Source organism: Phaseolus vulgaris, chromosome 9, assembly GCF_000499845.2.
Source record: "Phaseolus vulgaris cultivar G19833 chromosome 9, P. vulgaris v2.0, whole genome shotgun sequence".
Lineage (NCBI taxonomy): Eukaryota > Viridiplantae > Streptophyta > Magnoliopsida > Fabales > Fabaceae > Phaseolus > Phaseolus vulgaris.
In genome coordinates this window covers 10,538,893-10,610,981 of record NC_023751.2, presented here as the reverse complement: position 1 = coordinate 10,610,981, position 72,089 = coordinate 10,538,893, and the positions used below count along the sequence as shown (strand labels likewise).

The 72,089-nt window shown below is 31.2% G+C and overlaps 6 protein-coding genes across 9 annotated transcripts; 4 read left to right on the top strand and 2 right to left on the bottom strand.

The window, feature by feature from the left end:
* The first annotated feature begins 4,844 nt into the window (after positions 1–4,844).
* Positions 4,845–13,348, top strand: LOC137820407 (uncharacterized). 3 transcript variants are annotated; one of them, XM_068624486.1, is made up of 17 exons: positions 4,845–5,334; positions 5,837–6,187; positions 6,305–6,445; positions 6,622–6,754; positions 6,845–6,958; positions 7,055–7,128; positions 7,216–7,290; positions 7,746–7,838; positions 7,942–8,002; positions 8,118–8,450; positions 8,722–8,848; positions 8,949–9,048; positions 10,628–10,697; positions 10,804–10,959; positions 11,132–11,227; positions 11,977–12,296; positions 12,823–13,348. In XM_068624486.1, the coding sequence occupies exons 1-17, from the start codon at positions 5,263–5,265 to the stop codon at positions 13,078–13,080; spliced, it is 2,574 nt and encodes an 857-aa protein (XP_068480587.1). In that variant the 5' UTR covers positions 4,845–5,262; the 3' UTR covers positions 13,081–13,348. The 3 variants fall into 3 exon arrangements, with proteins under 3 accessions (XP_068480587.1, XP_068480588.1, XP_068480590.1); XM_068624487.1 differs by lacking the exon at positions 4,845–5,334 and adding an exon at positions 5,439–5,589; XM_068624489.1 differs by lacking the exon at positions 4,845–5,334 and adding an exon at positions 5,548–5,717.
* Positions 13,349–17,079: 3,731 nt separating this feature from the next.
* Positions 17,080–18,343, bottom strand: LOC137821150 (fatty acid elongase 3-like). The gene has a single exon (XM_068625609.1). It carries the CDS (start codon positions 18,124–18,126, stop codon positions 17,287–17,289), a length of 840 nt encoding a protein of 279 aa, XP_068481710.1. The 5' UTR covers positions 18,127–18,343; the 3' UTR covers positions 17,080–17,286.
* Positions 18,344–22,267: 3,924 nt separating this feature from the next.
* Positions 22,268–23,936, top strand: LOC137820754 (uncharacterized). 2 transcript variants are annotated; one of them, XM_068624994.1, is made up of 2 exons: positions 22,268–22,407; positions 22,933–23,936. In XM_068624994.1, the coding sequence occupies exon 2, from the start codon at positions 22,933–22,935 to the stop codon at positions 23,620–23,622; it is 690 nt and encodes a 229-aa protein (XP_068481095.1). In that variant the 5' UTR covers positions 22,268–22,407; the 3' UTR covers positions 23,623–23,936. The 2 variants fall into 2 exon arrangements, with proteins under 2 accessions (XP_068481095.1, XP_068481096.1); XM_068624995.1 differs by having other exon boundaries at positions 22,398–22,533.
* Positions 23,937–33,079: 9,143 nt separating this feature from the next.
* On the top strand, positions 33,080–34,725 carry LOC137821837 (probable galacturonosyltransferase-like 1). Its single transcript, XM_068626609.1, has one exon. It carries the CDS (start codon positions 33,231–33,233, stop codon positions 34,329–34,331), a length of 1,101 nt encoding a protein of 366 aa, XP_068482710.1. The 5' UTR covers positions 33,080–33,230; the 3' UTR covers positions 34,332–34,725.
* A 9,231-nt stretch (positions 34,726–43,956) lies between these two features.
* On the top strand, positions 43,957–63,959 carry LOC137821916 (exocyst complex component SEC3A-like). The gene is made up of 25 exons (XM_068626719.1): positions 43,957–44,333; positions 45,080–45,150; positions 45,808–45,888; positions 46,069–46,136; positions 46,246–46,348; positions 46,642–46,790; positions 48,157–48,274; positions 48,704–48,808; positions 52,957–53,058; positions 53,145–53,282; positions 53,588–53,716; positions 53,812–53,892; positions 54,004–54,078; positions 55,684–55,857; positions 55,944–56,043; positions 56,143–56,210; positions 56,940–57,110; positions 57,201–57,280; positions 58,530–58,611; positions 59,929–60,026; positions 60,154–60,262; positions 60,357–60,428; positions 62,550–62,615; positions 62,688–62,777; positions 63,749–63,959. Exons 1-25 carry the CDS (start codon positions 44,159–44,161, stop codon positions 63,848–63,850), a joined length of 2,607 nt encoding a protein of 868 aa, XP_068482820.1. The 5' UTR covers positions 43,957–44,158; the 3' UTR covers positions 63,851–63,959.
* Positions 63,960–68,504: 4,545 nt separating this feature from the next.
* LOC137822549 (uncharacterized) lies at positions 68,505–70,484 on the bottom strand. Its single transcript, XM_068627448.1, has 4 exons — positions 70,287–70,484; positions 69,765–70,130; positions 68,955–69,295; positions 68,505–68,817 (listed from the first exon to the last, which is right to left on the bottom strand). Exons 1-4 carry the CDS (start codon positions 70,423–70,425, stop codon positions 68,599–68,601), a joined length of 1,065 nt encoding a protein of 354 aa, XP_068483549.1. The 5' UTR covers positions 70,426–70,484; the 3' UTR covers positions 68,505–68,598.
* Positions 70,485–72,089: the final 1,605 nt, after the last annotated feature.

Sequence of the window (72,089 nt, the reverse complement as noted above, 5' to 3'; positions counted from 1 at the left end):
GATAAATACAAAATAATTATAGTATATGAAAAAAAAATGCCAAAACACTGTAGTTCACATAAACATTCTAACGTATTTTAATGGTGTTTTTTCAATCATTGAACAATCAAGGAAGAAAATTATGGTATAGACATAGGAAAATTTTTCTTTAAAAGTAAAATATATACACTTAACAAATCATTATAATAATAATATAATAATATTTTTTTAAAAAAATTATGATTAAAATATTAGTAACAAATAAGTATATATTTGTTAACATATATAGATATACCAAACATTTTTAATAGTTAGTATATAGTTGCTGTCTTCTATGGGTGTCATGTATCATCTACTAACTTCAGCTCTCCACTTAAGAAGACATTAATGCAATGATCCATAATGCTTGTTTCATTTATTTGTATAGTACACTTGAAAAAGTAATTAATATTTTTTTATGTTAAAATTATTTGTAATATAGTAACATGTGTTGTGTTCAATATATCTTAATTTAAACTTGGGTTTAGGTATGTATGATCTCAAATTTAGAAGAATATGAAAATGTAATCTCTTTTTCACATTGGAGTCACTATTATGTAATATATTTTTGGGAACTTAAGTAAATTTAGATAATGTGTTTTATGTTAGGATGCTTTTTTGGGAAATAGTTTTAGAAAAAAGAAAATAGTTTTTGTAAAAATTAATTTGAGTTTTTTTTTTATAAATTAACCGTTCAATAATACCTCATTAGAGTGACAATATTAATTTCCATTTTTTTTACAATACTATTAGACTGCCTAAATGTTCTACTTCTAATTAAACTTGACGTTAGATTAAGTTAAGCAAAGGGATTCATGACTTTACGCATGCTATATATAAAATTAAAAAATTCGAATATCTAAAATAAAAATAAAATTTAAAACTTTAGTATTTGACTCAATAAAATGTCAGCAATCTACTCAAAACAATGAGGATTGTTTTAAAATATAATTAGGGTGTTTTATTTTTCTTTTTTTGCGTCTTAGTGATACATGCACACATGCGTACTATATAAGGCAAGAACATATGCAAAAAGTTATGATTACAATTTTTTTGTGAGTCGTAAGTTATGATCATGCATTCCCCACTTGGCACCACACATTGGACATTCTCCATGTGCCAGGGCATTCAGCTTCACCAAGCCATGTCTCCTTTTCTCGTATTAATGAAAATGAAACCATTTTTTTTTCTATACCTAACATATGTATCTATATACCAAATACAAGGATCGTGGTCAATCAAATGAAAGCTTTAGCATAAGTGCCGTATTGGCAGCTACCTAGGACAAAGTTGTTACAGTTATAACTCATGAACACGCAGATCAATACGAATAGTGTTGCAGTTGAAAACACACAAACCCCATGAGTTGGTGCCTTGGTGGTAGGCAACCTAATTGTTTATTAACTCTGCTGCAGGTCAATCACCAATATATTCATATAAAATTTGAGATTCTTTTGCACCATTATGAGGATTTGATGCTACCAAAGAAGCAATACTTATTTATCTCTGCAATCAAGGATTAGTTGCAACCTTTCAAAATTTGGTCCACACCAACAAACTAATAAAAAACCGCAAAGAGTGTTTTTTGGTTGATAATGCTCGCTACTCTCAATTATAAATCATCATCAAGAAGCCAAAAAAGTTGCATCTCTTTTATTTCATAGAAGGACTCCTATGCTATAACTTGAGGTCCACCTTCCATGTTATATAATAATTGACATAACAGATGAAATAGTGGTTGTGAGATAGTAAGAATTTTGGGCCTAACTTTTTCTCTTATCTACAAAAGAGACAATAATTATTGTTATATATGGTGGACCAAGTTTGAACGGCTAAAAGCTCTGCACTAATTTACTTCTTATGAGATTTCTGCATAAACCCATCTCTTAAGGGATTATTAGTGTATAACTGTTTCTTGATTTGGATTGTTGATGATAAATAGCCTAATGAACTATAAGTTGTGAATTTAGTGGGTGTTTGACCAACTACTATCATCCCATATCTTGCATATATGCATGCATGGAAAAACTATTTGATAGAAAATATTATAGATGCATCCGTCAAACACTACTTTTAAGTGAATTGTATAAAGAAACCTTTGTTCTTCTAATCTTTCTCAACAAGTTTATCCTATAATTTTAAGTTAAATTGTATAAAAAAAATGTGATAAAAATGATAGGAATTGTAAGTAGCTGGATTTAGGTGAGTGGGTCATATTTGATTCTATTATTATCACATCAAAACAAAGAAACAATAACCCTACTTCACATTACCCAATTCCGGTGTGTGTGATCATTATTTATTGAAAGAGTGTCTTTGTAACTGCAACCAACATGAAAAAAATGGCAAAAACACGTTTATTTATATATATACAAAAGAAGTGTGTTGACGAGAAAGAATTTTGCACCATTGCTATAAATAAGATTTTTTTCATTCAAATTATTATGACTAAACACTTTTTTTGCACTCAATAAAAAATTATTTATTTATTTTTGGTATCACTCTTATTTAACTATACTTTTATAGTTATTGTCTAATACAAATTATAATTTATCAGTGTGAACGTTATATTTTAATGAAATGTATTATACTAATAAATAAATTTACTAGCATAAATAAATACATACTATCAGTATTTTATATCGTGATGAAACTATTATTAGCATAAATTTACTGTCCCTGTCATTAATATATTAAACTCTTGGGAATTGAAGTTTTTCTATAATTTTTAAAATTAGTTTATATATATATTTTTTACAGAATAAATTTATATATAACTTAATTGTTAGCTATGAAGAAAATTATTTTATTTTTCTATATAAATTATTTTAAAAAAATTTGTTTGAAAAAAATCTTTCGTATTTTAAATCCTCTACAAGCATAATGTGCATTGGACGAAAAATGAATACTTTGAAAAACTGAATTGTTGACAAATATAGGAATTTGTCATAAAATTTCTTGAAAAATATATCTCATAATTTAAGCACATTTTAATGTAGAAGTTATGCTTTAGTTATAATTTAAAAATTTATAGGAACTTTCTAATATAACTATATTATGATTAATGTGGAATTATATATATATATATATATATATATATATTTAAGTTTTGAGAGGTGTAATTGTAATTATATTTTGACGTTTAATTTAAAAAATTAAAGATTAAAATTTTGTTACTTTTTGCTTCTACCTATTTATAGAGGTTGTCTTGTATCAACTTCAGGATGATTAAGTTTAGTCCAATAAGATCTAAGTGTTTTAGTTGCTAATTAATCTTGCTAATGTTATGCTTTTACACTGTAGGATCTTCTTCGTAGAAATGTCAAGAGTAAGATGATTTTTGGCTGATATGAGATAAGTTCCATAACTCGAATGGTTCAAATATAAAAATTTGAAACTTAAATTTTAAATCATAAAAATATATTTTTATTTTTAAATATTTTATACTTAAAAATGAATAAAAAATATTAAGTGTAAAATTTCTGATACACTAACATTAAAATAAAATTTATAAAAAAAGTTAAAAATTAATGTTGATAAACTACGAATAAAAAATAATAAATTAAAATTTCATATATAAAGTATGAATAATGATAATTACAATAAAATAACCTTAAGTACGTATTTGAGGACAAAAATATTCAAACTATTATATAAAACATTATTAGGAAAGGAAAAATGGTCAAAATTTAGTTAAAAAAGCATTACAAGTGATGAGGTGACATATAATTTCCGAACAAAAATATATCTGCTGAAAATTTTGTAGATTACGTAAATTATGTTAGGCTTAGAAGTGTTTTGATTACGACTTCGTTTTATTTTTTAAATTTGAAGCCAAGTAAATATATATTTTTTTAAATTTGAAATTTTCATAAGAGTTGCACTTTAAATTTGTTCACAAAGTTATATAATAAACTAAATTTTGGATATTATCTGATGCACAATAATAATAAGCTATTACTATAGAAGGGTAACCGTCCACTCAATATTCTCATATATTACAATTATTTTTAATAATAATTAAGCTGTACGGATATTGTAGTTAAAAAGTCAAAAATAGTAAACTAACTAATATTTAACATATGAATTAACTAGTGCGAAATTATTTTATAAGTACTATTTTTAAACTTAAGTTTTAAATTTTTATCTATCTTTAAAGAAAAATAAAATGATCGGGCTAAACTGTCGTGGAATCTTAGAAATATTTTGAATTTTAATTAATTGTGTCACAGACATGATTCTTCAACAAATTGGTGCCTCAGTTGTGACCTTTGTCATTTAATTTTCCCCTTTGAGGTAGCATGTAGTTTTCTGATTTAATCTAATTTGCCAGGCCATTTTTCTAGGACGAAGGAATCACACCTTTTTATATTGTAATTTTTCTTGGATTAAGCAGCATCATTCAGAATTTAGAGTACCACTTCCCACTATTTTTATTTATTTTTTACTTTAAGTGTCAGATTAATTTATAGTAAGCATGCAAGTTGAGGATTTTATACTTAGATTGTTTTATTGTTTATGAGCTTCGCTTACATTTGAACTAACACAAAATAAGTAATTAAGAAATAAGTTAATATTTAATTAAAAGTAAAAGCATACATGAAAAACAATTAATTGAGGCGATAAGAAAAAATATATTTACAGATGTATTTAACTCAACGTATCTTTATAATTTAGTAATAACATTATGTCTTAAATGCAAAAAAAAAAATGACAATTAAGAATGCGACGCGAGAACCATTCAAATAAAAAAAAAAAAAAGATGTAGCATTGACACTTTTTTTCCCCGTTTTAATTTAATTTAATTTTTCATTTATCAGTATTTTATTATTGGAAAAGCCAAAAATGGTTAAAAAAAGGAAGGTGTTCTCCACCCACTCCTCCACCCAATCTATTTGATTTTTTCTTCTTCTTCTTCTTCCGTTCACTGTCAGTGACTGTTCTCGCTTCGCCCGTTTCCAGAGATCAGAAAGAGGAGCCTATCAACGCCACTCCGAAGCTCATCTCTCTCTCCACGCGCCAATTCTACTCTCCTCTGACTTCTCCTTATTCATTTCCAACATTGTTCCTTCATTCCTCTCAAATCGGAGTCGCTGTTCGTCGCTACTTTCTTCGCGCAGTTGAATATCCAAAATGCATAGCAGCCGGAGATTCTCGCGCGCTCCGAAGCCGATCGAAAATTCGCGGGCGATTTGATGGAATCAGAGAACTTTTTGTTTCAGTGCTCGTTTTATCATAGAGCTGATGGCGCGGTGCACCTCATGCGCGCTGTCCAGATTTCATTGCAAGCTTAGATTTGTGGTGGTTGTTTTCTTGGTAAAACTCTGCTAGTTCGCGAGTTTTTTTTGTTTTTATTGTTAAATTTCTTTTAGTTCAAATTTGCTCTGTCGTGTAGGATGTATGGCTTTATGGAGTAAATTTTAAACTGTTGTTGTGCTCTAATTGGTCGCTGAAAGTAGTGAGAAAGTGAATATTTGAGTTTGATGTGTTTTCCGTATTTTTCTTACATTTGTCCTGAAGCGGAACTGTGGAGGTTAGGGTTTTGTTGTCAGAGCAATGATTCACCTAGAGGTGCTGGATTAGTTCCTTTTTCTTGATTTTATTCTCTTTGTTTTTCAAAACTATATGTATATATTTTTCTGAGTTGAAATTTAAGGGAAGCTGTTCAACTAGCCTCTTTGGCGGCTGATGTCTTACAGGTTTATTCATCGGTCTGTGGTTTCACGTGATAAATTTTGAAATTCTGCTGATCTGAGATTTGGTTCTTGTAAGTGATGGCCACTCTAAAGATTTCATAAGATTCTTCTTCGTGTTGCAGATTATATTGATATTGGCGTGGGTGGAGGCCCACGATGCAAATCTCCACGAAAATCAAGTTCACGGAGGCATGGAGAGGAATACCAAGAACATTGCCTCTCACTCTTGCATACACGATCAGATTCTTGAACAGAGGAAGCGACCTGGACGCAAGGTGTATTTAGTTACTCCACAGGTTTATGAGCCCAGTCTTTTGAAACACCTTCAGCACAAAGGTAGGGCATTACTAGATGTGTCAACTTCATCAAGTTCTCATGAGGATGCAAAGAAGCCTATCAGGATATATCTAAATTATGATGCTGTTGGCCACTCCCCTGACAGGGATTGTCGAACAATTGGCGATATTGTTAAAGTGAGTGCTCAATATAAATGCAAAAGAAATATTTAGAATGCGTTATATGTACCCATAACTTTGTTAGTATATTTCGTGTATTTTATTGAAATTAAATATCAATTTTTATATTAACAGCTCGGGGAGCCTCCCATGACTTATCCTCCTGGTTTTCCTTCTTGTGACCCCCATGGAAATCCTCCAATATTTGGTGATTGTTGGTATAACTGCACTTCTGAAGATATTTCAGGAGAGGACAAAAAACATCGCCTTCGTAAGGTCAACTACTTTCTCCCTTTTCGTTTTTGCTTTAAATTCACCTGGATGATAATCTTTTTTTTCTGTGAGAAAATTACTTGGTGGTGTATCAGTTATGTTATGTCTCTTTGAGAAGTGTTGTTTTGAGGGACTATCATAAATGGATAGAGATATTTATCCTTGATAACTAATTTCAGGCATTAGGTCAGACAGCTGACTGGTTTAGGAGAGCATTGGCGGTTGAACCTGTCAAGGGGAACTTGCGTTTAAGTGGGTATTCTGCATGTGGACAAGATGGAGGTGTGCAGCTTCCTCGTGGATATGTTGAGGGTACAATTTATGCAATTGCATTTCTGGTAAAAGTTAGATGTCAGATTTGTACTGAATTTAAGATGTTCCCTTTTTGTTCAACTTCTCCAGAGGGTGTCTCTGATGCTGACTTGGTTCTTTTGGTGACTACAAGACCTACAACTGGAAATACACTTGCCTGGGCAGTGGCATGTGAGCGAGATCAATGGGGTCGTGCTATAGCTGGTATATTATCCCATAAACATGTTGGTTTCAGTGGTATTTTTTGTCATCTCAAATTTGGAATGCCTTAGAACTGAAAGTACTTCTGTTATTCTGCAGGACATGTTAATGTTGCGCCTCGGCATTTGACTGCTGAGGCAGAGACTTTACTTTCCGCTACCCTTATACATGAGGTTTGTTGTACATTATCTATATGTGTGTGGAAGCATGAGAAGCATTATGTGTGGCATTGTTCATCATATTTGATATTTTTTTTTCAGGTTATGCATGTTCTTGGTTTTGATCCACATGCCTTTGCTCATTTTAGAGATGAAAGGAAAAGACGGCGTAATCAGGTATTGCTTTTTGTGCTGCAAGTTCAACTCTGGTTTATTTTTATAATGTTGTAAGTCTCACCAAGTATGTTTCTGAGGCATGATTGTCTATTGATCATTTCTTATAAGTGATGCGTTATACATGAAAGTTGAGTATAATTTCTGCTTGTGTTGATAGAGACAAAAAATTCCAGCAAATGGATTCTATGTGATATCTTTGATTTGTGTATAAAATAAATTTTAGAATTGTATTGAATTTGAAATAATTTTAGGGGAAAAATAACGAATCACTGATGTTGAAGTTTTGTATCCCTTTATTGAGCAGCATATTCTTGTTTCTTATTTAATTTCTGGGTATGTATATATTTTTTTCTCAGTAGGGGTATATTGAAAATTTTCAGTTTCACAATTAATTTCCATGCCAGGCATTTTAATGACACATTTTATAATCTAATCACTACTTTTTACTTTTTAAGGTTACCGAACAAGTTATGGATGAAAAACTTGGACGAATGGTAACACGTGTGGTGCTTCCTCGCGTTGTCATGCATTCTCGGTCTCATTATGCGGTATTTTCTTGGGAGCATACCTGTCCAGAATACTTCCATTTTCATGTTTACTGTTTTCAGTTGTAAAAGGATCCAGCAAATGACTGGAGTGACTTGTTGGCAGGCGTTCTCTGGGAATTTTTCTGGTTTAGAGCTGGAAGATGGTGGAGGACGTGGCACATCAGGTTTGTATCCCCTGTTTGAGTTTTATAATTCAGCTAAATTAAATTAATTTGAGCCTCTTTTGGGTTAAGATTAATGAAATATACTATTAATCCAAGATATGTGAATGACTTGCAGGATCTCATTGGGAAAAAAGGCTTCTGATGAATGAAATTATGACTGGTTCTGTGGATACAAGATCTGTTGTTTCAAAAATGACATTAGCTTTACTAGAAGATAGTGGATGGTACAAAGCCAACTATAGTATGGCAGACCGTCTCGATTGGGGTCTCAACCAAGGTACTGAGTTTGTTACATCCCCTTGCAATCTTTGGAAGGGAGCCTATCGTTGCAACACAACACAGTTTTCTGGTTGTACATATAACAGGGAGGCAGAGGGATACTGCCCCATCCTAACTTATAGTGGAGATCTCCCTCAGTGGGCTCGGTATTTTCCGCAAGCTAATAAGGGTATGTAGAATCATCCCTTCATTTGTAACACGCAGTTCGATGCTAATATGTTTACTATGTGTTCATGCCTCTCCTTGTTTTTAGCCAGATTCTTTGGTATTATTCTGGATTGTCAATAAAATGTTAAACCTTTTAAGCTATTGCATCCTGATTGATATGTAGTTTCTGCTTTTATATTTCTGTTCCCGTTACACATCATACATTTTCTTGCCACTATTCATTGGTGGCTGACTTGACTTGTGAATATTTGGCTGTTCACTGGTTGTTACAGGTGGACAATCCTCATTGGCTGATTATTGCACTTATTTTGTTGCTTACTCTGATGGATCATGTACAGACACTAACAGTGCACGAGCACCTGATAGAATGCTAGGTGAAGTCAGAGGAAGTAACTCTAGGTAAGATTTCTAACTTAATACTTATGCCCTGAGTCTTTACATTTATTTTTTGAGAACACATACTGTGGAGTTGCTGACTATTTTTACCTTTTTGGTACAGGTGTATGGCTTCATCACTAGTACGGACAGGCTTTGTACGGGGTTCTATGACCCAGGGAAATGGTTGTTATCAGCACAGGTGTATGAATAATTCTTTAGAGGTATGGTTTTAAGTATCTCTAGAAGTGAAATGATTACCCTTATAGTGGTTTATTTTGTTAGATTTTGACCTGGAATGCTGACCCTGCTTGATTCTCCAGACTTTTTAATGAAAGACAATGAAAAATGATATTTGATACACTTTGTTTTGGATACAACCACTCGACAATATTATTATAATAGTATAATAATATTGCGTTTTAACGTGTGTTGTTCATTCAAACATGCATATTATTAAATTATTACAACAAATAGTCGTGTAGATGTATCCAAATTAAATGGTGTCAAAATATGATAATTCTAAAAAAATTTAAGTGATTTCAGATGGACAAAACTTATGTGTAGTTCCTTGTATTTTTGCCATCAAATTCTTCATCTAATGATGACAAATGGATGATGCTCTTTCCTATAATAAAGAACTTCATTAAATATTTATGTTAGAATAGGTCTTAAATATGCTTTATTGAAAAGCTATTTTGTCCTGTAGCTATCTCTGTACCCAGGACTCTAGTTATGACTTTTCTTGTTTTTTACTCCTCCCTCTCCTTTTTTTTTATCTGAGAAGAGAACAACAACTATTGATATAAATATGAGAGCTAAGAGAGGAAAATTAAGCTCACTAAATAATATTGTCTCTTTTTTATTTATCTCATGTGTTTGTTACAGAATTTGAATAATATATAGTTATCATTTAATTGGAGAATTTGATGGCTGGGAAAGTATGTAAGGAGTAAGGAACTTATATCTAAATTTTATCCTTCTTGCTTATTTGCCATGAAGTTCTTCGTTCTAATGATGACACATGGATGCTCTTTCCAATAATAAATAACTTCCATCTAATATTAAAGAATGTAAGGAACTTGATCTAAGTTTTATCCTTTGATCTGTAAGCACTATTTGCATACATTATGTTAGGGTGGGCAGTTTGTTGGACCTTAAGTTGAGAGAAGGCCTTATAATCTGTTTGCATAGAGGCAGAAGATGGCAGCGGTAGTTAGTTGGTAGAATCAGTTTTGGGTGGGAAAGCCCAGGCTCTAGAGTATTTGGGACTTCATTCAGTCATTCTTGTTGATTTTGTCCTCTTGCCCCTACTGCTGACATACTGATACTATTTGGGAATTAGGGATTTAATCATTAAAATTTCATTTTATTCTGGTCTATTTTCTATTGCATTGCATCGTTTGTGCCCTCCTAGAATCAATGCAATACATTTTTCAGTTCCTATAATTGATCCAATGTGCATACAATCCTGGAACTGGAAGGAAAGTTTTATGAGGGGTGTCCTAAATTTTTTTTGGTTTTTCGACATGGATTGGTGGGATGATACAATAATATTTTTTTTCTTGTAATAGGGTGAGATGGGCATTGTCATTGATCCCAGATATTCATTTATGCTGATAGATAATTTACATTTTGAAGAAATAATTATACAATTGATTGAGCAATCATGTAATGTTTGAGTTGTGCAATTTCTTCGTATAGGTCTGTGTATATAAATTGTATGTTCAACCCCCTTCTCTCCTTTTCCTTTGTTACCAAATTCACTGAATGAAATTCTCTTTTTTTTCCACTTTTGTACAGGTTGCAGTGGATGGTATCTGGAAAGTGTGTCCTCAAGCTGGTGGACCCATTCAGTTCCCTGGCTTTAATGGTTAATATTACTGTTTTTTTTTTGTCTATGTTTAGTTGTTTACGCTGTGGTGTTAATTTGTCAATTATTGCAAAGACAATTTACTATTTATTACATTTTTCTATAGGTGAATTAATCTGCCCTGCCTACCATGAGCTGTGTAACACTGACCCAGTAGCAGCTGTGTCTGGTCAATGCCCTAATTCATGTAATTTCAATGGAGATTGTGTTGATGGAAAATGCCGATGCTTTCTTGGATTTCGTGGGAATGATTGCAGTAGACGTGAGCTCTCCTTTTTCACTTTTATTTTTATGTGATGATTTGTTCAATCTTTGTGTTTATACTGTTGTCAATGTCAGTTAACTCGTGCTTCTAGTCCTAGTTACCTTCAGTTTAGCAGCAGCGGGTTTTTTTCATTCTTTTTCTAAAATTGCTCTTTCTTAACTTCTTTCAGGTTCCTGCCCCAGCAAATGCAATGGCAATGGAATGTGCCTTTCCGATGGGATTTGTGAATGTAAACCTGGCCATACTGGCATTGATTGCTCCACTGGTACGTACCAATGTCTTACACTAGATATTTTCTACAATATTATTTCTGTGTACTAAAGATCTACATTTATGAGTCGTGGCAATTTATTTTTCTCAGTTTGTGTATTTCATTTTATTTTGTTGGTTGAGGGTGGGTAACATTATCCATTGCCTTTTTTGGGGAATAAGTTCTCACTATCGTATCTAAAAGAGTATACTATTTTGTTTCATACACCGTAAAATACATTTGTCAATATCACCAACCTCATGTTTGATCAATGAAAGCTTTACTCCCAAACAAACTCCAAAGCAATAAGATGTCCTTGGGACGAGCTTATGAAAAGTGTAAATATTGTATAAAAGATCAAGTACCGATTATTGGTTATATTCTGTGGTTCCTTTTGGACAGTTATGCTCACTCCCTTTTATATAATTGAGGCATTCAAGCATATGTTTTATTCCCCAGTTATTCTGATCAAAATCAAAATAGATTGAGCGACTGGAAAGGGGGTTGGCTGTAGTGATAAATGAACTGTGATACTGGAGGACAGATGAAAGTTTGAGCCCTTAGACATACTTTATTGGACAAACGAAGGTTAATTGTACCAATCAATTCCTGAAAGGATCTCAAGATACCCTAGGAAACCTGGAAAAGGGGAAAACAAGATTCAGTCCATCTTTTCAAACAATTGTTCAAGTGCGAACTACATATATATGGATCTTAAAAGAAACGTAATTTGGTTATTAACTTGTTCATCATACTTTGTGCAGCTGTGTGTGACGAGCAATGCAGCCTTCATGGCGGGGTTTGTGATAATGGGGTTTGTGAATTCCGCTGTTCTGACTATGCGGGTTATACATGCCAGAACAGCTCCATGCTCCTCTCTAGTCTTTCTGTCTGCAAAAATGTGCTGGGAAATGATGTTTCTGGGCAGCATTGTGCGCCCAGTGAGCCTAGCATACTTCAACAGCTGGAAGAAGTAGTTGTCATACCCAACTACCATCGATTATTCCCTGGAGGTGCTAGGAAATTATTTAATATATTTGGCAGCACCTACTGTGATGAAACTGCTAAACGTCTTGCCTGCTGGGTATGTCGTCTCTTCAACTAAAGTTATTCTTTAGCTTTTCCTGTTTAGGAATTGTAATATGATTGGGTTTTAATTATTAAATTTTTGTTTCCCAATCTGATTTCTGTTTGTTTTCATTCCTCCATTTCCTTTCCTAGTCGACTGATACATTATTTAAGTTGCATGTGACACTTATTCTGGTAAAACCATGGTTTAAGTTGAATCTAAGTTGTTATATAGGTGTTTAATGACTTTCCAAGTTTCAATATCCCAAGTCAAATACGAGTGATGTATCTTTTTACAACGGTGGGAACTGAGGAACCTATGACATTAGTGTTTATCCAATTGTATTAGGGATCAACATCTGTGAGTCGTGACAGTTTCTTTTTCTCAGTTTGTCTTTCATTTTGTTTGGTGGGTTTGAGTGTGGGCTTTTTAGAAGAGTAAAATTGTATAAAATATCTGGTACCAATTACTGTTGATATTAGAGCATGCATGGTTGGTAGTGCTGCTTATTTGTCTCAATTGGTTGGCACTTAATTTTCAGATTTCAATCCAGAAGTGTGAGAAGGATGGAGATAACAGGCTTCGGGTATGCCATTCTGCATGCGAATCTTATAATCTGGCATGTGGAGCTTCACTTGATTGCTCTGATCAGACCCTTTTCAGCAGTGACGGGGTAGGGGAGGGTCAATGCACTGGCTCTGGTGAGATGAAAATGTCATGGTTTAATCGTCTACGAAGCACTTTTTCTTTGAGAAATAGTTCCTTGAAAGGAATATCTGTAAGATATAGGCAGCTTTAACTTCCCTTTTATCTTTTTGGGATTTTGGGTTGTAATTTTTAATCCTCAGAATTAGGGGTTGCTTACTCATCCAAAAGTGTTTAGGAAAAATTGGATGAGGTTGCAGATTTGGCTTTCAAAGAGGAGAGCCTTTTGTAGAGAAAATTGGGAATTTAGGGATAGATAATGTAGAGGGTAAAGGATCAAAAACGCAAAGGTAATTGAAATGTTTGTCAGAGGTTGGGCCGAAGGCCTTGAAATGAAAAAGAAGAAAATTCCGCTTTGTTCATATGTGTATTTGTATATATGTCATTTGTTCCCTTGACTCTTACTTTCTCTTACTTTGCCATTTCTTTTATTATATTTCTGATTTTCAATTTTGCGCATTTCTTATCACGAACCATCTACTCACATACAGTATGCAAATCGAACAATTAATATATGCTGATTGTCTCTAATCATATGCTCCCGATTGGAGATAAATCTTCTCCAAGGATAACTGTAAATGCTGGATCTAACCACTTACTTACATTTTATGATCTATAAGAATGAGTGTGCTATTGGTACATTTGAAAATATTGCCTGTATCATTTTCACTTGGATTGTAGGAATTCAGGTAAACTTTGGGGAACATAGAAAACAAGATGACAGTGGTGGAGTGGAGGGTTTGAACGGAATAATAGATGTTGTCTTTAATAGCTCTTAATTATTTATTATATTTATTACTCAATGTAGTCTTGAAAATAAAAGTGGATTGAACTTAAAAGAGGAAAGAAAAAGACGAGTGTCTGGTTTAGTGGGATAGTTACTCTGCATAATTAGAAAGGCGAGGTAAAAGTGGGGGGTAAATGGGTTGTGGGTAAGGTTCGTGTGTGATTTTTTTTTTGAGTCTCACCTTCTCAGTTCTCACACACCCACGACCCAAACAAAACTAACTAAGCTTCCTTTTGACAAGTCTCATTCTCTCAATTTGTATATACAGACAGAACCCTTAATTATTATATAAAAGAATAAAAAGGAGATTAATATTCATATTTTAAAACTTTTTTATATATTAAAATTTATACACACAGAATTATATATTTATTATTTTGCCGCAAACCCACAAATGTCTGTCTGCTCGGAGCACAGTAACAAAAGTTCTACCACCACATGATATCAAATGTTCCCCCACCATTCCATAAATTAGTGAAGCCATAAACTACAAAACAAGCTTCATATTTAACAACACTTAATCAGTATAATCGGGGTATTCACACTAAATGATAAAAATAGAACAACCTTACATGTCTTAATGTGCTTGGAAAACAATATATAAAAGAAAGATGATGCTTATTCACCTTATATGGGGTTCAGGAGGCAAAGGTGTCTGGTTGTGATAAAAAAATTGTATCCATAGGATTACTTGTATCTTCGGGACGATAACAAATGGAAGTGTTGAATATATGATGAAGATCTTGTATCGACTAGAAATTAGAATTTCATAATTTATAAGTGAGTGTAAATTTTATTTTATAAATTGGTTTTATATATCTGAGTTAGACTTAAAAATTCATCTCTTAATATGCTATCAGAGCCATTTACAACTTATCATAACTAGTGTTCGTTGAGTTTATTATATTATTTACTATCGAATCTTAATCTCACATACAAGTTGATAGAATCAATTTAAGGGTGTGTTGGAGATCCTACATCGATTAGAGAGTATAACACCAATTTTATAAAATTGAGTTATACTTGAAATTTAACTTTTTGATAATATTTTCACCTCATAGAACACATTATTCAGTAAAACTCCGCCGTAAGTTATAGTATACAAAAGCATGCTATTTTCCTATACAATGATGACAAGGATAAAATTGTATTTATATAAAAAATTTAATGGTTATACACTTTCAACGTAAGACTCCGTAGCTTATTTTTGTTCTAAAAGGTTAATGATACGTTGTTGGTTGTCGAGAAATTTCTACTTGTTATATGTAGTTCTCATATATTTTGAAACTACCCAAAAATACAATTCCTATATGATAAAAATATAATAGCTTCGAAAACTAAAATGTATTTTAAAATATAAAAGTATTAATTTTAAAATCAGAAAAATTAGTCATTATGAAAACAAAAACATGATCTATTTTATTTTATTCCCTTTCCCTTTTTTATCTGCAGAGTGAAGTGTATTTGATTTTGGGTGGAATTTATTTATAGGAATGTTTATTATTTACATCTAAACGGTCTAAATATATCTCATTATCAATTTTCTTTTTCTTTTATATATCTCTGAATCTAATTTTCCCCCTTTATTTACACTATGGGTATTAGGACCCTATCATCATGGTCACCAGACGGACAAACGATGCACTGCTATTACTACGAGATACGAAATAAGTAAAAGATGTTTTTAAATAGAAAATCTGAAAGATAAAAAAATTATTTTGAAATATCTTTTTTAGATTTTTTTTAATAAATATGGAATTTAAAAAATGTGTTCTGAAAAATATGTTTTAGAAATATTTTAAAAAAATAATAATTTGAAAAATAGTCTTGTGACGGGATGGAATAAAAGATTTGTTGAGATGCACAAAAAATACCTAAACACCTATGGATGTTCTCAATTATGTGAACTTTATCGAATAAAAAATGTAATTTAACTAAAATGTTATATCAATGTAAAGATTATTTATATGGTCATTTAATTATAACTTACCATATAATTTTTCTTTGTATGAAGATCTATATACTGCCAATCAATTAAAATTAATATAGTTTACAACTTTTTCTAAAGGCCTTTAAAAAAACTCTAAACCAAAAGGTAGTGAAATTGCACGTTAAAAATATAGTATTTTATTTTTGAATTAACTATTTTTCAAAGTAAAAACAATTTTAAAACAAAAGCAAAAAACAAAAATATGAGGAAAACGAAGAAAAGTTCGAATGTTTGATAATTTTTTATGAGTCAGTGGAAGCATCTCGTTCTGGAAGCTGATGCAAATATTGGTGTGTATCAAATTCATAAGTTTTTATCAATAATAAAAAATATAATAAATAAGAATATTTAAAGAATAAATCCTATCACAAGTAGTCTAACAATAAAGATAACATCCCACCAAATTTAGAAATGAGTACTATACAAGTTTGTATAACAAGATTTTTATATAAATAAAGTTTTGTATATATTCTAATAGTAAAATACAATTTTATAATATTTTTTAGAATAAAATATTATATTATAATAATATAATAATTCTTTTGAGTGTCAAGTTGATGGATTTGGCGTTGTTGTGGTATCATTGTACTTTTTATATGTATATGCTACGTACATTTACTAGATTTTGATGTAGTGTGTGCGCATGTACATAAAGGTAAACTTAATTCATGAAAAATAAGGTTAGAAGTTGGAATATTTGACTACTTCATGAATCGAAATATAGGAGCCCCTTAATTAGTTTATTAACCTTACGAACGGTTTCTAGAACCATAGACTCTACAAGCCTCAAATCTAAATAATTCAAATAAAATATAGTTACGAAACAGTGTTTTAAGTTTTAATATAACCGACATTTCTATCCACACCATTGGTATGTAATTTATTCTTGAAGGTTTTGCATAGAAGGTATTCACCCAAGAATCACATGTTAATTATATTTAATTTGAAACATGACATAATACCAATGGTATATAAATAAAATCAAACATTATTTTGGTGGTGGGTAGTTAGGTACGGTGTGACTTATTTTCGTGATTCTATTTATTTATTTTGTTGATAAAAAAAATCCTTTATTTAGAGATGTAATATTTCAACCCATTATATATTTAGTTGAGAATTGCTTCTCTTCAGTAGGAGGTAGTGGATTTCGAATTGTTTTTCATAAGAACTTCTTAGCATCTATCATTATAACTAATATTATAAAAATTAAATGAGAAGATCCATCCACTTGCGTCACCATTATTTCTTTCCATTGATTTGATGAGAGGAAAGAACAATATTAATAGCTCCTAAAAATTGCAGTAGCATGAAGATTCTTACAACAGTTTAAACATCTACTACCCTTCAGTTTGGATGTTTTTTTAACTATACAATTTCAATTGTGAAGTGGTCAATGAAAGCTTTACGAGCTCTGGATTCATACATACGGAGTCATTACATTTGATGAAAAACCCAATAAAAGATAAAATGAACCTTTTTGTCCTTAAATGACAAAAACTTCAATACCGTAGAGTTAGGTTAAGCTAAGAAGAGGAAGCACAACTACTTTTACTTTTCCTTTGTGAATGCGTTTTCACGTAGGATTTCAAGAACTGAACGAGAAAAGCAGCGTTTAACAGAGAGTTGAAAAGCCAAGCTCCGATTCCGTTACACCCTCCTCTCAAGTAATGCAACGAGAGAACGCCAACGTGGCACGCCAAATTACATCCCAACAGTGCCAGCTGGCAATTCGCGGTGAACGACAACGGCGTTTTGCTAGGCAACCCGAGTTCTGTCCAGAACCGGAACGCACAAACGACGGAATAAGCCGACGTGTAGAACAGAATGGCCAGGACCTGAAGCGACTGCGAAAACTCCAGCCACAGAAACGACATGACGAGGAGTACGGAGTTGTTAAACAGTCGCAAAAACGACAACCTTCGGTCACGCAAAACCACGAAGAAGGTGCGCAGCAGGTGGAGAAAGCGTGAGAGATAAAAGACGTAGGACCAGAAGAAGACACGACCGGACGGACGAGTACCGAGAGGAAAACAGAGGAGCCACTCGAAAGAGGTGGTTCTGCTGCGCCGCCACAGCCACCGCGTGTCGCGGGCTTCGGCTTCGGCGGAGAAGAGCGTGCCGGTGAATATCGCGACGGAGACTAACGACATGATGAGGCTGTGGAGGGCGGGGATGGGTCCTAACGGAAGCGAACGGCGGAGACGGGAGAGTTTGAGGAGGAGGTGGAGAGTTAGGGCGGCGATTACGTATAAGGAGATGGCGGAAATGAGGAAGGACCAGGTGGCGCCGTATAATTGGGTGGGAGTCCAGCGGAAGGAGACAATGGAAGGGTGTTGTATTAGCCAATATTTCATGCTCTCCATAATGATAACAATATACCATACAAACTATGTGTTTGTTTGTGAGTTAAGTATTGTAAAATTCTTGCAATGCAAACCATGTGGGAGAATATTTTTAGGTGGTAATAAGAATTAATATAATAAAGGAATGGAATTTATGATAGAATTTGGAACACCAAAGTTGAATCATTCTTAGGATTTGTTTAGTGAGACTTTAGGGTTTATGCTTATTCTTTGTTATTGAGCCTTGACCTTGACTAATGTTATTGAGTTTATGCTATTGTCGTCATCTAGAAGATCAAAATCAAACCCACGAAGAAATATTATGAGAGGGTGGAAGAGACAAAATGAAAATACAGAGACACAACACAACACAAAATGAGGACCTTGACCCTTCCAAGTAATTTATTTTGTTCTAAAGTGGGAACAGCACCCCCATAAAGTCTTCTCTATTAGTCATGAACTCTCTAAAAAAAACATTTTCTTTCCCATTGTCTTCTTTTTCATGCACAATTAGGACAACATTGTTAAGAGAAATATTTATCTGTGTCTATATATATCTAACATATTTAAGGTAACTGTATATTTAAAACTTTAACTTAATATCCCTGTTTGAATTAAAACAATCATAGGTGTGTTTTTAGTTTAATAATTATATATCAATGATGTAAACCAATTTTATAATCTAAATTACATTCATATAATTTTTAAATTAATTATTATAAACCAACAAATTATCATATATATTTTTAAAATAATAATATAAAACTATCAATGTTAATTCACACAAATATAATTTATGTTCGTTAATTGACACAAATATTAGTAATTTGTGTTTCTCAATTAAGTAGTTCAAAGTTCTAATATTAGTATTTTAAATGTGAAATTGAACTATTTCTTCATTTCTATTTAGAGAGTGAAATGGACGTCTGTTGTTATAATTTATTTTTCACCAAAGATTATATGCAAGGAATAAATCTTGGTTCTTCACAGGCAAACGAAGGCACAAGAATTAAGAAACACGATCACAAAGAAATGCATATGCAGAACAAAAGTATGGTACTGATGATTTGTTCTTTGGGCTTTAGGATTGGGCTCCTTAAAGCTCAGCTAAAAATTGGATAAAAGAGTGGGCAAATTCTTCTTGCACCTCCATAGTTTTTTCTGATACTCTCGTATTTTGAAAATTATATTTTACTATTGTATTCTCTAGAAATGTAAATTTTGTATTTCAAATTCTAAAATTTGAAATAAAATTTTTTACATTATGAATTGAAAAAATTGAAATATAAAATTTGCATTTTAAATTGTATAATACAAAATACAAATTTGTATTCCAAATTTTAAATTTGAAAGGTATTTTTAAATTTAGAAAATACCTTTCAAATTCTATAATTTGAAATAGAATTCAAAAGGTATTTTGGAATCTCTAAAATATCTTTTAAATTTTATAATTAATAAAAGATAAATTAGACTTTTCATAAAAAGTATGAAAACGCAACAAGCAATAAAATGAGTGTCAACTTATCGCAATTGTGCACTCTCATGTTTTTAGACTTACACCCCCAATGAAGGGATGAAATGACAAACACATCCTTGAGAAAATATATCACAGATTGCATATTTATAAATCAAGAAAATATCTTCCAAAATATAAATCTATTAAGAATTTCTTAATCCGTAATACATGCACATTCTGAAATGTATTTTTAAATCCAATAATACATAATGCATTCAATAATGTGTAATCCAAAAAGTATTAATACATTCTATAATGTAGTATATATGTATTTTCAAATTCAAAATTATATTTCGAAATATGTATTTTATAAATATATTTTGGGATATACAATCCATAATATAATACATAATTTTAAAATATATTTTTGGATTTGAAAATTTATTTTAAATATATACCATATTCTACATTTTATAATTTAATTTTAAATATAAAAATATATTTCAAAATTCACAATCTAAAATCCAAAATACTAAAAGGTAAAGCTGGGAATTTCATTTTTATGGGATGCAAGATCAATATGGGAGTGCAAAATGCAATGCCCAAACTGGTCTTTGTAAAGTTCTTTGGGCTTTATGCTATAGAAAGTTGAGGTTAAAAATGACCTTTTTCTTCTTGGACCCCATTATTACTAATTGTATTTCATACCAACAGAAAAAAATAAAAAAAATAAAAAAAATTCCTCTACTCTACAAAGCCACCATTATCATTCTCCTTATTATCATTGTTGGTGTCATCTTTATTTTTCATTGTACTCTTTGAAAGGAAAAAAAAATCGCTACATTTTCATTTTTACTGCACTCTTTAAAAGGAAAAAAAAAGAAAGATCTTTTTAGAAAATTTGTTTTGAAAATTCTTTTCTTGAAAACTAGTTTCATAATACATTTATATTCTAGAAAGTTCGTTCCGAAAAGTATTTCGTATGTTTCTAGAAGTGTGTTATTTGAAATCCTATTAGTTCTGAAAAATTCAAAAATCTTATTCTAAAATAAAATAATCATTTTAAAAATTATGGGATCTCGTTAGAAATCAAACTGGTGTAGGAAGAAAAAACCTGAAAAGTCATTATGTAAAAGCATGGATGTGAACTTTGTGGTATAACCCTAGAGTCTTTCACTAAATGTAAAATACAAAATTGAGTTTAATTTTAATAATTTTTAATGTAAATTTTTACATTCACGAAAGATTAAATATTAACTTATAATCTATAAAGTGCAAAAACATATTTATTATGAAATAATTAAGGATTTGTAATTAATAATAAAGGTAAATTATATCGATAATTGGAAAGGAAATTACAGGAAGCCGCCAGACTTGACTAAAACGTGGACTTCAAAGTTATTACTTCTGCCACTTTCATTTTTCTATTTAGAAATTAGGTGGAATGTAGAAATGTAATAAATTAGGATATTTTTACCAACTATTTTAAAAACAAATAATAAATTAGTATATTTTTACCAACTACTTTTAAAAACGTGTCAATTAATTTCTAAAAAAATTAAATGGTTATAAATTATTTTAAACGTATTTATAATTTAACACTAATTTTTAAAATTTTATAGATGTTACTTTCATTTTGTCTCATTATATTGTTTTTATTGACATATTAGTTAATTTATTACTACCCAGATATTAACCCCATTAAAAACTAAAATTCAAAGGTATTTAAAACTTTGTAATTTGAGTTTAATGATAGAAATCAAATTGCAATATTTAGTCTTACTTTCAATATTGAAATAAGGATAACTTAAATAAAGAATCTAGTTAATTAAAAAAGTAAGAATGTTAGATATTAATCCTTTATTTTAATTTATAATTTTAGTTGAAAACATTAAATGTTTTTATTAAATATTTAACATTATCTTGGATGTAAAATATTAATTATTTGCTATATTTTTATAAATGGTATATTTTTAATTTCGAAGTTCTGAATTTAATTTATACATGTTTCTATTCTTAAATACCTTTTGCAGACATTTAACATCCAGTCATCTTAATAACCCGTGATATGCGGTGTAATGACGTAACATAAAGATTAATCTTGTTAAATATTTTACGATAATATTATATTTATTTTTCATCACAAATTATAATTCATTATTTTTGTTTCTCTTTATCAATAGGAGTTTGCATTAGAGCAATAAACTAACCTTTCATAATGTGAGAAATTAAGTTCAATGTTTAAATTTCAATAATAAAATTTGGAGATGAATGCAACAAACTAATTTTTTAGTTATCTAAAAACTTTTTAAAATTTGATTTATTTATTTTTTATATTTTTGGAGTTAATATAGAGTGAATCACTGGATGTGATGACTTTTTTAAGCAGATTAAAGTCTGGTTTATGAATTTTGTGAGAGTAATTATTTTCCTTAAACTTAACCATGCTTGGTAATAAGAAAATAATCTCAAAGAGTACTTTCCTTTTATTTTTATGTCTAAATTAGATATTGATTAAAAAAAATATTATATTGCATTTAAAATAAGAGTATGGATTAAAAAATATTATGAATAAAAAATGGTAAAAAAAAGGAGAATTAGAAAAGAGTAGTAAAAAATAGGAATAAGGAATAAAGTGAATAGTAACATTGGGTTGAATTGTTAATTTGCAGGAACAGTAAAAGGGAGAAGGTTGGTGATTGGTTTGGATCTCTTGTGTGCAGATAAACCAAAATCGGAAGCAAAGAAGCACATGATATGAATATGATACTGCCCCCTTTCTTCTCTTTTCACCATTGACTTCCGCATTTCATCCATTCTTCTCTCAATTTTCCCCCTTTCTCCAGGTTTGTCATTTTCTATTGCCATCTTCTTTCCTTTATCGTTTCCATTTCTTCTTCTTCTTCGCGCTGTCAAATGCCCCAATCTGTAAACCCTCCTAATCTTCTTTGCATCACTTCTCAATTGTTCATGTAAGAAAGACTTCAAAATTGACTACTTTTTTTTTTAATTTTTGCTTCATCAAACCATATCTGGCTATTTTGTCAGCTTCATGCATTCCTGTTTGTTTGATTTCCTCTGATTGCCACATCTTCATCCCTTTCTCTAGATTTTCTTTGTTTTTTCATTTCACCCTTTTTTTCTTTCAATTCCGTTCATCAAGCGGGCTTTGTCGTTTGCGTCATTGAAAACGTGTTTGTTTGTTAAGGAAACATGCGATAGCTTTTTGGTTCTCAAATACCACATGTAAAATACTGATTATTTTTGTCACAGAGCGTGGTGTGCGAGGATTGTCTTGTGTGTGACCGTTGTTGTATATGTTATGGAGAACTGTTAAGTTGTGTTGGAATCTGAATGTTTGGATTTTGTAGATGGCAAGTGGGTTTGGGGAATCAACTGGGAGGTCACCCCCAAGCCCTTCATACTTCAACAACAATAATAATAGCAATGATGCTGGGAATTTTGAGTGCAACATTTGCTTTGAATTAGCGCAAGACCCCATAATTACTTTGTGCGGTCATCTTTTCTGCTGGCCTTGTCTTTACAAATGGCTTCACTTTCACTCACAGTCACGAGAATGCCCGGTTTGCAAGGCCCTCGTGGAAGAGGACAAGCTGGTTCCCTTGTATGGGAGAGGAAAAACCTCCACTGATCCAAGATCAAAGTCTATTCCGGGCATGAATATCCCAGATCGCCCGGCCGGTCAGAGACCTGAAACTGCTCCTCCACCAGAAACAAATAGTTTTCACCCACATGGGTTTGGATTTATGAGTGGCTTTGCACCACCGCCAATGGCAACAACAAGATTTGGGAATTTCGGATTGCCCGCAGCTTTTGGTGGTTTTATACCGTCCTTTCTCAACTTTCAGTTGCATGGGTTTCACGATGGGGCCTTGTATCGGGGAGCCTCTGGTTTTCCTCATGGATTTTCTAGTACATTTCATGGTGTTCATGCTCACGGATATCCTCTTCGCACTCATCAAAGTCAGCAAGACTATTATTTGAAGAACCTGCTTCTAGGTGTTGTTTTCTGTGTTCTTCTTGCTTTTATTTGGCAATAGATTGGATACCACCTCTGGTTGCTAGCAGAACAAGACTTCTGCTATGATAGGTCTTCTGGTGCGCTTTGTTTTGTAACTGAGGAGTAAGGATAATGTTCATAGAATAATACTGTCTTATTACTCTTGTAGTCCTGTTCTCTGTGACACCCAACTTGCGTGGTATCCATGTGTTAAATCTAAAGCATGAAAGCAGAACACCAATTCTTAGGAATAAAGATACCAGTTGTATCATCCATAGATATTAATTTCATGGTCAGTATACTGTGTTTGAGACTACAAGACAGTTGAAATAGTGAAGTTCTGCCCTTTGTTTTCTTGTGTTCTCATTTTTTCCGATACATGTTGACAGTACTATCTGGTGTTATGTCTAAAATATGTTGATGGATAGTACTTTTTACTTCTAAATATTTAGGGTTTATACTTTCTTATATTAATTTCAACAGTCTTAGATGTGGTTTGTGCACATTCTGTGATGTTTTCATTCAGCTTGTTTTTGTGCTCTATTTTGTTGTTGTATGACCAGGAATGGTTTTTACATTACTTGGACAAGTATATAGAAATCTAAGTCTTTGATTGGATTGGTGGAAGGAGGTGGAGTGAAATGGGATTAAATTCCGTTGTTTAGATTTGTAAAAAGAGGATGGAATAAAGTGGACTGGTATGGAACATATAGTATTGTTTTGTATCATTTTTCTTCCCTTCCAAATTGGTTGGAATGAGATGGAACAAAAAGTCTGATATTTTATAATATTATAAATTACTTTTCTCTCTTTTCCTTACTTCCTCTTGTTCAATATGTCTCGTAACACAAAATGCAGCATCCCCACAACTTCGAGAGTTCCTTCATAGTTTCAATGTTCACAGTGCAAATCACCACCAACCAAGGTAATATCCCCCCTTCCTCTAGTTCTATATGATTCACGGGCATTATTGCTTTCTATCACCTGTTGAATTATTTTTTTTATCTTTTAATGTGAACGACGAGGCTTTAGTACATAACCTGAGGTTTGACAATTCTTGAATCAGAATGTTAGCACCACACTCTTTAATACATTATGTTTAACACATTTTCCACTATTTGTTGAAATTTATGGAAAAACACTGATTTTTGTGGGTTGTAACTTGAATGTAGGAAAATTTAATGAGAACAAAGTATATGCACCAAATGTCACACCAATGTTGATTTCTCATTGATTGATAGTGTAGAATCTGTTAACTTCCAAGTTACAACGTATATCCATTAAACTCAAATTAATTGGTCAACATTTTTTTATGTTTGGGAAACTCAATTCACACTTTGAAAGTTTTAAGTGTTGTTGCCATATACAAACCACGTAGTAAAGGAGTTTAATATTTAGTGATAACTTTCATAAAGTGATATATGCGAACAACAACATTCTATTGATGAACTTTTCTCCAAGACACATCATCAAGTTACAAGCATTTTCTCGTTTTTTCCTACTAAAGAGGATGATTTGGATGTGATATGCATATTCACCTGAGATGTAAGAACTAGATCTATGAATTCTAAAGGTAATATGTGTATATATACCTCAAAATTAACAGATCTAGCTTTTGGCATCGTATTGATTTTACTTTGTGCCTTTGTTAAGTTGTGATTAAAGGGGATTGAGAGGAAATTCTTATGATGATTAAATCGATTTGTGGTATGACAGTGGGAGAAATCGAGTATTTTTTAGATCACGGTGACTTTTACGCATATTATTATTGCTCGTACTAACATAAGAAGGAGAGTTATGCTAAAAACAAGTTTCTAAAAGGGTTTTAAACAAATAAATTTATTAAATGTAAGTTTTTGAATGTTGCGCGCTCCATCAAATGCAACATGATTTCAAAAAGTCATTGCTTTATCAAATGCAACATGATTCAAAAAGTCATTAATAAATTGTTTGTTATATAAAACTATCATCTAACTATAAAGTATTATATGATGTTTATGATTTTTTTTTTTAAATTATTAAAACATAATTTAACCCTTCTTTATTGTATTTTTCTTATTGTTCACACCATCTTATCTTTGATTTCTCATGATTTTGAATTGTTTTTGTCTTGTGGAGATGATAAATTTTTTCCCTGGTCCCACAATAGACGTTAAAATGTTTCTAATTTAAAGTAAAATGACTTTAAACTGGTGATTTCAAGTATTTCTCTCAACTTAGAATATATCGTATTTATAGGGTTTCTCTTTTCTAGTCTTCATTAGATAGTTTTAAGTACTGGAAAAGCAAAAGCATATTCAAGAAGTAAGAGGTATAGGAAAAAAAAAGTCTTGAAATTTAAGGATTTAGTTGTTTATCTAGTTTTTAACATTTCAGTAATAAATTATAATTATCATCAATCTCGCTAGACCTGTCAAAGAAGGTGTTCTATGATCGAGATCGCCTAAGGGGTAACTTATTATTACATGACATTTAAATCTTATATTTTTTTAACACTTAACTTACTTTAGATGTCTCATTCAGCATATACTTAGTGGGACAAAAATCGATTCCTAAATCTAGAATGGTATAATATGTATTATAATTTAATCTTATTTTTAATTGATGTAAGATTTTTAACATTATTTTCAAATCTAAAGCTTGAAAATAACATTTTTGTCGAGTTCTCAATCACAAATTGTATGTTTTCTTGCTTCCTTTTTATTTTAAAAATAATTTTTTTCATCTAAGTACGTAGAAAAGAAAATCATTCAAAGCTTAGCACTCGTAATTGTTTATTGGACACTCATGTTGTTTGTCAACTTCATTCACAATCTTACAGATAGAACAAATAAGATTTCTCAAAGCCATTAATAGGAAAACAATTACTTTATAACTAATTATATTAATATTTTAATTTGAAATATTAATATATATTATTAATTTTTTTATCAGCATGTATTATTAAAATGAAGATATTAAGTGTGTTATTTTTCATAAAGACATTAAAATATAACTTTTTCAATACTCATGGAGCCTACCTTCAACCTCATCTAAGAGAAATCTTAAACCTCCCTCACTTCCCACATTTGAACCATTTTCGACAAAGCCTAAATTTTCTCCTCCCTTCATATTCCACAATATGCATTATGCTAAGTTTGTCCAGAAATTATAAACCAAAAACTAATTTTTTTCATTGTACAGAAGGATCAAAAATGCTTTTTTTTTGTTATTAATAAAAAATGCTTCTGTTTTCACTTATACCTAGCACGTTTTAATTAAATTTCAACTAACAACTACTTATGAGGTCAAAACATGTTATACTTTTATGGCTTTGTGGTGAGGCAAGATGTCTTCTCACTTTTTATAGAACTGCATGTTACACGTGACAGAATTGTCTGAGTAACAATAATACAAAACTAATTAATAGATATGCCCTCACTCAATTGAATTTTTTTGTGTTATTGAAGTAGTACTAGATTGTAATTAATATACACTGTTTCAACTACATTGTCAAATTTGTTATCTGAAGTAAAAAATATTATCTTATTCTTATATCATCATCTAAAATTTCTAGATCCAAATCCTAATCCTTTGTTCTAAATAGAATTTAACTCTATGTTTTAGTCCAAGAATTGTGAGTGATTGATCATGAGTGTTCTAGAGTTGTGTCAGAAATACTAAGAATTATGAGAGAATTTGTTTGGAGTAGAGCATCTGTTAACTCTGAGGGGAGGGACAGGGCCATGTTTTTGAGTTTTGTTGCACATGTCCATGTTTTGTCTCTATGGGTAATGAATGCAAAGAGTATAAGATACTAACATTAATTAGGGTGTGAATGGGTTTGTCAAAAGTCAACTTCTTAAAATTTGGACTTCACATGTAAAAAAAATTAATGGATTCAACTTCACTTATTTATTTAATCAAATTCAATTAAAAGCTTAAATTTGATTTGGTAAAAAATTAAAATTAATTTTTATTTGTTTAATTCATTTATAACTTAATTAATTTTATTTTTGTAAGTGTTTCTTAAATTATTTTTTTAAAATTATCAATATAACAACTTATTTATCAAACTCTTATTTTCATTTAACTCACCAAATATTATGAAAAAAAAATAAAAAACTTTTAATAAAATATTACAAGTATAATATATGTAAAACTAATTTCATGTAATATATATATATAAGTTATTTATGAACTCTCAATATCAAATTTGTAATATTTAGACTCAGTTCATCTGCATAACCAAATCTAATAAAAAAATTGAGTTTGTTTATTTAACTAAAACAAATAAATTAAAAAAATAGTAAGACAAATTTTAAATAGTTCAGAAATAACTTTGCTCGATTCCATGTATTGCACATTCACATGCATTAAGGGACACACATGACAAGAGTGTCTACCAAAAATATAAGCCAAGACATAGTTAAATTCTTCTTCTATGTCCACGAATATAAAATATAATTATAAATATTGATTAAAATAATATTTTTAATATTGTAATCCAAGAGTAAAATTAGGGGTGGCAAAGCGGGCTAGTCCGCCCCGCATTGACCCGCTCCGCGTTTGGTCCGCCCCGCAAAGTTATTGCGGGCTAGAACTCCCGACCCGCGCCGCATAAGAGCTGGTCTGCGGGTTTGCGGGCCAGCCCGCGTTTTTTTTTTTTTTTACATTTTTTTCTTAAAAAATTGTCAAATTAAATCTATATAATTGTTACTATCAAACCTAAATTTTCTTTTCTTCCTTTTCAAACATAGTCAAACATCAAAACATTAAACATTAAGATAAATATCAAATATCACTATTCTTCTACTTCCAAAACATTAAAAATACCTAATTCTAAAACATTAAACATAAACATAAACATTAATTCAAAAACATTAAACATAAACATTATTGACATTCTTTCATTTCAATAACATTGGATGCAGAAAAATTTTCATCCATTTTTTTTTTTTGTGGGTTAGCGGGCTAGTCCGCCCCGCCCCGCTGCTGGCCCGCGCGGACCGCGGATTAATGCGGGACGGGCTAATGCGGGTTAGCGGGTTGAAAAGGTCAGTCCGCTCCGCGTTTTTTACTAACAGGCCGCGGGCCAGCCCGCACTGTCCGCCCCGCTTTTCCATTCCTAAGTAAAATAGCTAAACTCCTTGTGTTGGGTCTCGAAAATAGTTATTTACTGTTAATAATTAGATATTTTCCAATATTTATAATTTTTTTTAATGAAATGTATTTTTTAAATATTAAACTTAAAAATATCTCATTTCAATATTCGTTTTATACCTAAAAATATGTTGGGTTGAAATTGTAATAAATGAAAAGTTTGGCATACGCATATTAATAATTGAAGCAAATTACATTGATATTTTAGATATGCTTAAATGATATTCTCCTCTTCTTGGTTTGAAATATACACAGAGTCATTGTCTAAAAAGTGAACATGAGTTGTACTTTAATATTTTTTTAATACAAAAGCTTCATAGTAAAAGTAAGCAATTAGTAAATGAATCAGATTATATAAACTTAAAATAAGTGTTTTATGAATAATTAACTTTAAAAAAGACATCTTATTTAGGCAGTAAATAGGATATTTTCTTGATAAAATATGCAGATTAGAGAATTATACAACAAAATATAAATATACTTAATAATTAATAACAAAATCCCTTATATATTTTTAAAAATAAGTCTGACTGACCCAATATCTCTCTCAATAACATTTAGTTTTTCTTTTCTGCAGATTCCAATGCCATCATCAATTAATTTTAATATCGTATTATTGATTTAATGTTTTAATATAGAATGAAATTTAAATACCTATATTAATGACTTTAATTTTTCAATTTAGATATTTTATTTTGTCTTCTATGGTCACAGAGCAGATATGAATAATTCATTAGGGTGGCTTAATAGTGAGACATTTTAATGATGTGTATAAATATTAAGTTAAAGCTTTGTCGTTGTCATTATAAAAAATAGATCATAAATATTTAAAATTTATCATCAATCATGATATTAATTACAGTGGCAGAAAAAAAAACTATTAAAATCACTTGCAATAAAAATAGAGTCAAAATATATATAAGTAAATATTTAAAAAAGAAGAAGGAAATAAATGTAAATTTCTCTATATTATATTCTTATAACAATGTTTTAACTAATATTCTGTTACTGTCCTTTATTCACTAAAATTTCAAAGTCCTTCACAAATTAACTTTATATATATAACAGATGTGGATTTTACCAATGACTAGTTTAATTTTTGTTCCATACATCATGGCCTTTAATAAACTTCATTTATAAGGTTGAAATCAATTTTACTAAGAAAAGGCTAACTTTAATACCATTCAAATTAACAAAAACAAGTATTGTTATCATAGATGAACTTTTTAATATAAAGAAAATTAAATTCCATTGGCGACATTGAAAGAAAATAATTTAAAAAAACATTTAGTGTTTTAAACAAATGTGCAATTACATTAAATAACATGAGAGTTTTGTCATTCGATAATATTACTAATAGAATTCGCTTTCGAGAGAATACATGTACATGTCCTTTACCGATAACATTTAAAGGGTCCTAATTCAATTTGTTATGAAAATAATTATACATATAATAGAATGGTATATAAGAAAATAGTAAAAGAAATGGTAATTTCTTATTTACATCACTTCATGTATAAGAAATATATATTTATGAGTGACTTTATGTATAAGAAATATATATTTGTGAGTGAGCTATGTGTCAGTACATACGACATTATTCCGACTTGTAATTTTTCTCGCACAATGTGTTTTGTGTGTTTATGAAATACTGAGTTTGCTGCTATATGCAAGTCCGTTTGATTGTCACAAAAAAGTCGAGCCGGTAAGTTACATTGCATTTAAGTTCTGCAACAGATATCTTAACAAAACTATCTCCAAACAAGTATTAGTCATCATGCGGTATTTTGCTCCCGCAGGTGATTTTGATACATTTGTCTATTTTTTTGACTTCCATGAGATAATAGAATAACCATGAAAAATGCAATACCAAATACGGATCCGAGTTGTCTGACAACCTCCTAGTCTGAGTCGCAATAAACTGTCAATGTCAGATTGTTATCGGATGGCAATAGCAATCATTGTCCCGGTGATCCTTTGATGTACTTTAGGACTCGAATTGCGACATCCAGGTTTTCGTGGAGGCGGTATATATTGACTTTGGCTCCAAACCGAAAATACCATGTGAGGCCGAGTAACCATGAGGTATATCAGTCGTCCCACAAGTCGCCTGTATTTGATTAGATTATTAATAACTCTCTATCCGATGTGAGTTTTAGGTATTGCTCCATTGGAAATTTGTCTGAACGAGCACTTGTGAATCTCGTATCTTGCAATATATCAATCACATATTTTCTTTGTGATACGTAAATAACAGCTTTTGGAACGGGAGAATTCAATGTGATTTCTTTTCATTCCTTATTTTTTGATTTTTCATTTCCTTTTCTTTGAAAAAAAATACCTTTTATCTATAGTTTTAGTATAATTGAACTATTTTTATATTATTATAAACTGATTTATAATAATTACTTTCTAAGGTAATTATTACTTTCTAAGGTAATTATTATAAATCAGTTTAGGATGCATGATGGTTTTGTGATGACAGTGTAGAACTATGTTATGCAATCAGTGCATAACTTTTTAATAATTATTTTAATATACGTATAATTTCCAATCAATAACATAAAATCTCTATACAGACATTGAATAAGAATTAAACTTTAAAATTTGAGAGTAACATTCTCGATAGAAAATAACGAAAAAATAATAATCAAAATTTGTCAGTTTAATAATGTTTCAAGGCAAAAATTAAATCTAGTTTGACGAAAAACCTATTGGGGAGTGAAAATAGAAATAATAATAATTGAAAAACAAAAGGTGAAGCATTAAAAGATCCATGAAGTATTCCATGTGTAAAATGTGAGAATATTATGTAAAAATAAGACGAAAGACACATGAATATGAAATTGATTATATAGACCAATAAATGGGACATTCGTACGTCTGACATTTTGTAGCATCACCCTAAGTGGACCCGTTAACACTGCACACTCACCAAAACCCTTAATTCAATCATTCTTTACTTAATTTTTCTTAATTACTTAATTAACAATCCTTTATCAGAATGAAAATGTCTATGGAAGATTCGGTTGCTGAGATATGGTTTTCAGATGAAGGTGTGATAGTTGAACATATATACTGTAAGAAGAAACCAAAAAGGAAAAAAATGGCTTGCTTGACCACAAACATCAACAACACTGATTCAATGTGTGCGTGTGTGTTGCTTAATTAGATAAATACATATAAAGTCGTAAGAACAACGTTTACTGCAACGAAGAAACACAGTGAATACGAAGAAACACCACACACTCTTTACAAGTCCTCTGTCTTTGTCACTTTACCATCAAGTACTCTCACCATTTTCAATTTCTCATCCAAGCTTCACGGATCAATGCTTATTTCTCATAATTATCAAAGATAATTCTAAAATGTAATCTATTTAGTGATAGGTTTGAGTATTTCCTTTTTTCATTCAAAATGAATTAAAATGTAAAACTTTATGCCCGGAAAACATGAAGAAAACTAGCTGGTGAACAAGCATGTGAAATCATAATATCGTGACAATTATTTAGGGTCAGGCCACAGAGAAATTTTGTCGTGAACCCCTCAAATTCAACGTGGATGGCCTGTTTTATCACAGACATTGCAAAATTAATTAATTTAGATAAGATGAATTAGTAATCACTTGAATATAATATTAGGGGGGGACTTAACGTCGGTATTTTGTAATTTTTTTAATATAGTTTTGGTTTCACACTCGATAAACTGGTTTAAATGTTAAAATTACAAAAAAAAATATAACATGAAAAAGGCTTTGTAAAACAAATTTTATAATTCTTATATTTCAAAAGAAATCAGTCCCTACTTTTCTGCCAAAAGTTGTTCTTAATGGTAAAAAATCAAATATATCTGTTTTAAAAGAAAAGGCATGATACTTACACAAATGTTTAGTAAATAGAGTAAATGATGAATTTTAATAAAAAAAGCACACACGGTTTAATTATGTTTTTAGTAAACACAACGCTTATCATCATTTAATAAAAACAAAAAATAACGTTAGTAGAGTAGTTGCTTAGTTTATTTGATAAAATAAAATTTTAAAAATATTAAGGTCTGTGCTGGAAGTATAAAGAATAAAATTTGATGAAAAAGTATAAAGAATAAAATTTGATGAAAAAGTATAGGAAGAATAAAACTTTATGAGAAACATTGAATAAAATAAAAAAGAATTGGAGGAGTAAACATGAAAAGGCTAACATGAGAAAGAAGGTGTTTATTTATTACTGTAAAAGTAAGTGGAGCCCGCCCTATTTTTGTTGTGTAGACTGGAAGTTGAATGAATTTGATGAATGGTGATAACAATATGAGTGAAAGAAAGAAGAGAAGTAATTGAGACAAGAAGGAAGTTCAAACTTTAAGAAAGAGGGACCCAACATCCTAAGCCTGAAAATGCTAGAAAACCATCCACGATGTGTGTGAACTCACCAACTATACCAAAATCCCTGCCTTATATTAATTCTTCATTCTCTCTCTATTCATTCATTCATCTCTTTCTCCATAGACAGTATGAAATTAAAGACCAGAAGACCAAAATCAAATCAACCACCACTCTTGTTCTTTCTCATTCTCTCCCTCTTCTCCCTACCCTCTCCGTCCTCCTCTTCCAATGAGGCCAAATCAACCACCACCACCATCACCCATCAATTCAAAGAGGCCCCCGAATTCTACAACTCCCCAGACTGCGCCTCCATCACCGACACACTCCACAACCTTAACAACGCCGACACCTACATATGTTCCGAGGAAGCAGTCCACGTCGCAATGACGCTTGATACCACATACATCCGGGGATCCATGGCGGCCATCCTTTCGGTCCTCCAACACTCCTCCTGCCCGCAAAACATATTCTTCCACTTCGTCTGCTCCTCCAACGCGTCCCTCCTACGCGCCGCCATCTCCAACTCCTTCCCCTACCTCAACTTCCACCTCTACACCTTCGACGACTCCCAAGTCTCGGGGCTCATCTCCACCTCCATTCGCTCGGCGCTCGATTGCCCCTTGAATTACGCGCGCTCCTACTTGCCCAACCTCCTTCCGCTGTGCGTGCAGCGCGTCGTGTACTTGGACTCCGACCTTATCCTCGTTGACGACATTGCCAAGCTGGCAGAAACTCCGTTGGGGGACAAGGCGGTCCTTGCCGCCCCTGAATACTGCAACGCCAACTTCACCGCGTATTTCACCCCAACGTTCTGGTCCAACCCCTCGCTCTCGCTCACCTTCGCAGATAGGAAGCCCTGCTACTTCAACACGGGGGTGATGGTGATCGATTTGGAGCGGTGGCGAGAGGGGGATTACACCACCAAAATCGAGGAATGGATGGAGCTGCAGAAGAGGATGAGAATCTACGACTTGGGTTCTCTCCCTCCCTTCTTGCTTGTCTTTGCTGGGAACATCGCTTCCGTCGATCACAGGTGGAACCAGCACGGTCTCGGCGGTGATAACTTCCGTGGACTCTGCAGAGATCTCCACCCTGGCCCTGTTAGTCTCTTGCATTGGAGTGGCAAAGGTAAACCCTGGGTTCGATTGGACGCTAACAGGCCATGCCCTTTGGACGCGCTTTGGGCACCCTATGATCTATTGAACACTCCATTTTCTTTGGATTCTTGATCAACATTCTTCAGATTCATTCCATCCTACATAGGATCCAACGATCCGTCACATATATACACACACAATTATACATACATATATAATAATAGAGTATATAGTTACATACAATACAACTTGAGCTCTCTCCGGAGCTTAATTTCCGATTGGTTCAATGCAAGGGTGACAAGAGTTTTGTTGTAGCTTGGTACAGATTTGAAGAGAACATAAGGCGGCGTAGATTCAAACTAGGAGGAGGAAAGGGTGAATTTTGAAGTGACGGTGTCATTGTAATCGTACTGTTCTTACTGTATCAACTATCGAATAACTGTGCATACAAAGAGCTTCCGCATTCTGGATGCGTGAATTCCTCGACTTTTTATTTCAACTTAATAAATTTCTGTGTATATAAAAATTCCTTGTTCTTCGTTCGAATCCTCTTCTTTTTCCTTTTTCTACTGCCCCACGGTAATAATTCGAAGTTAGTTTGGTTTTGATCCTATGTTCGTGTGTTCATGCACGTGGAGGTTAATTACTTTAGTTTAATCTAATAAACTGAATCCTGAGCTGAAACAATGGGTGGGTTCATATGATTTGGTACCGTATTCGATTCCTTACTGGACATGGCCGTGAGAATAACATCAGTACGCGGATCTAACCATGAAATGCTGCAATAAATGGCGCAGAAATCCTTACGGATCGCACGTTAAACTAAAAGTTTACAATTGGTTCAATGTACCCACAAAGGTTAGTAAAAGCTTCATGGTAAAGAATAAAAAAAATCAATTCATTGAACAAAATATACATATTTATTTTCCTTGCACGCAAAAATGGTATAATGTTTCATTATATAATTATGATAATTTATCAAAAGACTGAAATAGTATTAAATATTGATTATTAATTATACCAGATAATTCGCTAAACAATATTAATTTGTTGCCTTAAAAAAAGACACCACTAATTCTTTTATTCTTTGACATTAATTAGTTTACCTTTTGACTATACTTACAAAAAAAACATTTTTCTTTTTACACTTTTTCTCATTTTTAAATTTAACATAGGAAATAAAAAAAAAATATCTGAGGGTCCTAATATACTTACTTATATATCTTGATTTTAATTATTTTTTTTATATATATATAGACACACACATACGTATTTCACTTATATTTAACTTGATACTTATGTCGATCAGGAATTTGGTGTTCTACTTCCTTAATTCACAACTTATAGCAGCTTTAGTTTATGTGTTTTACATAGAATATTGCAAGTGGTGTGATTCGTATATAAACGTTAATAGATCTTAATTTAATTTTCTTTATTTCACAACGGAAAGCGAAGAATTTTGTATACCCACGTACTGATTTAACTGAAAAAGAAAGTGTTATAACATCGATTTGACAAAAAAATAAATAAATCAGAGTGATGGAAATGGACAGATGGTCAAAGTCAAATTCGCAATGAATATATGATATAAATACTTGCCAACCATCATATAGAAACAAGTCTTGTATAAAAAAATTGAATGAAGAAAGAGTTATATCAATAATGACAAGTTTCTTTTGAAAAATATAATTTTTTTGCATTTATAAATTCTCTTTTATTTGAACTGTGGATTGCTATGAAAAGGATAGTAGGTCAATGACTGATTAATAATACTATTGTTAATTTAGTTGATCACCTGAAAGATATTATTAATATTCTTAATTTGCGTTTCAGCGTTTGTGATTCAATAATCCCGTTTGTCGTGACGAAAAAGCCCGTTTGAAAGTTCACCATAAACATAAAAGAATTATCGTTGAACCCTTTAGCCTTGATATTTAATTGAAAAGAGAGAGAAAGCTGTGTCGGTAGACGAAGGAAAGAAACGTGCGAGAACGTCAAGATATCTGTAAAGGTGAATGAACCTTCCATAGTAACACGTGGCAGAAAATAAGTGGTTACAGATGGTGTATGTCAGTACGTACGTGAACCTTTAATTTAACAGTGAAGTTGAGTTCCCAAATTTTCCATTTCATTATCTTCATATTCAAAATTCATTTCACTTGTAATATTATACTTAAAAGAAATTAGTTTAAATAATAATTATAATTTGATGTAAGATTGTAAACATATCAGTTTATTATATATTTATTTTTATCTCTTATTTTGTATATCTTAAAATTAAAGAGAAAGATTTTTTTTAATGTTATTGAGGAAAATAAAATAAAATTTTGAAATATAATATAGCTATTTATGAACTGTTGTCTTTCCACACATCTGTCTCCTTTCATACACTCAGTGCAAACGTCTCAATAGATACTTTGAATAGCATAGAACAATGAGATTTTAAAATTTCAGAAAATAAAATACAAGATAAAAAAATTTAGACATGTAGTTGTTTTTCCTAAAGTCATGACTAATCTTATATTATTTTGACCAAATATATGTACACGGTAAACGTATTTATATGTGTTATTAGTGTTATAATTGTTCTTGGTAAAAAGATGAGACCTAGAGAACTATTGTCTGGTTTCGTTTTCCTCCTTTTCGCCTTAGAACTACTCCTACAGGTTTAGGTCGTTTTATCTCAGGTGAATGTCGAATGGGGATACCTGCAGAAGGTACTCTGATGCTTAAGTCAGCAAAGAGTACTTGACACTCGATTGTTAAAGTATATTCCGTAATGACGTACCTTGTTATTGGAATGTGCATTATTTATATTAATTTATTGGACTTATCTTATTGGGATGAGGTTATTACCTAGTTCTTAATGATCGTTTAGTTTTGTTCACCTTGATTTGAGCGTTAATGGTCTGGATGTGTCGGTCTGCACATACGTGTTGGACTCGGTCAGTTTGATCATGAAAACCAAGTTATGGTGGTGACCTTTCGGTCCATACTAGTACATTAATTAATATACAAATTTATAATAAAGATTTCATAATTCATCCTTGATCTTATGTTAAGAGTTTTATATTAAAATAATAAATTGTTTTATTATTTTTTTTAAGACTACTCACTACAAAAAAAACATGATAAAAACCAATTTTAGATAAAAAAAATAATTAGTTATTATAGTAACTAAATTAGAGACCATTTTATAAACTATAAAAAATTATCTCTAAATTAATTTCTATTATTGTTAAATGGTTTCTAAATAAATTGGTATCTAATTAGCTACCAAGGTTTTAACCATCAATTATTTAGTTTCTAAATTTGGTAGCAAAAATATTGATTGCTAATTAGATACCAATTTATAAATCATTTAACAATAATATAAACTAATTTAGAAATCAAAATTTTTGTTGTCTCTAAAATGTCTATAACTTAGTCACCATAGTAACTAATTATTTTTATTTTCTAAAAATTGATTTATATTTTATGATTATGTTGTAGTGATTTTAGTTAATGGATTAATACGGTATATTAGAGTTCCTTTTAGATTTAAGTTATCTCGGACAACTTTTACTTTAGTTCTTAATGTATGAAGTGTTTGTTGATATCGTATATTGCATTTTTAGTAATTAGTGTAAATTTTTTACTATATATGCTAATTAATTAAAAAGGAATATTAATATATTTTAAAAAATTATTATGAAGACTATCAAACTTATAATATATAATTACTTAAGATAAGAGGAGAGTGATTTATAATCTATTTTCTCATTGCTTAAACTATATATTCTTCTACTTTTCATGCATCTGTCCTGTACAAATTACTTCGCTTACCCAAACAAAGTTTATCTATTTTTAATTCACCATGATAAATGCCCTTTAATTAGATTCCTCACTTTCATTTTTTTTTACTCACGTCACCGGTATTTATTGCTTTCTCATTCATGAAACATTGGTACAAAGCATTACAATTTTATAACTAATTACGCCAATATATTTAACATAAATAAATTACTTTCTCTTTTTTTAATGATCAAATATTATATTTTTTTTTATTTCCAAATTTTAAGATACATTAATTGTTTTTTATCATTTATATTTTTACCTTTTCGCTGTTATTTTATTAATTTATATATGGGTTTGTTTATTGTGATATAAAAATAAAAAAAAGGATAAATTATAATATTCTATATATTTTTACTAAGATCGATAAAAATAATCTTGTATTTTTTTATTTTTCTAAACAACCTAAAATGACATTTAAAAAATCAGAAAGGGTAATAATGGATAAAAAAAATTATGGGAGAATTTTAGTTTTAGAAAATGTGTGATGTCAATATGTAATGGATATGGATTTAGCCGTTTAATCGTTCAGTTAATATATATTTTTTAATTTAAGTTAAAATGTAACAAATGAGACTTTGAGTATAAATATGAGATTACCCCAGTTTTTGGAATGTGTCTTTATCTGTAAATTATTGAAATAACAGGGTAGATGCGAAAGGCAGGTAATTTGGATACCCACACAAACTTTGATGCCAAAGATTCTCCAAAATAATTCATGAAATTTCACAATTTCAAAAGAAAATAAATTTAAATATAATAAATTAGAATTATTTGTATTTCAAATTGTTTAATTTTTAAAATATTTTGTTTAAATGAAATAATTTAAATTTATTGATTTTTAATTTCTTTTTTAAATAGATTATTTCAATTCCAGCAAATAAAAAAACTATTATCAAATAAAATTAGTGGCCTCGATTAAAAAAAAAAATCTCCACAAAATTCGTTAAAATAAACACTATAGACTCTAATTTAAAATTTTTGGCTAACAATTATTGAAAAATAGTCTACAGTGATAAAAAAAATCAACATATGAACACTAAACAAACATATGAACACTAAACTAAATCAACATATAAAGAATTATAACAGTATCAACCAAAAACTAATCTCTATCATTATAAACTAAAATTTTGACTCACATTAATAAAAAATAATAATGATCTATATCAATAAAAAAATTAACATTAACGATTATATAGAAAAACAACTACAATTGACTTTAACTTAAAAGAAATATTTGTTGAAATCAATAAAAAAAAAATTGTCCAGTCAACAACAACCATGAAGAAGAATAAGAAAACAAATTAAATTTGCAAGATAGAAAAATGATTTTTTTTTTTTTTTTACTTTTTTAAAGTAAAATTTAAATTTTCTACCTTTTAATCAATCAAATTACTCTATTTTTTAATATTTCAAAATTTTAAAAATCTTATTAAAAATATAACAAAGATGAACAAAAAAAATAAAGGAAGACAAAAGATATGAAAAAGAATATTTCTTCTACTTTATTTTCCTCACTTATATCAAAACAAAAAGTCTGAATATATATATATGTAATACACTTATTCTAAACTAAACATAAGTAAAAAATAAATAGCTAAAAATTAGAAAAGACAAAATTAATATTAGTTTTCTTCTAAAAGTCTTGTATCCATGTTCTTTGTTAGTCCGTGCAAGATGATGAACAAATATTAATGAGATCCAGTTTGAAATAAATACTCTTATAAAGATTGAGAACTTAAGATTTTAGTATGAACTTATGAATGTTTTCCTATGTTAGCCTGAAACTCTTTGGTATGAATGAAAAGTAAATATATGAAACTTTTCTTCAAATTTTCTCAAATAATATGAAAATGAAAATCTATTTCTATATATTAAATTTAGCGGTCGTTTTAGCCCATCTATTTTTCTTGGGTTCAGTCGGAAAATGCAAAGAAGTTGGACATTTTTCTGCCTTGCTGAAATTAATTAAAGAAATTGCTTTGCAATAAATGAGTAAAGTCTAGTGGCCAAAGGCAAATGTCTTAGGTCAGTCTCCTCGGCAATTTTCTTGCAATTACATCACTATTGTTCATTTCTTCATACACTTCAAATTTCAATTTCACACAAGTTGCGTCACTCAACTTGGAAGCCACTTCTCTTCGTATATAATCAATGAAACAACACCCCACAAACCCAACAAAACAAAACCCCTTCTAATCGTAACTGCAGTAACAACACTCAAGAAGCACACAAAACATGGCATCTCCCCAAATGGCTATTATTTTCTTACAAGAAATTCTTCAAGATAATAACCTTTTCATGACTATTTCTTTTCATATACCGGATTATATAACCTAAAAATTAATTATACATTTTTTTTTTCGGATTGTGTAATGCAATCCAGAAATTAATTATAAATTTAAAAAATACTTACGGATTACTTAATTTAAATTATTACATAAAAACATTTTTTTTTGCAGAAAGAAAGAAATAGTCTCTTTCCATGCCTAACTCCTACCAGGTCCAAACCATTACTGGCAACCCCATCTCTTATTGGGCTTCCGGTCCAAAAGACGATAAAGGGTTGAAAGACGTTTTTCATCACTTGAGTATTTCTTCCTGCACCTCCATACCTTCTTCTCTCACCTCCATATATTTTTGAATTTTAAAAAATGTCCCTCTATAATATTTTGGATTACGTAATCTGAAAGTCATTTTCCAAATTTATAATTAGCTTTCGGATTATGTAATCCGGAAGCCATTTTTCAAATGCATTATTACTTTCTAGATTACATAATCCGAAAGTCTTATTTAGCTTCCGAATTATGTAATCTGGAAGTCTTTTTTCAAATGTGTTCCGGATTACATAATCCAAAAACTAGTTTATGGGGGTGACAAAAAAAGATAAAAATGCATTTTCATATTGTGTATGGAGGTGGCAGAAGAATATATGGGGTGCAGGAAGAAACAGTCTCATCACTTGGACGTTGACAGAGATGGGAAGATCTCGGGCAGGACTGTTTCTTCCTGCACATCCATACCTTCTTCTCTCACCTCCATAAATTTTGGAATTTCTAAAATTGCTCCTCTATAATATTGTAATTAGCTTCCGGATTACATAATTCGGAAGTCTTTTATTAGATGCATGATTACTTTACAGATTACATAATTTGGAAGTCTTATTTAACTTCTGAATTATGTAATCCAAAATTCTTTTTTCAAATGAATCCGAAAACTACTCTTTGAAAATGAGAAAAAAAAAATGTATTTTCATGTTATACATGAATATGGCATCTGCTCTAATATGTGTTAATTACATCCCCTCTCTCATTATTACTATTATTTCTTTAAATAGTCTTTTTATACCTGGTATAGCTCGTTTTCTTATTACAGTATAAATGTGTACAGACGAAACTTGATATTAGGGAGTTTGGATCATGACCTGCATTTTGTGAACGTATTTGGTTTGTTTTCTTATCTTATTTTCAATTACCATCTACTATGATTAACACTCATTAACATTATGTTGTAACATTAATATTTGTCACTTAAAATAATTACTTAATATGTTATTCAACATATAAGCAGTTATTTAATATCATACGATACTAAGATCAAAACTGATATTTTCAAATTTTTAAAAAGAAAAAAAAAACTAAAATGCACTCATTTTATGAAAAGTAAAAATGTATTTAAATTTAAATATTTTAAAATACAAAATTCTAAACTAAACATGTAAAAAATAAAAAATTAAAGAAATCAAGTTACCATGAAATCTAACTAGATCGTTAGTATACTGTATGATGACCAACATTAGACTTTTTTATTTCCAAGTATCGAAAGGTAAAAAAAAACACAATAAAAAAATAGACCGCTAAAATGTGTTCTAAAATTTAAAGGACAATATACAAATTCTTAAAGTGTACTCTCTCAGTTAGGTAGAGTTAAGTCAAGTTCATCTAAATCTAGGATAAATCGATTAAGTATAAGTTTAAGTTGAGCCGAATTAGTCATGATCCCAAGTTAAGTTGAGTTGACGCGAGTTTACATTCATTCTAGTTGGGATAATGTCACGTTCATCCGAGTTGGAATAAACCCACATTTAGTTGAGTTGGGCTAGACCCAGGTCAGTCCTAGTTTGATAAAGACTAGGTCGAGTTAGGCCTAACTCAAAATGTGTAGTCCAGATATAAGTTGAGTCAAATCGGCTCAGACCAAGGTTGAACCAAATTGGGGTGGGACCACGATCACTTGAGTTAGGCTAACCCATATTGAGTCAAGTTCACTTAGGTTTGTGTTGGTCCAGGCCCATGTGGGACCAAGACATATCAACTTAGGCTTGGTCAAGTCGAGTTGAGCCAAGACATTATGCCTACATCGGGTCAAGGTCATGTCAAATTGAGTTAGGTTGATTCCACATCAAGTTGACTCGAGTTAGGGCGGACCCACGTTCAATTAGTTGTGCTTAGCCCAATTAAGGTTGAGTTAAATCTGGTTGGGTTTAAGTCAAGTCAGGTTTAGGTGGAACCAAGATGGATCGAACTAGGTCGATGTAAGTCGAGTTGGGCTTGTGATCGGGATTTGGTTAGGTTAGGTCCAAATTGAGGCAAGTTTCTGAAGTCTAGGTTGAGTTAGACTCAGATGAGATTGAAACGAACCAGACCAAGTTGAGTTATAATAAAAAAAATTCCATTTTTTTTTAAATCTATAGATATTATCGTAGAGTTAATAATTAATCCCAATAACATTCTCCTACGAGTTCATTATCTAAACTACCTATATAAATAAGGGTAAGGGTAGGGTTGCTATTATAATTAAATTAGCCCAAATTAAAATTTTATTTACAAGATTAATCACTTCGAGATCTCTACCGAAGGCGAAAATAAAATATTGATAATCTATTTTTGTAGCCATTAACTTACTTTGTTAATAATCAATTCATACATTCCAATATGGTGTAACACGTAAAAAATTACTCAATAATACGGTATAAAAAAAATACTGTAGAACAACCCTCAATGTCAACATAAATTATCAAATGTTAAGAATCAAGCCTGAGTCCTACATTTAGTAGAATAGAAAAATTACTAAATAAAAAAAGTTGAACACATATAAGAAAAAATATCCATAAACCTATTGTTTTAATATTTTAAGTTAAAAATATAAGAAAAAATATCCATAAATCTATTGTTTTAATGTTTTAAGTTAAAAGTGGTGCCAACCCTTTATATAAATTTCACTTAGATTTCATTATTGTAAAATCTATGATGTTTTCCCTAAAAAAATATAATAATAGTATCAAAGTCAATAATTATTTCAATAACCGGTTTAAACAAGTTTAATATAAACATATTTCATTGGGTTAAATTAATCCAAATTGAGATTTTATTTACAAAATTGATCACTTAATTAAATTAATCTAAATTGAGATTTTATTTACAAGATTGATCACTTGGAGGTCTCATGTCTACCTAAGGCCAAATAAAATATCAAAAAATAAACTGTTAATTGACTACTTCTATAGTCATTAGATTACGTTGTTAATAATCAATCCGTATATTGCAATATGACGGAACAGCTAAAAAATTACTCAATCATATGCTGTAGACCAACCCCCAAAGAAAAAAAGAAGCAAATCCTTTAATATTTTCTCTTCGTAATTAGTACCCTCCGTTTTTAAATAATGCTTTGTTTAACTTTATTAATATCTTAATAATATCATAATTAAGCATATCTATTTATTTTAATCAATTGATATTTCTTAAACCATGAGGGACAGTAAACAATGAACAAACCCTTAATTTTATCCTCGAAATATTACTCCCTCTCCTAAGAATCTTTAAAGTGAAAAGTGAGAAATTTCTTGCGAATTGTAAGGTGATCCAACGAAATGATAGGCAGGTGTATTTGAGAACGTGCAAATTAGCTTTTAGGCACTGGACCACCAAGATTCGCATTGCCACGAATCGTTCACATCGTTTGGAAAGTGAGGCGACACGAGTCGCCACGGACGCAAGGAGAAAGCGCCAACGGGAAAACCGTTTATGACATTTTGTTAGACTCACCGCTAAAATAATAACAGGCACACCCTCTCTTCGCTCAAAGTTCTCCCACGCTCCTGGGTTGAGATCAGAGAAGAAATGGCGAAATCGAGCGCCGACGATGCCGAGCTCCGGCGAGCGTGCCAGCTCGCAGTTGAGGGCACCAGACACAAGGTCGTTTTCTCCATTCGGACCGTCAAGACTCACGGCACGTGGGGAAAATCTGCTAAGCTTGGTTGTCAAATGGCTAAGCCTAGGGTTCTCGCTCTATGCAGTACGCACCATTTCTCTCCCACTCTCTCCGTATTCTCTATCTTTCTACATTTGGCAATCAATGCCGGGAATAGCTTTTCACACTTCTAGAATCACTGAATCATGACGTGTATTGCGAAGCATGGTCTATTTATGTTTCAAATTTAGCAGTTATGCATTCCGTCGCTCCAAACATTTAAAATGTAGTAGTTGTGCATTACGTGCTTGTTTCGTCTCGTTGAGATACCTTACAAGATGCTTTTTCGGTTCTTATGTCTTATTGGCTGTTGTATAACAACCATTTGAATAGACATTTTTTCAAGTAATTATAAGAAAAAATTAAAAAAATTAAAATGACCTGAGTTTTGAAAGGTAAATCAATTAATACACTTAATTTTTGTAGAAACCTTTTCACCTAATTGTGTTAACTTATGGATTACAGCAGAATTTACTTCATAGGGTTTAGCTTGTTTTGAAGCCAGTTAGTTTGGAGGTTTCAGTTTCATGTTGACAGCGGGTGTGTATGTAATTAGAAACTAAAACTATGCATCCCTTAATTTAGCAGTGGATTGCAGTTTTTTTCCCTTTATAGTGCCATAAGTGGGAGGATTTAACATTTTGAAGACATTAACTCGTAGTGTATTAATAACTGGTGATGTTATGGGTAGGTGATTGAATGTGGTCACTTCATCATGTGTTACTGTGGTGATAATTTTGTTGAATTCTTTATTTGTTGCACCATTGGTGACAACATGTTATTTTGTGTAGCAAAAGCGAAAGGTCAGCGGACAAAAGCTTTTCTTCGTGTTTTAAAGTATTCAACAGGAGGGGTGCTTGAGGTAATGTCCTTCTCCCCCAATTCTCTCTTTCACTGGTAGCTCAATAATGTAAAAGTCTTGCGTGTGGCTGATTTTTTGTTTTGGCCAAAATTTTCATTTTTTTATGATTTACGGAAATGATTTTTCTATCTTTGTTGCCTTTCCTTATACTTTTAAATTTAATATATAAATCTTATCCTTCTTGAGTTTCATTCATCCTTGCTGCTTCGGTTAGTTATGTTCCTTGCTTTATATGTCAAATAATTGCACAACCTTAGTATAAACTAGTATGCATCTTCAATCAAAAAAAGGTTGACGGGAACAAACCAACTATTCAGCATAGTTGAGGCTTTTAATATATTCAATAGTATGTTTCTCTTCCACGCACCTTCTATCCTTCTCATTATATTAGTAGCAAAACATGATTTTATCTATGTTCCCTTATACATAACAACCTAGGAGATATAGCATATTTATATTTAGCTACTCTTAAAATATAATCATCATTAATGTGAGGAAATTATCCACCTTTCCTTTGTTGGTAGAAGAAATTGATAAACCGAAGCCAACTAACTGCAAAGAGTAAATGTTAGCATAGTCCCTTTCTTCCACCTTGAATTTGTCTTAAATGGAGGTTTAAGCATATTTATATTGACCAAGAAACTTCTTGTGCTGTAGCCTGCTAAGTTATACAAGCTGAAGCACCTCTCAAAAGTGGAAGTTGTAATAAGTGACCCCAGTGGATTTACATTTACACTGGTAATATCCCATTCTTTCTTGCTGTTGTATCTTTATGGTTCTTTATTAAATGTTCCCAGTCTGTGGAACATAATCAAATCAAGATGCAGCCAGTTTCTATTATGAAGCTTGTTTCTAAATGCCTTTTGTATTTCTCTATTTTTGTCTCTTTTTGTTTGCTAATGCATATATATCTTACAGGGGTTTGATGACCTTAGAAGCCAGAGTGTGGCTCCTTCACAGTGGACAATGCGCAATACCGATGACAGGTTAATACGTTAAATGTTTAATATAGGCATGTATGTACAGTTTAATCCTTTATCATTTTATGTCAGGAGACTGATGTTTGGCTCACTGCATCTATTACTCGTCTTATAGAAATCGCCTCCTGCTTTGTATCTTAAATATCTGCAAAGATGTCCTGGGTCGCTTACCTAAGGTTGTTGGTATTGATGTTGTGGAGATGGCTCTTTGGGCTAAGGTGAATAATGGTCTTCTATTCACTTAAGTTCAAAGTTGATTTACTGCCTTTACTGTCAGGCTGCAATCATTATTTTGTATTAGATAATTACTTTACTTTACTTTTTTAACTATATAATTGCTGTGTATTTTTCTTTCGGATAGAGTGCGGCCCTGTCTCATCAGTGATATTGAAGTCCTTGATTTTAAGCTGATGATCTAACTTCGAAAACTAATAGTTACCCGGTGACTGATTGCTTATAATGATTATACACTACTGGTTTACCCTTTATTTATTTTAAAAATGTGAAATAGGAAAATACACCTGCAGTTTCCGCTCAAAGTAACCAACAAGGTGGTGCTTCTATTGAATCTTCTGTGACTGAAACAGAATTGAAAGTCTATGTTGAAAAGGAACTTGTCTCCCAGGCAGAGGAAGAGGACAAGGAGGCTCTTCTGAGAACGTAGGTGCCATAATTTTCTGTCTTAAATTGTATCTGAGGTTAAATATCTGTGATGAATAAGGATATAGTTCATGTCTTCTCTCTGCAAAGGGCTATTGCAATGCCATAGAAAGTCTTTCTCTCTTCCCTTACAAACCCTGTCCATATTATGTGATTAATATTGATACAGGGAATTCAGGTAGTAGTAACAGCAAGATGTGGCTTAGTTGGAAAACTGAGCTCTATGTATCTTATTTCACCAGCTGTGCAGGGTTTCAAAACCCATTAGAAGCACATTTTTGGCTAGAGCAAAGCCAAAACCAACCAGGCGGATTTAGTTTTCAGAAAGTTTAGGACAATACTTGTGATGTTTGCCCCCCAAAAAAGTACCAAGTACTAACATAATTGTTACATGTTAAAAGTTAAAATGAAAGTATTTATTTATGTGTTAGTAGGATACAAAGATACTTAGGTTATTATTCTTTTAGGAAAAATGCTTTTGTTAGGTGATATTTTCTTTTACAATACAACCATGCAGAATTAAATTGTTGTAGAAGGACCTGTGGCAACTTGAAGGAAAAAAATTGTGAGCCAAAATAAAATTTGAAAAAATTATTCATAAGCTATTTCTTATTTCATAATTTTATCTAAAATCGTTTACTTTTATATTTCCAATTTTTGTAAAAAAAATTTCTTAAAATGAAATCACCATGCAATAATTTTCTACCTAGTATGTAACTCCATCATACCAAAAAATAAAGAGTTAAAAAGCGTAAAGTTGTTAAAAAAGGTTAGACATGATATTTGTAGTGCATAAAATGCCAAAATTTAGAGAGAGAAAAAACCCGAGCACAAATATAATTTTCATTATTAAACAGATTGCACCACTTTACTTTGCACAAGAGATATCATTTACAGAAAAATACACATTGATCATTTTTCCATAATGGTTAATATTAAAATACAAAAGTCACATTAGTTTTTTAAAAAAAAGTCATAACTTTTAAGTGCTCAAATATTTACCATCTATGTATAATTGTAACTCATTCTCAAATAAAAAGGATTCCCACTAAATATATCTACACACATATATATGAAATTTTGAAAAAGTTGGAGGAGAGGCATGGGTTTCCTTGTCACCGACAAGACCCGCAACGGAAGGACAGACCTACTTGTATCAAAATGGGGGGCATATGCCCCTACTTATTTCATTTTTTTAATATTATCAATGTTAAATTTCTATTTTAGCCTCATCAATCACATTGCCCCCATCATGTTAATCTTTATCAAACTTCTTTTGTCGAGTAAAGTATGAGATGTTATATTGTCTTCACTATCCAAAATTTCTTGGTACGCTACCTTCAGTCTTTAGTCTTTGAATGTGCAGTTATATCATGGGTGTTGGTGAAGCAGAGGCATTTTCTGAAAGGTTAAAAAGAGAGCTCCAGGCTCTGGAAGCAGCAAATGTGCATGCCATTTTAGAAAGTGAACCTTTGATAGATGAGGTATAACTGTTCTTTAAGTTGAATTTCTTTCTTTTGCTGGTATAACCCTAATGTTTATTTGTGTAAACTGTTAACAGGCTCCTTGATTCATGTATATTATTCTGCTTAATTTTATGCCTTTAAATTATAGACTAAAATAACCATTTATGTTATATTGAGCTATGATTACAATTATTTGAGCGCCCATACACTTTTGTGCTCTTCTTTATCAGGTAAACTAATTTGCTTAATTTATCGCCCTCTAAGAACTTTAAACCTCATTTTGATATTTTAAGCTCTTGTATTTTCACTTCAGCCATTATAGTTGTTGTGATACAAGGAAATGTCTGCTTCATTTTACAAATCTTCATGTTGCTCGTCCTTGTGAAGTTGAAATTATTTTATGATGTTTTTGTGAAGTGGTTCATACTATTAATCTATGCCTTGCAGGTGTCGCACGGGCTTGAATCAGCAACAAATTGTCTGGAAGACATGGATGAATGGTTAGGCATGTTCAACATAAAACTTCGACACATGAGGGAAGATATTGAATCAGTAAGTGCTTGTAGAGTTCAAGCTGTGAGCATAATTTGCTTTGCAATTTACTTTATGGTATTTATGGTAGTGTATTTACTAGAACCCATGTTCATCAAGTTGATTGGGTAAAACACAATACTACCTACGAATTATTCTAGTCTTTTTTAATGGTTCAACATCTATTTTTCATTTCCTCCTTCCTGCCATGGCTTTGTAACTCAAACAGTTGTCTATTTAGTATGCTATATTAATAGCTAATATTATTTTACTTTTTCTTTCCAAAATCAATACGCAGAGTGATATGGAACGGGAAAAGATGAATAGAAGGAGGAGCGAAACTGTGAAAATAATTTATCTATCTCTTGATATTTGTCTTTTGTACACCTTTTAGCTTCAAATTAATTACCCAATTAATTTTACAATGTCCAAGTTTGACTTTCATGTAGAATAGAAAACCTGGTATGATAGTACCTTATGTGAATCTTGGTTTATATCCAGTAGTCCCTTCCCAGGTGATCCCTTCAAGTGTCTTAGAATTCGGAATACTCCCTTTAAGTGTTTATTTAGGTTATGGTGCAAGCATAAGTTGGCTTATCATGTTACAATAAAGGTTATGTCTGGACAAGTGTGATATGCACAAATACATATATTAGCCTTTCCACCAGCCGTCAACTCCTACCTTTGTGTGCAATCATACCTTCAGTTTTTGCTAGTTGCAATTTTATGCTGGGCTCAATGGGAGTTTCATTCAACAGCTTTGCATCTAATTAATCATTTTTCTTCAAAAGATGTAGAATGTACTTTTGATAGTTATAGAATTACCTTTCGTACATCTTGAAAATTTAATTACAAGAAAGTATTTTAATGGGATATGCTCTTGCTTTCAAAACCTTTGGTAGGTCTCTCCTTCAAACTTGTTATTTACATATTGTATACCATCATTTGATATTTCCTCTTTTGATGAACTTACCAAAATGATTTTGGAGTAGATGAAATAAATTAATAAAAATTTAATGAACCAAAACTTATTTTTCATGGGGTAGGTCCATGTTACTCAGTCATTGATTAAGGGTTTAGGTCACAAACTGTTTTGTGCAAGATATAGACTCCACAACTACTTCCCAAACATCATAATGAATAAGATCAAAGGAGAGAAACCTTTATTATGACCAATAGGAAAAGATGCATAATGGTGTTATGATGGCACATTCAAATGTAACTCTTTAAGAAATTGACTTTAAGCCTAATTTAATCTTACAAAACCTGGTGAGGTTTGTACCCACTTATGTACTATGAAATGTCATAATCTCTAGTCAATGTAGGATCTCCAAATCCCCCTCACGTCGATGCTATCAACTCGTGTGTGAGACTATATATTTATGGGTGGTCTGATATCAGTCCAATAATAAATGACTGATAAGTCCAACAAACTCTTGCTAAGATAGACTTTAAATGAATATGATACCATATTGAGAAGGAGGCTTTATACCTAACTCAACTTTACAAAATCGGCTTATAAGGTGAGGTTTGCATCCACTTATATACTATAAAATGTTTTAATCTCTAGTCGATGTGGAATCTCTAACAGTAATAATTGTAAGACTTAACAAACTCTTTTGCAAATAAGTAAAAAGTTAAAGATTTTCAAGTCATTTATAACATAGACTAACAATTGTGAAAAGAAATTATCAACAATGGCTTATTCTCATTACGTATGATAGCAGGAATATATATACATACACATCCAACAAAGAAAAATGCATGTGCAAATATTCTTTCATAACAAATTAACAGAACACGTGCAACTAACAGATACAAAAAGTAACATAAACGTATAACAAAAACGTATTATGATTAAGAGCCCCCTTCAAACCGGGAATGGATATTAAGCATTTTGAGCTTGGAACAAATGGTTTGAAGCACAATGGGAGATAAAACTTTCGTTTAGACATCAACAGTTTGTAACGAAGAAGAGACGAACAATAACTTGAATATGGCCAATATGAACTTTATTCCAAACAATGTACCAATTGATATTGATATGTTTAGTTCGTTCATGGAAAACCTAATTAGAAGCAATTTGTATTGTATATTGATTATCAAAGTATAGGAAGCTGGATGAATGAAAGGACCGTTAAAAACATCAAGAAGAAACGTCAACCATTGAAACTCACAAGTACTAGAGGCTAAGACACATTTTTCCTCCGAATAGCTCCTAGAAACAATGGATTGTTTCTTAGAACGTTAGGAAGCTAAAATGGAACCAAGATAAATTGAAAAACCAGTAATAGACCAACTAGAATGTAGTCGGGCCAATTGGAGTCACTGAACGCTTTAAGTTGGAGAATACTATCTGCAGAAAAAAAAATGTCAAAGATAGGTGTACCTTTCAAATAATGAAGAATATGAAAAGCTACTTGATAATGATATGAAGTTGGGCACGGAACAAACTAACTCAAATGTTGAACTACATAGGTGATATTAGGATAAATATTAGCCAAGTGTAGAAGTCAGCCAATCAACCTTCGATATATAGAAGGATAAGTGAGGGCAGTACTAAAGTTGAGTGAACACAATGTTATAGTCAACGGAGTGGAAACAAGATGGGAAAGAGGCATACTATTATCAGAAAGGAGATCCAAAGTGTTCTTTCTTTGACAAATGTGTTTCTTCTTAGGGTTTACTCAGTGTTATCAATATCGGATAACGAAAATATCGGAGACCCTAAAAATCCTTAATAAAGTTATAACGGAAATCATAATTGATTGTGGTGGAAACATTGCGGAACAATAACTAATAATAATATTATGTTTAGAATATTATTAGGTTATATATAGAATATTATTAGGTTAACTTATAACAATTTAATTGGGCCGGGTATGACATGACCCAATTTAATTTAGGGGTTTCTGCAGTTATTAAGTTCATGTGTTTTGTATAGAATATTACTAGGTTAACTTATAATATTTTAATTGGACCGGGTATGACTAGCCCAATTTAATTTAGGTTTTTTTTCCCACTTATTAGGACAGCAATTGCTTGCTATTAGATTTGCATTATATCATTTTATTTGGCCAGCTGTATGGATTATTGTTCATATTTTAATTGGGCCGGATATTATGTGGCCCAATTCATATTAGGTCAGCTATGTTGTTCTTAGGGTTCCCCACTCACAAACATCTGACACCGCCGCAAACTGTTATTGGAATAGCACAATCAAACAATGTTATTGTTATTTCTCAAAGGAAGTATACATTGGATATTTTGTAGGAAACTGGATTATCGAATTCAAAATCTGTTGAGACACCAATGGATCCTAATGTAACTCGTACCTAGTCAGGGGAGCCTTTCTCAGATATTGAGAAGTACAAAATATTAGTAGGAAAATTGAACTATCTTACAGTTACTCGTCCAAATATTTCATTTGTTGTTAGTGTGGTGAGTCAATTCCTTAATCACCATGTATTGGTCATTGGAATGCAGTCATTCGTATATTGAAATACATTAAAGGTTCTTCTGGAAAAGGCTTATTATATGGTCACAATAATCATACTAGGCAGGGGGTCTCCGTGTGATAGAAAGTCTACTTCCAGATATTGTGTTTCTATTGGTGATAATTTAATTTCTTGGAAAAGCAAGAAACAAAATATTGTGCCAAGATCTAGTGCTGAAGTGGAATATAGGAGCTATGACTTCAGCTACTTGTGAGCTTATTTTGCTTAAACAGTTACTCAAATAATTTCAATTTGGAGGAGTCAATCAAATGACACTCATATGCTCTTCATATTAGTCAAATCCCGTCTTTCATGAAAGGACCCAACATATTGAGATTGATTTTCATATTGAGATTTTGTCTGGAGACGTCAAGACTAAATTTGTTAATTCGAATGATCAATTAGCAGATTTTTTCACTAAATCTTTACGAGGACCTAGAATTGACTATATTTGTAACAAGAAGCCTGGCACATATGATTTATATGCATCAGCTTGAGGGGGATGTTAAATGTAATGAGCTTAGTCCATAGTTTATATTATTATGTTATTGATTCTGTTATTATTTTCATCTATAAATAAATACCCCTATATGTGTATTTACACAAGGGATATCAATCCTATATTTATTTTCTTCATTCTTAATATGTCTCAACCCTGTCGTGGGATCCCAGATTGAAACCCGCAATAACAAGTTGGAAATGCAAAGTGTAAATAACAAAACTCTTATGGAAGAGCTTGATAAGCTTCTTGAGCAATTGAGTATCCCTTCCGAGGTATGGCTTCCAGTGGTAAATTTGCATGTTTTGAGTTTGATGAACTTTTAATAGCTTGGTAATCAATGATGTTTCATTGGCTGTAGTATTCAGCATGTTTGATAGGAGATTCATTTGATGAAGCACAAATGCAGCAAAACATAGAAGCATGTGAGTGGTTGACAACTGCCTTGCGTGGTCTAGAAGTGCCTAACATAGATCCTATTTATGCAAAAATGAGAGGAGTATGTTCTTTACCTTTTAATAATATTAAAGCAAGTTTTAATTCTTTAGGAAAAGGAAGTTCAAGGTACTGCCTGCATGTTGTTTTGTTAATGTTAAATTAAGATAATAGATTTAAGGTGACAATTTTGATTTGCATTCATTAGTTGCTTCTGATTTGATTGGTCTGTGAAACTGTTTATTTTCAATGGTAGGAATTTTGGGCCGCACTGAGCAAATAGATATTCGCCATGGCCTGTTTGGAAAACATGTATAGGATTTAAAACTCATTTGTTTTAGTGATGATTTCTTTCTGCTATTTGTACAGGTTAAAGAGAAACGAGGAGAACTTCAAATAATAAAGTCTACTTTTGTTGGAAAAGCTTCTGAGTACATGAGAAGTTACTTTGCTACTTTTGTGGACTTTATGTTGAATGATAAAAATTACTTTTCTCAGGTATTTTATATTTTCTGCATAAATTTATGACAAACTTTTGAAGTAGTAGAAATTAGAATCATTCATTTTTCACTTTGTTTGCTTGCTCTAAACAGCAAGGGCAGTTGAAAAGGCCGGATCATGCTGAATTGAGGTTCAAGTGCAGTACATATGCACGCCTTCTTAAGCATTTAAAGGTTTAATTATGCATGATTTACACTTTCTGCTTAAAGTTCTGTTTTGTGTGTATATATTCACTGAGTTAAGTTCTTTGTTTCTTCCTTAATTAGCTTCCTGTAAACCTGCAGATTCTTGATAAGAATTGTTTGGGTCCACTGAGAAAAGCTTATTGCAGTTCCCTAAACTTGCTTCTTCGCAAAGAGGTCTGAGATTTCAACCTATTCACATTGTATTCATGTTATTTTTTTATTTCTTAGTCATTTAATGAATTGAGAAACAGTCATTATAGTTGAAATAAGGGAAAAACTGGAATATATTTCTTGAAAAAAATATATATGTGCTGCTCTCATTATATAGGCTAATCTTAATAAAATCATGATTTTCAAATACTAGTTTATCTCAATAATTAAAGGGTCATTTCAAATATGGTTATATTTTTGAAATAGATAGTTACAACACTCATCTTCAAGTTACTCAAAGAATCTCAATCATTCTTGTTTTTCAAGATCTCAAAAAACCACTGTGGGAAGCTCCTTGATGAATACTTCAGCCAATTGAATTCTTGATTTCTTGAAGGGAATCATGTAGGCTCTAGTTATAGGACCACTATTTAGCTTCTCCTTGATAAGTACTGGCCTATCTTTATGTGTCTGATTTTATCAATTGGTTTGTCTATATCCTCTTTAAGTTATATGTTGTTTCCCAATATCCTCATCTCTTCTTTCATGGCTCAACTCCAATCCGTGATAGTTCCAGATGCATTTTAGGAAGTTTATATTTTGCTATATTTTTATTCTGTATGTTTACACTATCTTGATATTAATACTAGGATTGTATATGTAGAAACAATCCCATTAACAATGGAATTTGTCCCCTAGAATAAGTTTTTCGTATTTTCTAAACTTGTCAACATGCATATATAAATCTGATGTATTTCACAAAATAATATCACATTATTTCTAAGCTTGAGAATAAAATCTATCAAATTTGACTGAATGCTTCACATCATTGACAGAAATTCGTTTAATATGTTATACTAGGAAGCTTTCCCTATTGTTATACAAGGAAACTTTGTTAATACATAATGAAACAAAACATCAAGTGATTGAGCTGTTCAAATCTGTGCAAATTTGTTCAAGTAAACATTGTAAAGAACTTATAGGGTAATCAATAAGGAAGAAATAAATTAGGGATTTAGCGAATCCCATGACATCCTCCCTTAAATTAATGCTGGTGGATCTTGAAGCATCAATTTGCCAATTAGAAATTGACAGTGAGACAGAGACAAGGTCTTAGTAAAAAGACATCAAATTGGAAAAGATTATTATTATTTTCTTCTTGCTGGAGATTTCATATTAATGGGTGACAACCAAAATAGTGTATAAAATTGGGTAACCCTCATCTCATGAGCTAGAGCTAGTTTTTCAGGTTGAAATAAAAGCCCAAATTCAAATTGTAAGATTTTTATTGCATCAATTGGAGCTATTAATGGTTATATTTTTCGGGTCCATCTCAGCGACTCAAAAACATATGCAAAGAACCTGGTGGTTTTACCTTTATCATTACTTAACCTGATGGAGAGATGTGATGTCTTGAAATAATTCTGCAAATAATTGAGTAGACATCTTTAACTTTGTTGTTGTGTCATCTTTGTTGTTACTTTTTTGGCTTCACTTAAAGGAAATTTATTACAATTGACAAAATTTTTTATAATTATTATTTGAATTTTGGTTTATATATTATGGTTTGTTATGCTTTGGTAAAATAGTGGGCATATGGAGTTTGAAGTTTTAAGAATTCCTCTATAGGCACGCGAATTTGCTAATGAACTTCGTGTTGGTGTGAAAACTTCTAAAACCCCCTCTGTTTGGTTTGAAGTCTTTACTGGTTCTGGTCAAAATGTAAATCTTGCTGATACGGCAACAGTTTCTGAAGCATACGCAAAGATGCTCACAATTTTTATTCCACTTCTGGTGGATGAGGTGAAAGTTCTTAGTATTGTCCCTTCCTTCAAACTTGTAAATATTTCATATTTCAGACGGGTAAATATTAATGCCCTGTGTTTTAGAGCTCCTTTTTTGCACACTTCATGTGCTTTGAAGTTCCTTCAACCATTGATGGTAATAAAATTAAACACAATGAGGATAATGATGATAGTATTACATCTGGTACATGTCTCACTCTCAAGAAGTTTCCTTTTTGTTTTTCTTAAACTACTATGATGTGATCAATTGTTCCATAATTTTGACATTTATTCTTCCATACAGGTAAAAGTGTTATGGTGGATATTGCAGCTTTAAATGAATCACTTCAGGATTTGTTTGATGGAATTGAAGTACGTATATAATAAACTCTCTTATAGCATGATAGACATGACGTTATAGAAAGAAATTCTTTCTTTGTGTTTTGTAACGAAAATTTAACTGTCTTGTTGCGTATCTTGTTTCTCTCTTAGTATAACTGTTAACTCATGTCAGAGGATACAAATTCAAGATAAAGTGGTATACCTTTTACAAAATGGTTTACATTTTAGTCCCTATGTTAATCAAGGGTTAGTCATTTTAGTCTTGAAAGAAAGAAGTTGTTCTCAAGGTTATTGAATATTCAACAGTCCTTATGTTAAGTGACATGAGTTAGCTCCAATTGAAATGTTGATTGTTGCACAATAAATGCTACATAAGATGTATGGATGAGAATGGATGGTAGAAGAAGAGGACTATCTTTCATCGCCCTAAAAGAAGCTGGGGAAGCATCTTGTGAGACATCAATTAACATGGGGACTAAAATGACCAATGGATTGAAGACTAAACTTCAGCAACAATTTCTTTCAGGACAAAAATGATCGATGGCTAATTTTTCAGGGACTAAAACAATTACTCACAGTTCCAGCATTTGATATTTTATCTCATTTAAGCTCAACATAGCATATATCATGTTATGGTCTTAACTGATAAATATATGGTGCCATATAATTGAACAATTTGTAGAGTTTCCAGATGTTTTTTGTATATTAATTAATAGATTTTGCTGCTCTAAAGTTGCTTTATATTTTCTTTGATTTTAGGAAGAATTCTCTGCTGTTGTGGACTGGGCATACAAGATTGATCCTTTGTGCTGCATATCAATGCATGAAACTACAGAGCGCTGTCTCTCTAGTCAGAAAGCTGATGCAGCAGGATATGTACGTATTTTGCTTGATGACCTAGCGTGTCACATATATATGCAGTTCAACCGGGTATGTGACTAGTTTTATAAAGAATTGCCACTGCACATGGAAGATTGAGATGCTAACCCAATTCATACAATTGGATATATTTTTTTTCAGTTTGTGGATAATGCTTGCCATCAAATTGAAAGAAATGAGCGCAATGCTCGCCAAACAGGTGTCCTACCATACATTCCTAGGTGAGCGGAACTTTTTGGTGTTAACTTTTTTCCCTCATCTCATAAGACAATCAGGACTTTTCTTTTTCCAGAATAATTTCCCTCACTTTTCTGCATTGGGCCTGACTACAATTACTTTTCCCAAGTGACAAGATTATCTTTAACAAATATGCAATAAAAGAAAACTTGAGTGTGTCCTTTGTCTTCACACAAAAGGTCTTTTTCCAGACCTCTTTTGATGTATCAAACAATGCAAGTCATTACATTCCAATGTTCCTTATATATTAGAGTTAAGAAATTGACTTACTATTTTTAATGAAAATGAGATATTCGGACAATTAAGAGTAAGATAGTTCAACTTCTCTATTGATCATTTGTACCTTTTAGGATTTAGAAGAGACTCCCCTAATTTGGCAGCAGTACATTGGGGGATCCGTCAAGGTGTCTTGGAATTTATCACGTTTCTTTCAAAATATCCATCACATATTTCATTGAGGGATATAATGATCCCATTTTTTGACTGTTGCTACCTCTATCCTTAAGAAATATTCTAGTTTGCCAAAATTCTTCGTTTGAACATGCTTGAAAAAGTACTATAATATCATCTACATAGACAACACAATAAATGTTACAAGTAGATGACTGATGATAGGAGATAAAGTGTTCAATCTCACTCCGAGTCATGTCAAATTGTGAAATCGTTATACTAAATCCTATTTGGTAAGGAAAGAAACAAAAACTGAAAAAAGTACAGTTTCTAAAAAATTTACACCTATTAGCAGTGGGTCCACAGGGAAAAGCATGGATTGGGGTTCCCTTCTTGTAGGCTCTTGATACTATGTCCGAAAGAGAGAAATCAAGAAGACATGATGAATTTCGTATGTTTAGATTACCGCGTAGCTATTCAATTTATAGGGGAGAAAACATAATCAAGAAGACATGATGATTTTAGTATGTTTAGACTATAGCGTAGCTATTCAATTTATAGGGGAGAAAACAATTACAGAAAGAATATTCAATTATCCTATTTTAGACTAATAACATAATTGGAGAATCAATATAATTGATCCTATGCATGTCTTCAAGATTCCAACAAGGTTCTCTACATTTGCATGATGTTTCAAAATAATTTTTTTGAAATTTTTAAGGCCAAAATTTTAAGATGTAAAGGTGACTCCGATTCTATTTGGTGTATGAGCCGCCTCACTATTTACTTTCCAGTCTATCTTCCTGTCTTGTGTTTAGTAATGTCTCGCTTGTTTGCATATAGATTTGCATCCCTTGCAACAAGGATGGAGCAGTATGTTGCAGGACAGTCGAGGGATTTGGTTGACCAAGCATATACAAAATTTGTAAGTGGTTCTTTTTCAAAACTGTTTTGTTTTGTGATATCTCATCCCATATTTGGTTGGCTGTCTCCTAATTCGTAATACTTGTAAAAACATCATTTGTCAAGGCTGAGTGTAGCAAGTAACAACTTTCTTCTTGAAAGGTCTCCTCTTCATGTTGCTTCATTTGAGTTAGAGTAGGATTAACTCTCTTAATGGTGGATCTTTCTGGTCATAATCCAGATATTGAGTTATGGTAGGATTAACTCTCAATGTGGAACTTTCTGGTCTTGGTGTAGATTCTCTCATAAGCCACAGAATTCAAACATGGTCTGATTTAAACAATCATACACAACAATTTTTCCAGAAAAATTGGGAATAGAATAGGCATTGCTTCTTGAAGCCATCTGATCACTGACTAGTGTTTGCATTCAAAAAATTTCAAACCTACAGCTTTTAAGAACACAACCTAAGGAACACAACCTAAATTAGTGTTATCAAAATTGGACTGGTCATAGACTCAGTTGGATTCTTAGGTCAATGGCTTAGTGGTTGAACAAATGGATCACTATTTAAATCAAATGAACTGATTTATATTAAATAATAAATTATTTAGTAAAAATGTATATTTAAGTTAACTTTTTTGAATATAAACTAAAATCTTGCTTTAGTCTAGTGGTTGTTCTTCCTATATCTTCTAAAGGGTAGCTAGTAGTATTAGATCCTCAACAACATTAAATAAAACCTAGTTTATCTGATCCAATCAACTTTGACTTACATCAGTTGATGATTTTATTATTGGTTAAGCATAGTTTAATAACATTGGCCTAAACCATTAACATCGAGAAAAGCCTGAAAAGAGAAGAGAGACAAAAGAAATTATTTCTGCTGCTAAAACCATACTGTACATTATATTTCTCATTCATATATATGTGAAATATAATAAAGGAAATCACATCCATACATGCTGTCAGAAAAAAGGACGTGTACTCGTTGCCATCAGATGTACAAATATTACATCAGTAAAGAAGTATTTTAGAAAAAGTTTTACAGGATTAACATTACCTTGGCTAGACAGCCAATAATTTTGTTTTGCTGTGCGTGTATTCATGATTTTCTTTAGATAATGATGCATCCCAGTGAATAATTGATAGTCTTAAGTCATCTGTCTATGTTAATGGATACTACTGGTGGTGATTTCAATTGTTTACTTCTTAGCCCTTTTGTTTGCTATCCAAGTAGTATTAGATCATCAGTTTTGGTATTGCATTTTTTGTCATTTTTTTTTTCAACATGTGACCAATATTGGCATGTTGTTTACTGGGAATTGTTGCTTGACAGGTCAACATAATGTTTGAAACTTTAAAAAAAAATTCAAAAGCAGATCCGAAGAATCCAGATATTTTTCTTATAGAAAACTATGCCGCATTTCAGAATAGGTAATGTTTATGCATCACCCTGCAAATAGAGGCTCGAGGCTGTTTCAATCGTCCATTTTTTGGTAGGTAATTCTGTATAAAGAGACAAAAGCATATTTTGACTTATTATTTTGTTCTTTTTGCGCAGTTTGTATGACCTTGCACGTGTTGTGCCCACTTTAGCGAAGTTTTATAATGAGGCTATTGAAGCCTACGAGCAAGCTTGTACACGCCATATTAGTATGATTATCTACTCTGTAAGTATTTTATTCTCTATTTATGTCATTTTGTCAACCGTACAATTTATAGCCTATAAGATATTAACTCATTATGCCTTTCTGCCTTGGAAAGCAATTTGACCGCCTTTTCCAGTTTGCTCGAAACATCGAGGACTTGATGTTGAATAATGTTGCAGCTGAAGAGGTCTGTTTCTGTATAATTAAGTTTATTATTCTTTTCATACATTCTTGCTGTACAGAAATTCGGTATATTTGGATTTATTATACTTAACTATTGATTGCAACATATCTCCAACATTGATTGAACTAAACACTGTACATCTGGTCTAAAATCTTTTCTTGTCATCATGTGTAATATACTATAAGCAACAAAAGATTTATTGATTTTTATTTGGGATTTCCTTCTCAGTTTTAACAAAAAAGCAGACTAAATTATCAAACTGTGGTATCTATTTTGATTCATCTAAACATAAATAGTCCAAAACCTCGTCATCCGTACGATGGAAAATGTTTAATGGATGAAACAGTTATTGTGAAAGAACAAGAAATTAATATTCTCCCTCATTTATTCTTTCTCTCTTCCTCCGCGTCTCCGCGTCTTGATTGTTCGAAACCTGATTGATTGTAACACTTCTCACACAAAAATATCATACAAAATAACATTGCTGATCTTACAACTTGTATCAGTCTAAAATTGTAATAGAGTCAAGAAAGTGACTTTTGCCACCTTTGATTCTATTCTCATTCATAAGCAGTACAGACACATTTATAGCTATTAATGATACAATAATTCTAATTTGTTCAACCTAAATTAGGTACTCTAATAATTATATATAATAAGCTGCTATGATCTTTATTCCTAATATATATACAACAAACAATTAAGAAGCAATATTAATAATTTAAGATTTATAGAAATGAATGCCACTTACTCAATTTTAGTATATACAATTTTTTATGGGAAGAAAAATACACTGAGACTAACTATTTGGACTATATATTTACACATAATTTGTTTTAGGATTGTGTTGGGTCATGCGGGGTTATATGTTATGCCAAAATAATAAAAACGCGACAGTTTCTTCCAGCACCTCCTTGACTTCTTTGGGCACCTCCATAAACTTTTAAAATACCAAAATTGTCTTTCAATAAAAAGATAAAAATTAAGTTGTTTCACATAGGTGCTGGTGTGGTGGTGGTGGTGAGTGAAAGAGAAGGTGCTTGGTGTGGTGGTGGTGCAGAGTGAAAGAAAAGGTGTTTGGCGTGGTGGTGGTGCATGCTCCTTGAGGTGTTGTTTGAGCGGGTGATCGGCGGTGGTAACGTGTTGGTGTGAGTGGCACTGCTTCTCATTCTACTAAGCCGCTAGATCACCGGATTACATAATCCGGTTCTTTACGCATAAAGCAAAAGTGTTCTGGATTAAATAATCCGTAAGAATACTGGATTCGGATCGTGCAAAATCACACTTTCGGATTGTGTAATCCGGTACTAAATGAACTATGAATTACACAATACAAAAGTCAATTTTGAACTTGATATATGCCTTACGGATTACAGAATCCGTAACTCATGTTGAAATTTGGCTTATGGATTACACAATTCGAAAGTCATTTTGAAACTTCAAATATGACTTACGAATTATGCAATCCGAAAGTCATTTCAAAATTTCAAATTATGGATTATATAATCTGGAATACATTTTGTTGTTAAAATGTACCAGAATACATAATCTGGTGCCTATTTATATGAAGGAGCACAAACGCTTTCTAATATGCACAAAACCAGTAAAATTAAACTTACTAACCTGTGAATGAAAATGACACTAGTGAATGACGGAGAAGGAAAAGTTAGAAAGGATGAGAACTTTGAGAGAAGAAGAATTTGAGAGAAGGAGTGATGGAGAGAAGAAGAAGAATTGGAAGGAGGTGGGAGGGGTGGCTGCGGTGGGGAGAGTGAAAAAGCTGGTGAGGGAAAGAGGCACAGTAAAATATAATTGGAATTAGGTTAAAATAATATTTTAATTTTTTACTAAAGGGTATAATAGTAAATATGATTTTAATATGGAGGTGTAAGAAGAAGTCATGGAGGTGGAGGTGCAGGAAGAAGCTGTCTAAAAACGCAGGCTAATCTTGACATATCAGCTTGTATAGCCTATCTGCATAGGCTATATTTTTTTGCATATTTTAATCCTTCTAAAGGGAGATTTGTGTAGAATTTAAAAGAAAATCTTAAATTTGAGTGTGATTTGAGAAAATTTAAGGGATGTTAGCGGAATTTATTGTCTAATATTCTACATCATTTTCAGATTCCTTTCCAAGTTGGGCTGTCAAGAGTGGATCTACGGAAGACGTTAAAGTCCAGTTTATCCGGGGTAAGTGTGTGTGCCTATCTTTTCTGAGAACACTTTCATAAGTGACAACATCGTGACTTGTTCGGTTTATAGTTTGACAAGTCCAGTGCTGCCATGTATAAGAAGTTGCAGAAAAATTTGACTTCGGAGGAACTGTTACCTTCCTTATGGGATAAATGCAAGGTACGCTCTACTCAAGCTTTTTTTACGGGAATATCACAATTTTCTATTGAATTTATGCAAATTGGCTAAATTTAAAAAATTAGAACTTTACTAAGCTATGTGTTTAATGAAGAAATCCTAAATTTGAATAAAATAAACATAAAAAGCTTCAAAGCACGTTTTATTTATTTATTTCACACACACATATATATATATATAGTTTTGAAATCATAATTTAAAGCATTATTGCTATTTTTTTTATAATCGTGCTTTTATGGAAGTCAACGTCTGTTTTAATTTTTAATTTTTTTTATTAATAACTGCACTAAACACATCCACATATACTGATAACTAACTGGACTGGAGTTTGGAATTTATAATTTTCAAATTTGTACAATGAAAAATCTCAAATGTCATATCTGAAAGAAACCACAGAGAGATCACAGTGTTCCATGCAAGCACGCATTGAGTGAACATAAGAAGCCGTTAATGTGTTGGATATTGTTTTTACTAAGGTGAAGGAAAGCATAGCAAATGAGAAAACCACATTTTTACTAAGGCAATTCCAATTTTCCCAGAAAAAGAAAACCACTTTTTTACAATAAGTATTAACAGAAAATCAAATGCTAAATACTATTAAAAATCTAAAGGGTCCTACGGTTACTCTGGTAGTCTGGCTGAAGCATTACTACTGAAATTCCATAAACTTTGAAAATGAGCTTAAGGTTTAAAGAATCTTTTTTGTATTAAAATTTCACTAACACGGGTTATAAGTTTTTTAAGAATGTTTTTTATTTTATTTACCCTTAAAGACTGCTGTTAGAAATTAGTTAAAATATGAAATAGCTGTAAGTTGCATTATTATTTTTTATTATCGGTATGTTATTACTCCAAACTAGAAAGAAAGACAGTTTCGGAACGCAGGAGGGAGTAGTAATTATACCGAAATGCGTAGGACAAATTCTGATTATTGTTTCCCAAAACTATGACAGAAGGATTTTCTTGATAAGTACGAAAGTTTTGTCCAACTTGTTGCCAAGATATACCCTGCTGAGTCTGTCCCTTCTGTGGCGGAGTTGCGACACCGTATATAGCTTCCATGTAAATATATAATTATACACATTGCATCATTTTTCCTTTTTTTTTCTTGTAATTACTTTTACTTCAATATCTCTATTTTTACTCATATTTTATATTATATTATATATATAATATCTAATTAATATATAAATATATATTACTTTCTATCTCAAAATATATCCTTTTTCATATAAATTTTAATATATATACATATAAAGTTAAAAAAAATATATCCAAAATAAAAACATCTCATCTTTTGGCTTCTCACGAATGAGTTCTATTATCTGCAACATTGTTTGTTCTGATTCCGTGTAAATTAACACGATCATCATAGATTAAAGAAAACAAACAAAAATAAAACACACAGTAAATTAGCTATTTTTAAAATTTCAAATATAAAACTTTAAATATCAACATAAACCATTAATATTCACACATTTTCACAATTTCATCAAGTGTCTATCACGTTCATCATCCACACTACTCCTGTCAGATTTCTACTGACTCACATACTCAAACACTTGAATTTACTTATGGAAAACTTATATATTGAAATTTGCATCTAGAGACATATATCTGTCATACTACTCATTGTCAATCCACATAGTCATGCACATAATCGTCTCAATGTCTCATCATCTTATGACAAGGTAAATCATTTTATCTGTTCTGATCAGTTCTTTGAAACCTTAAACTCAGTCAAATGAACCTCCTTTGACTCTCACCAACTGAATAACTTCATCTATATGTTTTCATTGTACCAGTAGAGTCAGGATCGTCTCATTCACATGACACTCATAAATCAATACACTCTAAGAACAATCTCAACACGTTATTTTCTTTCCTGGAAATATTATCTCTTGATCACACTTTCACCTTATTACGTACATCATTTAACACATCAATGCATCATTCAATCATATCATATTTTAAACTTTCTAAACAATTCAAATATATCTCAAAATTCACTTAAACTCATAATTAAGTTCCTTTAATCATATTTTTAAATCAAAGTTAGAATTTTCACTTAAAAACAATAGGCAATAATAAAATAGGCTTTCAAAAGAAAAAAATAAAAATTTGAAGTTTTTTTTGTACAGAAAGTCTAACTTGAGTGAAAATTTGCTCGCTTGAGTGAAAGTTTGCTCGCTTGAGCAAGAATGGGTCTCATCCAATCGAAAATCCTCTTGCTTGAGCGAGAGTAAACTTGAGAAAAATCCTAGAATTTACCCCATTTTCACCCGAGCGAGATTCCTTCCCACTTAGCAAAAATGGACGCGAGAGCACCCCATCTTTCCATTCTATTCTCACCTAAGCGAGAATTAACTTGTCTGAGCAAGACATGCAGAGAAATCTACATAATTATGCATAATTTCATCATTCATAGTCAAACAAAAACAATTTCAATAAAAGTAATTTACACTATATCAACTATACAAATCAACCAATTTTTCATATTCAAACAAAAGTATCTTGTAGTCTTCGCTGCCAGGAGTCTATTGAAGGACTCTGATCGTCAAACTGATGAGCGAGAATGTTAGAATCTGAGAGAGAAGAAAAAGGAAAGGAAAAATGAAATGTCTAGAGACCTGGTAGTTCTTTTAAAATGAAACTTAAATAACTGAATTTTCTATTTATATGTCTTTTCATTTTAATGATAAAATATTTAGATATTATTTAAAATATATTATTTCTATTTTAAGGTTATTTTTTAAATCCTTACCTTTATAACAACATAATTGGATTTACTTAACGAATTACATTTTTGTGGTTTTATGACAAACACCGTAATGCATCCTAAAAGGAATAGCTCATGTTTAATTTTAATATTTTAGTACTATTTGGTAGCTCGTAAATTCAATAATTTTTAAATGTTTGTAATAAACTTTTACAGTAACCATTTTAAAAATATACTACTTAAAGATTATTTGTGGAGAATTAACATTATGTAAATAAGTGACCTAGAAACACTGTTTAAGAATTTTAAAAGGACATTTTGTTAAGATGCATAAAAATGCAATCTTTTATATATATATATATTTTCTTTTTTTTGTCTATATATGATTTTGAAGAAAAACTTTCCTTTTTTTAACGTCTTAACGAACCAGTGTCCTTAATAGCATAACTAACTTATAAAGTTATTCTCTTGAATCAAACTGGACACAAATAACATTTGAATTGAATTGTTCTCTGCACTGCTTCAAACTGTGTTGAACTACATAAACTATTCTTATTCTTTGTTAGACATCAGCAATTCATGAATACTATTCATTTTCAGGAGTTCTAAATTCATAGAACGCACTAGAACACGAAGCCACTGATAAATGGATAATATTATTTCTAAGCTTTAAACAAATGGATGAAATGAATCTAGGATTTAGAGTACAATGGTGCAAAAATGAAAATGAGAGAAACAAAAATCACTCTGAAGATAAAAAAACTAAAATGGATGTCTATTTCTCAGTTTTAAATGAAGAGCTAGAATAAATTACATATGTATAACTTATAAAGAATATAAAATGAAGTTCTGAAAAAGGTAGTCTTGTGGCAATAAAATACAAGCATACGTAATGAGATTTCTTTTATCAATGAAATGGTGTACGGCAAAAGGTTACATACTTGTTCGTCGTGTTCACTTTTTGTTTCAGTTAGTGAAAATTTAGTTTTTTTCTTTTCCATCTCTATCTCTAGACTCCATACCTTCTTCTCTCACCTCCATATATTTTTGAATTTTCAAAAATGTCCCTCTATAATATTCCGCATTATGTAATCCAGAAGTCATTTTTTAAATTTGTAATTAACTTCCGGATTACATAATCTGAAATTCTTTTTTCATATGCATGATTAATTTTCGGATTACATAATCCGAAAGTCTTATTTAGCTTATGGATTATGTAATCCGGAAATCTTTTTTCAAATGAGTTTCCAGATTATATAATCCGAAAACTACTCTGTGGGGGTGACATATGAAGGATAAAATTGTATTTTCATGTTGTGTATGGAGGTGGCAGAAGAAGATATGGAGGTGCAGGAAGAAACACTCCTATCTCTAGGATGCTTGTTAACAAGGCCCAATAGGTTAGCAAAACCCTATTAAAACTTATCTAATTTCTTTATGGGCAGTTGTTGAAAGTGTAATTCTTTCTAATGATATCTTGGATAGTTGGGTACCAAATTGTATTGGAGAAACTAATAACCCGCTGAACTTGTAAGTTTTCGTTAATAAGCGTTATTACAATCTATTAAAACGTTTTATTTGGAATTTATATTTAAGTAATTTTTTCTATAGGCAATTTTAGAAGAAAAAAAAATTATAATAACTTTTAATTAACTTATAAATGAAATTAAGAATTATTTTTTTAGTGAAGTTACATGAAATCATTTCTACATTATATATAAATTAATTTTAGTTTATTGAGAAACTTGTTTTATTTTTCTTTTAAAAGTACTCTAAAACAAATGTATTGAATTTCCAAACTTATTTTTGTTAAAAACTTATGTGAACCCGTGCCTTAAAATAGATTTAAGAATTCTGCAAAATACAATATTTAAGTTATTATCTTTAAGAAATTGAAAAATAATATTAGAGTTTTAGTAATAAAAGGAAACAATAGTAAGTTGTTACTAAAAATAACTTTAAGATGTGAGTTAATACGAAATGAAAAAGATGTTGAACATGTTGATTCGGTGGAGTTTTATGGTTCTAATTTGTTGTATTAATAGTCACAGGATAAAAAAAACTCGATCATGATCAATGTAATAATTTGATACCATTGTTGAGGAGCAGTGTAAATACGCGAACTTGTTATCAATGAAGAATCTTCTTAGTGAAATATCAACACGTAGAATAGGCTCTCTCTTTATCCGAATACATGAAAATATGTATTATAATATAAAATTCAATTAAATCAATATAATCCGATGAAATAAAATATAACTTTATAATTTAGATACATATATACTAATTATATGAAAAATATTAAATAATTAATTATATCTTTTAAATATTTTTTTGATTAACTCATTCTAAACCCATAAATAAATACTCTTTTTTTCAATTCAGACTTAGGCTTTATTTGGATTGGTGAGTGGAAAGTTGAAGGTGTGGGAGAGTGTGAAAAAAGTGAGTGTGTTTAAATTAGAATATGTTAGGATAAAAAGAATAAATAATTATTAATTTTGTGCATATTTTAGTTAATTAAAATAATTTAAACTTTCATTTATAAATAAAAAAATGAAAAATTCAAACTAAATATAATTTTAAATGTAAGTATAATTTTATTATTTTTCATTTTATTAATTTAAATTAATTTTGTTACTTAAGTTAATTTATTTAGATAATTTTAATATTATTTATAATTCTTTAAATTATGTTATATATATATATATATACAAAATTATTATTATTAATAATTTCTATTATTAATATTATTGTATGAGAAAGTAAGGACATCACGGTCTTTTCATCTCATTACACTCTCTTTTCTCTTCAATTATGAGAGGATCCTAAGTAACCTTAACTTTCCATTCACTCTCAACCTCAACCTCTCCTCTCATAGAAGCAAATAAGGTAACACCCATTCACCCTCAACCTCAATCACCCCGTTGAAGATGCTAAAATTGATTTGGTAATTTTCGTGTTCTTATTGGTAAAAAAGGAAAGAGATCTTAATGAAGAGCCTGCATTAAAAGTTAATCAAATAACAATGTAACCGGGTCTTTCAAATATATATACAACACTCTTCCATAATCGACGCTAAACTCAGTAATGATCTGCTACAGGTCTAGAAGGGAATAGCCTCAAAAGAAACGTCATCAATGACCAAAGGCACACAAGCCCCAGTAATTGAAAAGACATCAACAATGCGAACAAACCTCCAGTTCGTTCTACCAATTCTGCGCTCGGAGGAAGACCCTTCAAAGATAATAACAACTTCTCAGCAAAATTAGCAGCTTTTGTAAGCTGATGCAGTCTGTATACCTGCCAAAACAATTCAGAATGCCATAAAACTGATTAAAAGTAAAGCCAAATTTTAGTTTACAATCCAATCCAGTAATAATTGGACAAGAGTAAAGCAGCATTAAGATCTTAAATAATCTGAAAGAAAATAGACAAACCTCAAATATAGCAGGAACTAGAGGCCAGCAAGCTGACCCACGATTGTCCAAAACTTTCTCAAATGCAATTTGTACAACACAGCCAAATAAAAAAGGAGTTACAGCAACAACTCCTGCCATGCCAACGGCTGACCAGGTTGCAAACAAAAGAACAACAGGAGCAACAATCTTCAAACCCATTGTTAAAAAAGCGGAGAACAAGTATCCCCTGAGGCCAGTGATAAGACCCCATCTTTTGGAGCTGTACTGCAAATAAGGCCTCTGGACACGATCAGTCACATACAAGAATGTCGCTAGTCCAACGTAGAACAGGGCATCATGAGTGAACAAACTCACAGTATCTGCATTTTATTCATAATAGAAATGTTTATAAGAGATGCATCTCCCCCTTATTCATAAGGTTTCTTCAAACAATACTATGACAATTACAGAAGTCCATCCAGACTTTTTAATAGCAAATCCAACTTCCTTGTCCAAAGAACACGATCATGTTTCTCCATTATATACCAACATAATTCATTTTCTCAGTACATAAAGCAGACTAATACTATATACAGAGGACGCATTACAACTGAGATTGTTGAGCATTTGAAAGAAAATGTTTAAATAGGTCTTGACAGAGTTGATGAGATTTCGAAGTTTGGACATAATCAGCAAGAAACCTTAGCAATGCAACAAATGCAGGCAAATAGACGGGTAGTAAGTATAACAAGTCAACACAGCAACAACAACCATCCAATTTCAAAAAAACAAGCCGTAAAAGGTCAAAATTAAAAGACAGTGGGAGAGAGCACAAAGTTCTACCAATACCTATGAAAATCGTATCATTAAGAAAAGCCTCCACCACATTGTCAACGAAGAACTGTGGCAGAATCAAAGATGCAATGAACGCCGTAGGAGCTAAGGCCCATAAGAAAGAGCCACCCTTTTCTCCGAAGGGGGCAGATTCCGATTTCCCTTCTTCTATCGACTGGTGTGTCAACCCACAAAAAGAGACAGAACCTGATTTACCATGAAACGGTTCTTCTCCGTTAAACGTACTACCCAGCACAGTAGAACTTTTGTTTGAATGAACTTCCAAGCCTCCATTTAAATTGGAATCAGAAGCATGAACAAGAAGCGTCAGGAATTTGTTCAATCCCAACACTGGAGGTTCCCTAATCACCCATTTTAAACCTGAAATGAAAATTTGAAAAATTTGAATTGTTTTGGTGTCAGAAGAGACCCAATATACCGCACACAACAAATTCAATTTTTTTTTTCAATTTTTAGTGTTATTCTGAACCAGCAAACGCAGTACACACACAATGGGGAGGAGGGGGAAAAACGTACATTTTGAACCGTTTCCAAACCGAAATGTTTGTCTTTGATTAGAAAATGAAGCGTGTGTTGCGAACGGTGGTGATAGAGTCCGATGATTGGAGTGAAGGGGTTGAGAGGGAAGAGCGCAACAAAGGGTTTGAAGTTCCATCACTCACTTTAGGGTTTTAGAGATATCCCCTGTTCCCAAAACCCGTTATTATATTCCCTCACTCGAGAACTATTTTTACATTATGCCAAACACTACTCAGATTTTAGAAACTAAATTACCACACTTTATTATATTTTTCAAATTACAATTTTTCACTATTACAATAACCTTTTTTATTAGAAATGTAAATATAATGTTTTTAAACTTAAAATAACCTATATGACAACATAATTTTTTTAAAATAAAGATAATGTTTGTACAGACTTTTTTTAAAAAAAAATATCTAAAATAAAGATAAAGTTATGTTTTAATATAAATATAAGTATAATACTTAATATATATTTTTATATTATAATAAAATGAATAATTAAAATAATAAATAAAAAGTAATTTAAAAATTAATTATTAATATATATTTTTATTATTATTTATTAATTTTTAATTTATTTTAATTTAAATTTTTAAATTTTTATATTAAATTATTTATACTCATTCTAAATTTAAGTCACTTAGAAACTTTCATCTAACATCACTCACTTACAAACTTTAATAAACTTTATCACAAATTTACACTAATATACAATAATTCAAACAATTTCATTTTTCTGTCAAATTACTTGAAATCCACCTCTTAAATCTCATTTCCAATCCAAAACACTATATTTTATTTAATATCGAATAAATCATTTTTCATTGGGAGAATTTATTCAGAATAAGACAATATATCTAAAATGAAAAATGAAAATCTAACTTAAAAAATTTAAATACTAAATCACTTTTTTAAAGAAATAAATCACTTACACTTTAATTAAAAAAAACCTTAAACCTAAATAATAAATATATGAAGGTCTCGTATTTATTAATTAGTTGTGAGTTATGAGAGGAAAAAATTTAATAGTTATGTATGGTAAAATATTTTACACTTGGTCTAAGTTTCAGGATACATATTTTAAAGTTGATAAACACGTTATATATATAATGGTTGTAATTCAATAATAAAAGAAATAATATTATCAATACATGTGTATATATTATCTTATTTTTATATATCTAAAATTAATATGCCAATGATTTCAGAGTAAAATTAACTTTGAAATTGAGATTAAAAAGCATATTTAAAATAATTTAAAATTAAATTAAATACTGAATTATGTATGACGTACGACTCACTTTATAATTTTTAACACTTTTCATTATTGTCTAAGAATACTTTTTCAAAACATATTTAGTCATGCTAAATATTCATACAGCGAATATTATACTCTCTCTTTTCTCTTTTGAACATTTTAAGAGTAAAATATAATTTCCTTTTTATGATAATTACACATTAATTTTAGGATATAATATGTCAACTCTTAAATCTCTTATTACACTACCTAATATATTCTTACTATACAATTTAATAACGATGTAACGAGGTATCATGATATACTATTAAGTATTGAAATAACGAAGTCTTATAGTTTACTTGTGAATATTACGATGATAAGGTTGTATAGTGTAATATTAAGTACTAAGATGTAAGGTCTCGTAGTATATTATCAAGTACTAAGATGATTAGATCCTATAATGTACAATTGAGTATTAAGATGACAATGTCTCATTCTAACATTGAGATGACGATGTCCTGTAATGAGATAATGAGGTCTCATAGTGTGCTATTG

Coding starts and splice junctions, on each gene's coding strand:
- LOC137822549 (XM_068627448.1), bottom strand. CDS start 70,425: ATGGAACTTCAAACCCTTTGTTGCGCTCTTCCCTCTCAACCCCTTCAC. Junction 70,131..70,286: donor GTTTGGAAACGGTTCAAAAT/GTACGTTTTTCC, acceptor TTTTCATTTCAG/GTTTAAAATGGGTGATTAGG. Junction 69,296..69,764: donor TAATGATACGATTTTCATAG/GTATTGGTAGAA, acceptor AATAAAATGCAG/ATACTGTGAGTTTGTTCACT.
- LOC137821837 (XM_068626609.1), top strand. CDS start 33,231: ATGAAATTAAAGACCAGAAGACCAAAATCAAATCAACCACCACTCTTG.
- LOC137820407 (XM_068624486.1), top strand. CDS start 5,263: ATGGCGCGGTGCACCTCATGCGCGCTGTCCAGATTTCATTGCAAGCTT. Junction 7,291..7,745: donor GGAAAAGACGGCGTAATCAG/GTATTGCTTTTT, acceptor TTACTTTTTAAG/GTTACCGAACAAGTTATGGA. Junction 7,839..7,941: donor ATTCTCGGTCTCATTATGCG/GTATTTTCTTGG, acceptor ACTTGTTGGCAG/GCGTTCTCTGGGAATTTTTC.
- LOC137821916 (XM_068626719.1), top strand. CDS start 44,159: ATGGCGAAATCGAGCGCCGACGATGCCGAGCTCCGGCGAGCGTGCCAG. Junction 57,281..58,529: donor GTCCTACCATACATTCCTAG/GTGAGCGGAACT, acceptor GTTTGCATATAG/ATTTGCATCCCTTGCAACAA. Junction 60,429..62,549: donor ATAATGTTGCAGCTGAAGAG/GTCTGTTTCTGT, acceptor CATCATTTTCAG/ATTCCTTTCCAAGTTGGGCT.
- LOC137821150 (XM_068625609.1), bottom strand. CDS start 18,126: ATGGAGAGCATGAAATATTGGCTAATACAACACCCTTCCATTGTCTCC.
- LOC137820754 (XM_068624994.1), top strand. CDS start 22,933: ATGGCAAGTGGGTTTGGGGAATCAACTGGGAGGTCACCCCCAAGCCCT.